The sequence below is a fragment of the Salarias fasciatus genome (genome assembly GCF_902148845.1).
Source record: "Salarias fasciatus chromosome 7 unlocalized genomic scaffold, fSalaFa1.1 super_scaffold_4, whole genome shotgun sequence".
Taxonomy (NCBI): Eukaryota; Metazoa; Chordata; class Actinopteri; order Blenniiformes; family Blenniidae; genus Salarias; species Salarias fasciatus.
This window is the reverse complement of record NW_021941229.1, coordinates 27,534,231-27,604,534: the sequence shown is the minus strand read 5'-3', so window position 1 is coordinate 27,604,534 and position 70,304 is coordinate 27,534,231. Positions and strand designations below refer to the sequence as shown.

Genomic DNA, 70,304 nt, shown 5'->3' with positions numbered 1-70,304 from the left:
TACTTGCTCTATGATCACAGCTCTACGGCTGTGTCTCTACCTGCTCTATGATCACAGCTCTACGGCTGTGTCTCTACCTGCTCTATGATCACAGCTCTACGGCTGTGTCTCTACCTGCTCTATGATCACAGCTCTACGGCTGTATCTCTACCTGCTCTATGATCACAGCTCTACGGCTGTATCTCTACCTGCTCTATGATCACAGCTCTACGGCTGTGTCTCTACCTGCTCTATGATCACAGCTCTACGGCTGTGTCTCTACCTGCTCTATGATCACAGCTCTACGGCTGTATCTCTACCTGCTCTATGATCACAGCTCTACGGCTGTATCTCTACCTGCTCTATGATCACAGCTCTACGGCTGTGTCTCTACCTGCTCTATGATCACAGCTCTACGGCTGTATCTCTACCTGCTCTATGATCACAGCTCTACGGCTGTATCTCTACCTGCTCTATGATCACAGCTCTACGGCTGTGTCTCTACCTGCTCTATGATCACAGCTCTACGGCTGTATCTCTACCTGCTCTAAGATCACAGCTCTATGGCTGTATCTCTACCTGCTCTATGATCACAGCTCTACGGCTGTATCTCTACCTGCTCTATGATCACAGCTCTACGGCTGTATCTCTACCTGCTCTATGATCACAGCTCTACGGCTGTATCTCTACCTGCTCTATGATCACAGCTCTATGCTCGTATCTCTACCTGCTCTATGATCACAGCTCTATGCTGGTCTCTGCACCAGTCCTCTGGATGATGACGTCATGTGGAACCTTCCTGACAGTTGTCAACAATGTATCGGTTTTAAAGCAACATTTTTTTTTTTTTTTTTACAAAACTAAGACGGTTTCATATTGAATTATTAAACGTTTAATGTAAATATCCTGATTTAAAATCAGGGACTTTTATTTAAATCCTCCTGACTGTTAAACAGCTGATCTCTGCTCTGCTCACTTTATTTATTTATTTATTTATTTATTTATTTATTTATTTATTTATTTATTTATTTATGAATGTATTTATTTATTTATGAATGTATTTATTTATTTATGAATGTATTTATTTGGCGAAACGAACAGCAGCAGGTCTTCTGAGGAGAGACGCATCAGCATCAGTGACTGTGTGTGTGTGTGTGTGTTTCACTGTGTGTTTGTGTGTGTGTATAGTGTTTCATTGTGTGTGTGTGTGCATGTGCGTGTATTGTGTGTTTCATTGTGTGTATCAATGTGTATGTGCATGTATTGTGTGTTTCATAGTGTGTGTGTGTGTGTGTATTGTATCAGTGAATGTGTGTGTCTGTGTGTGTGAAATGACAGACTCCGTGTGTTCAGGAGAGCGCTCTGACAGAGCCCTGGAGATCTGGAGCTGCTTGAACAGTCGGGCTGTTCGGTGATTGTATGGATCCTGGTACTCGGGTCTGTATGGAAACGAAACTGCGGATAAACTTGCTAAAGATTCTCTTTTCAGAGTGAGGTGGAATATGAAGTGGGCCTTGGGAAGCTGGACTGCATCTCTCTTTTCAAAAGTGAAATAGACAAACAATGGCAAACAAAGTGGGACGAGGAAACTGAAGGTGGAGAATGTTCCGGCTGTCGGCCCGGAGTTAAAGACTGCGGGCCTCTGATCGTCGGCAGAATTAACCAAGTGAAAGTAACTGGCATCGGACTGGGGCGTTGCGGGCTTGCTGCCTATTTGAATACATCAGGAAAGCATCAGAGTGGCTTGTGTCCGTGTGGGGAAGCTGAAACCGTTGACCACCCGGATCACGGGTTGCATTGTGGGGAGTGGCGGACATGTTGGCCGCTCACCAGTGTAAACAAACACAAGGAGCCCAGACAGGAGCAGGAGAAGACGGACGAGCAGAGCTGCAGAAACAAGAAAACATGCTGAAATGCCGAAAAGCGTCGGATCAATATCAACTTACGCTTAATAAGGAGGCCGGGAGCCGTTGTCTTGTAAAAAATCGCAGTTATTAACGGTTTGAACGGTTATCAACTTACTGTGTTTTCTTCTGTTGTGTTGTTTGCTGAGTTTATAGGATACATTTAGAAATGTTCTCCTTTTATATTTATGTTTCCTCCTTTTATTCTATTTGTCTGTTGGCACTACTGTTATTTGTGTTCATTTTGAGAGTATTTTTACAAATAACATTGTCTTAATATGCACATTTTTTCATGTCAAACAGTTTGCAAGTTTTACACACACCCTTTCATTTAGTTTTGAAAAACTAATATTTATTCTGTATTATTAACTTTATTTTCTCCTCTTAACATTGTTTGAATATTTCCTTTGCACTACGGTCATTTTGTTCATTTTGACAGAATATATTTACGACTGCAGGCTGCATTTTTATGAGACACTTCATTTCAATAAACACCACAACAAAAAAAGAAACAACTGAAACACATTTCAGAGTGTTTATTTAAAAAATAGTGGGTAAGGACACCTCAGACAGTTATAGCTCCACTTAACAGGCCTTCATTTCAGCAGCTTGGGCTCAAGTTCGTCAGCGAGCAACATGCAGGAAGTATCTTATCAAGGAAAGTCACGTCCTCGTCCCTGCAGGGCAGAACCTCGGGAATCGGAGCTTCCACAGATAACAGTGTGTTTGTTGCGGAAGGTTCTGATGACCCTTCCGACGTGAATGAGGGCAGTTTTTCTGGCGCTCTCCGCATCTCTTGCATCCAGCTGACAGCGGAGTTTTGTGAAGACAGGAATGTTTACCTCCACGCATTTAAGTCCCACATTAGAATGCAATGAAAGGTTATGTTTGGTCGTTACAGCCGCGATCCAAGCAAGACGGCGAGATTTAGGCTGAATCCCATTTCACCCCTCAGCCCTTCCCCTTGGCCCCCCCCCTTAGCCCTCCGCCTATGAAACGGAGTGCTGAGGGGTAGGGGAGGAAGTCAACCCCTCCGAATTGGGACACCCCTCCGACAATCGCGTACGTCATCAGTAGTCGCCGCTGCCGATGACGGAGGCAGATGCGACAATTATCTGCCGAAGAAGAATGTTTTTCTTACATTTTAAAACTTTATTAATTGACAGAATACTGACATTTATGAACGTCTTTCGTTGCGGACGCCGCCATCTTGCCGATCTTGGAAGGCTTTCTGAGAAATCTGTCATCCAGTGGCGCCGGTGGCGAGGGGCGCTTGTTTTGTTCACCTGGACTGTCAGTGGCGGGTGGGGTTAGTTCACTTCCGCATTGGCGGGGGCGCTCGTTTCCCACCCGCGCATTCCAGGCGGGCGGTGTTGAAGAAACCAGTTTATTAAAAATAATCGTCTATCTGTTGTGTTTGGAATGCGCCTGGAATGCGCGGGTGTGGAATCGATCGCTCCCGTCAATGAGGAAGTGAATTAACCCCGCCCGCCAGGCACGATCTAGGAAAGAACAAGCGCCCCTCGCCATCGGCCGATACCCCTCCGTTTGGAGCGTGCCTCTCGAGAATCTCCTTTTGGAGGGGTGACTGGCCCTCTTTCTTGGCCCCACCCCTCCGTCATAATGACAACTGGGACACTACTACCCTCCACCTGAACGCGCAAAACGAGGGGCAGGGCTAAGGGGGGGGGCCAAGGGGGGGGGCCAAGGGGGGGGGGCTGAGGGGGGAAATGGGATTCAGCCTTAGTCAGTGCAGAAACTCCTCCTTGATGGCGCTTCCAAGCAGGAAAATGATCAATTGGAGGCGCAGTGAAATTGGTTTCATATTCGACATTCGCTGTTTTTTTCTGTTTCAAATCTTAATAGCGTCATGAAAACCGTACCACTTCCAGCCAGGTTGGTCTTATATTGTACAGATAAGTACGACAGACATTTCACAGGTCTCATCAGCTCACCAACCTCTCCAGCTGTGGCGAAAACTCTAAAAAACAACACCGAATGTCTGTCGGAGCAGCGTGCGGCAGCGGGGCGCTTAGGGACCGTCGTCAAATTTCTATCTCTGATTTTTCAGTTTGGACAAAGACAGGAAACAACAAAAAAAAAAACAAGAACACACAAATACGGTCTGTTTTAATTCTTATTATTTATCTTATTATACATCAAAGGTCATGCTAATTTCTCAGTTTTATTTTGAAATGGCCCTCAGGAATTCCAACCTTCCAACTGCAAAAAACACTTTATATCTGTTTTTCAGGTCAGCACTTATCTTTCACAACCATTATTTTCCAGAAAGTCATGTAAAAACGTCCAAAAAACAATTAGCTAATATTGAGGAATCAATACTCATTGAACATTGCTGATTATTATTTTCTTTTTAAAAATTTTAAGAGCTCACAGGGTGTTCAACCTACCAACCCCATTCCACCTGCCACGTGTTTGTAAGGTGGATATTGATACAACCATTATCTCACAGAAAATCATGTAAATATATCTTAGAAACAATCAGCATTGATTGAGCATATTTGAGAAATATTACTGGGCTTTATTTTGAAATAGCTCACAGGAAGTTCAACCTACGAACCCCAGTCCACGTGTCGTCTGTTTGTAAGGTGGATGTTGATCTTTCACAACCATCATATCACAGAAAATCATGTAAAAATATCTTAGAAACAATCAGCATTGATTGAACTTTACTGATCAATATATATATTTTTTTAATTTTGAAGAAGCTCGGAATTTCATCTGACCAACATAGCTCTACTACCATCTCTTATGCTTGTCACTATGACCCTTCTACAAACACTTTTTACCCCAGAAAACATGAGTAACCTACAAAGTAGTCAGCCAACATTATTTGTTATTAAGTCTGACTTTTATGTCCTTATGATACATGATGTATTTCAACTTAACAATCTGTCCCTTTTTTCAGGCTGTTGTTTTCTGTTTTGTTTGTGTAGTGATTTGTTTCTGTGAACAACTTATTCAGTGATCGTATTTCTTTTTTGTTCCCATGGTCATTAAAGAAAGACACAATGCATCTGTAATTACGTCATTTTTTTTTTTCATTTTTTTAGAACGAACAAGACAAAATAAATCAACAGCATGCACAACCGCTTGTGACATTAGTTGTTGGGTTGCTGTCCTGACCCCTCGCCTGTCTTGCAGCCATGCAACATATCGCCGTTTCTTTAACCTCTCCTGGTTGACAGAAAACAAACGAATTGAAAGTTCTGGCCATACTTGAGAGTTCCAAGACGTCTCCCTTTTTGTTATTTGTGAATGTAGTAACTCCGTGATTACGCGCTGTTCACCACCAGCCCTTATCCACAGATCCTCCTTTGGTAGTCGACCACCTGTCCTTGTGCGCCCCATGATGGCCTTGCAGGTCCTTCAACTGTAAACATAAGTGAAATATCTTATTAGTTCGGTAAAACGTTTGTGCCCCAAGGACAACTGACATTGATCAGAAGGCACAATATGTGACTCGTACAGCAAAATGCAGTCAGAAACAGTTGGTTGTCTGTAACTTTACGGAATCAACAAAGGTGAGCAGGATTGCTGGTTGAGGCAGTAGATGATGGTTTGAGATTCTGATCAGCAAATGAAGACACTGAGAGAGAAATGCACTCTAAAAAAGACAACGACAATCTATTCACCAGAGCTTGTATTCTGAATTGTGTGAACATGAAAAGTAAAATAACTGTTATTTAACAAGAAAATCCATGTCAGACCAACAATGTGCACCTCAATTATAACCCAATATGTAATTACAAATTAGCAGAATTTCAAAATTGTTGTTGGCACAACAATGTGGGAAAAAATTCCCATAATGCAGTTTTGGCACGGGGTTTACCACATTTTGTGCAAGGGCAAGTTCTCCCTCGTGGCCTGTGAAGTTCAGCCATCAGCAGGAAAGGAGCAGACTTTTCTGAAGTGGACCAGGTGCAGTCCAGTTGTGAAAGTAAGTCTTTTGTGTGAAAAAGGACGTGTTGGCAATTTGGCATTGTATTTTTTTTCTGCTTTACAAAATGCATTTGAGTAAATTGGTAAACTACTTCTTAACAGTGCTCATCCCTGTACTTCGCCTGCCTCTTAGAAAGCTATCTTTGTGTTCCCTCGGAATTTATTTTCTAATTGCGTTTAATTGAGCGGAAACATTTTGTCCCCCCCACACCCCCTTTTTGGTCCGTTCGCGGGAGCCTTTAGCAATAGCCTTGAGTGATAGCTGTTAGCTAGCGGCTGTCGGGGTAATGCTGCCCTCCTTTGAGAAAGTTATCCCACTACAAAATCCCGTTTTACACGCAAAATCAAAGTTGTCGGACAGCATTTTTAGGTTTGGTGGCGGTATAACACAAGTCACGCTACGTATGAACACACTGTCTGATAATATTAACAATTGAAATATTCCACCCCCCTCCCCGCAGTGGTTTAGTCCGGCGCAGGCAGTCACACAGACGGCGGACGGAGCTGAGGATTTAAACACTCAACATTTAATAAGTTCTTTATCAATCCACTTGTTCAACAAGCACAATCTGAATATGCAAAGCAACACTTCAAGTCCTTTGTCCGAAGTCTGCCGTCATGTTTTATGTAAACACAGAATTTAAGCTAATTAACAAGGTTGTAATTGTTAAAACGATGTTTGCATTGTAAATAGCTCAGCAGTTCATCGTAGTTTGCTATGAATATATGAATTATCCAGAGTTTCTTTACTGTAGCTACGAAGAGCCTCTCCTGTGCCTGTAGGCAGAGTCAGACATCCTCTTCTCACTTCAAATATTACACTGTTTTAGATTTATTAGGGAGATATTCCTGTTCAGATTTATAAATTAATTTATGTAGGCTTCTATTACTATTGATAACTTTGACTTAGATGTTCTCTTTAACAGATCCAGTTTCTAATTACATCTGCTTATTATCCAAAAAAATCACCACTGTTTACATTAATTTTCAAGTCAGTATTTTTATATTTGATATTTTGTTCTCAGTGGTGTGGACTTGTCGTGAAAACATGTTTCAGTTGGCACAGGAAAATCCAATCTAGGCTTAGTATGCAGATTCAACTGCAGGTTTGTGTGTCTTCAGTTTTTTGACAGATTTAGATTTAGTTTTGTTGCAACTTGTTCACAGTTTGATAAGACAAAGATTTTTTTAAAAAAAATATAGTTTGATGTTATTTAGTTATTGCTTGAACTATTTCTTCGGATTTGAGAACTTGTAGTGAATTTTAATTTCTTGTAAAGCTCCTGTAGTGGTGTTTAGACCACTGATCTTGGTGTGCAAAACACCAGTTTGGGAATTGCAGGTAGAATATTTTTAAGAAACAGTGACATAACTACAGTTATTGTTTAATATCACTTTGTGTAACATTTCAGGGAGTGTCACACAACACAGCAAAAAAACAGAGCATTTGTTTTTGTTTTAGTCTGTTTTACCTCTTACCTGAGTCAATTACAGCTGCACCATTCAGTTGCTTCTGAGTGCTTTATAGTGTAGTTAAACCTACATAAAACATTCTGTGTTGAAAGTTTCCCTGCCATGTTTGCATCAAAATTTGGTTCACTTCACCAAGTCTCACTCCAAGGTTTTTTGAAAAGTTCGCAGCCCTGACTTGAAGATAATGTTAGGTATATCTGCATGCAGCAAATTTGCTCCTTTTCTCTCCCTGCCATTATGCCAGCATGAAGCCAAGCACACATGGAAACACTGTGTATGTATGTAGTTTGCATAATAAGGTGTTTTCTTCAAGTGTTGTCTATTGTTTTATTTCATTTTAGGGAGGAAAATAAGGACCACATGCAATGCAGATTCTGTAATTTCACTGCAAATGAGGAAAACCTCATCCGACACTACGAGTTGCACACAGAAGACCTCATCATTGGCCTTGTGTCCATTCCACCTGTGTATGTGTCTTCAAGACTCGAGGAGCTCTGAAATCCCATCTGTCCAGATTTCACGGCAAAGGTCAACCTATTCATCAGTCCAGCTTCATAACTTTCAAATGTAAGCTTTGTGATTTCAAAGAATTGTGTTCAGAAAGGGATATTACAAAACATCTTGGAAATCATCTTGAGGTCCAGGAAACAATCCAATGCCCTTATTTAGACTGTCCATTTAAAACAAATAGTTACTCAGGTTTCAGTTCCCACAGAAGCAGGAAGCACAAAAGGCAGACAGTCAGTGACCTTAGGAGTGAGGGGTGTAGTCAAGGTGAGCCAGATCGTATCCCTGAAGTGACTAGTGAAGCCTCAGCTTCTGTACAGTGTAATTCTGGGAGTTGTTCAGGGGAAGATGGGACAAATTCTTTGGAGTCATTATCTTTTGAAACAATAGAACATAAGATTGCAAAACATTTATTGTCCATGCAAACAGTCTTACATGTCTCCCGAAGTGCAGTTCAAACAGTAGTTGAGGAAAGCAGTGATATACTTCCAGCTTCAAAATGGCTGTTTTCAGTCTGTCAGTGAGGTCCTTCAAAAGCATAACATTTCTGTTGAAAAGGGTCTTGTTCAGGAGATAGTTGAATCTGTGCTTTCGTCGAATCCATCACTAGTCACAACATCAGCAAAGGGCTGTTGATCAACAGACTACAGAAGAAACTTGTATTTCAAGCAAAATTTCCCTTTCATTGAGCCAGTAGAATATCTTCACCAACAAAACTGCAAAAATACCTTTGTTTATGTTCCCCTCAAAGCAGTGCTTCAGAATCTTTTGAGACGTCCTGATTTTGTCAGTACCTTGTGTTTCAGACGAGAACACTGAGCTGGTGTTTTCAAATCATTTCAAGATAGCTATTATTTCAAACAAAATAATACTTGCACTGACATAGAAAGAGGCATCACTTTAGCTCTTTATATTGATGAATTTGAAGTTTGCAATCCCTTGGGTACATCAAGGAAGATTCATAAAATAGTTGGAGTTGATTGGATTGTCTTAAATTTACCTGTGAGGTTCAGGGCAAATCTTACTTCTATTCAGTTGGCAGCATTAGGAAAAACTGCAGATGTAAGGAAGTTTGGGTACGAAAAGCTTTTGGAGCCATTGATAAAGGACCTGAAATTCTTTGAAGAGTCGAGGGGAGAAGCCTCACAGACCTTTGGAGTAAAGCTGTTCTGTGTCTGTGCAGATAATCTTGGGGCACATAGTTTAGCAGGATTTCAGGAAAGTTTCATTGTGGATAAATTTTGCCGCTTTTGTTTGATCAGTCATAGTCAGATAGCAACTGTGAAACCAAGTGACTTCCATTTGAGAACTGTGGAGGAGCACAATAGATTTGTTGAAGAGCTTAGCCAAAACCAAGCTCTGAAAAGTGTGAATGGAGTAAAGGGAGAGTGTGTTTTAAGCAAGCACCTAGCTTTCTTCCATCCTGTGACAGGATTTCCTCCAGATATTTTACACGATTTATTTGAAGGAGTTATTCCAATAGAGTCAGCCTTGTGTCTCCAAGACTTAATTTCAAGGGGCTTTTTCACACTCGATAGGCTTAATTCCAGTATTAAGTCATTTCCCTACAAATACTCTGACAAAGTCAACAAACCAAAGATTATTTCTAAAACTGCTTTCTCAAAACATTCTATTGGGGGAAATGCACATGAAAATTGGGCGCTGTTACGACTGCTGCCTCTCATGATTGGTGACATCGTTGCAGTAAATGAACCAGCATGGGAAATTCTGATGGATCTGAAGGAGATAGTGGAAATTGTGGTATCTGATAAAGTCACAGAGGAGGCATTATGTTACTTAGCATGCAAGCTGTCAGATCACCGCTCACTATTAAAAGCAACATTTCCCAACTTTGTTTTGAAACCAAAACATCATATTATTGAGCATTACCCACACCTCATACGCTGTTTTGGGCCATTGATCGATCTCTGGACCATGAGGTTTGAATCTAAACATGGTCTCTTCAAAAAAGTTGCCCGTAATGTGCATAATACAAAGAATTTGCTTTTCTCCTTAGCCACAAAACATCAGCAGTTGATGGCCTATCATTTGGATGGGCAGAGTCTCTTTAAATCTGATGTCATCATTGAGAAAGTGAAAACTGTACCGGTGTCATCGTTGGATTCTCCCGGCAGAATTGCTGTTTTGACCAAATTCCCAAATGCTGACACAGTCAACATCTCTTGCAAAGTACAGCTGTTTGGAACAGAATATGCTCAAAACATGATTGTCATGGCAGGTCAGAGCTTTGGACAGCCAGACTTTTTCAAGATATTGAGCATTGTAATCTATTCTGATGGAGTGTCTTTCCTGTCCAAAAAACGTACAGCCTGGTACTTTGAGCATTATAGGTCATTTAAAGTTGAAGACAGTGACTGTGCTGAACTTGTTGTTCTTGATGCCGATGAACTGAGTCATCACTATCCTTTGACAGCTTATTCCGTTGGAGGAAAGCTGTTGGTGACGCTGAAGGCACGTTTGTATTAAAAGAAAATGGTGAGTATGCATTTCTAAATTCATCATAACTGATGATCCTCTTGCCAGAGTTCCTTTGGTTGATACCACTGTCTTTATTGTTTGTCAGGCGCTGCTACTGCGTGTTGTGATCTCAAAAGATGAAGCACGGCGTGTCCAGCTGTCTGAAGTTCCAGAAACAGTGGATGCCCTCATTGATGTTATCAAAGGAAAATTACAACTCCAAGGAGATTTTTCATTGCAGTTTGAGGACCCCGATTTCCAAAATGCAATCTGTGATTTGTCAGAGATTTCAGAGCTACCCAACAGCCGCGCCGTCCTGCACATCAAGTGGAAAGACTCTCGACCAGACGGATATGACAGGCACTCTCTTGGTTCCATTTCTTCCCTGGACACTGCAAGCATTAACTCTTCAGGAAGCCAGGCAAGCAGCCTTTCACAGTGGCCTGGTCCATTTCCCATCCCTGCTTTGTCTCTTGATGTAGAGTTGAAATTAAGAAAAGGCAATGAATCATATGAAAAGACCCAACAAGGCATTGATGTATCAAGAGACATGAAGATTGAAATTCTTGACAAAATTGCCCAATCAGCTTTTGACATCAAGGCCTATCCAGATCATGGTGAACTTGAATCCATTGCTTCAGCTCTGATACTAAAGTACCCCTGCCTCAAAGAGCCTGGTAAAGGCGAGGGCTACGAGGGATGGCTGGTCAGCATTCGAAACAAGCTAAATAATTACAGAGCAAAGCTACGAGAGGCAGGCTGCAGTGAAGTGTCTGTTAACAGAAAGCGAAAAGCAGATGGGGATACTAAATACACCCTCAAGAGAGCTAAACGTGGAGAAGTGAACTATGTTCCTCAACATCCAGAAGAACATGATGATGCTTCACTTGAGGAAGAAAGAGTACAATTGGTGGAAGCATCCAAGAAGACACGACTTGATCATTCATTCGTGAGAGAGAAGATGGACTGAACTTTCTCTCTGAGGAGAAGAGAGAGTGGTGATGGAAGTCCAACAGAGATGGCCGGCTTTGTTCTTCAAAGAGCAGGCAAGCGTTTTCTGTTCTGTCACTTTGCTTTTTATGTGTTCATTTTGAATTCTGAGTAAATGTTCTGATTGCACATATCCTGTGTGTGTTTTGGCAGATCTGCGCGGAGTTTTTCCGCATCACAAACAAGGAGTTACTGGGAACATTCAGAGCTGCAGTGGACAAATATGCACCTGAACTTCTGCGACTGTATCGCGCCCGAAAAGGAGCTTTTGGGAAGGAACTGGAAGATCTCATGGGTAATCTTGATGATGAGGTACAGTGTTAAAGGTTTATTCATCTTGTTATGTGAAATGTTTTTCTTGTCTGCAATATTTTTGAACTCTAAATACAATAGGGTTTTTTTTTTTTTTGTCTTTTGTAGACCTCCAACATTGTCAGACATCGCAAGGATGCTGCACTTCGAGGCCTTCCAGTGTTCCTCCGGGATGACTCCAAGAATTTTTTCAAACAGTGTGTGGTAAGTGTTGCATACCACAAAAAAGGCAGCATTTTGATTTTGACGTGCCTGTGGCCATTCTTTTTAACACATATGTGCTGCTGATATCTGTAACTTCATTATTCAGAGTCAAAACTAACTTTTCAGATATCTACATCTCTTTTGCTATCCGTAATTGTCATATCGGATATCGCCAAAGACATTCTTAACAGGACAAATTACCACGTCGGCCCGAATATAAGACGACTCTGATCATAAGGCGACCCCTATTTTTCAAATATCATTTTGTGAAAATAAAAATATGTTGAAGACAATAAGGTTACTCCTAAATCACTTTTTATTGTACAATTATTCTAGGAAAACTCACAACAGAGATAGCATTTCATGTGAGCTAAGTATTAAATAAATAAACTAAATTCTCTTTCTCAAAATCTGAGGCTATGACTGAGTGAATAAGCAACAAATAAGAACCTCAAAGGTTCAATAACTGTATTAACGATGTTAATAACTTTTTAACCATCAAATTCAAGTTGGATTCAACTTCATAAACATTAATAATTCTGTCTAATATATCTTGGCGGCTTGGCAGTAGTTTGACTCTGCTGCTTTGAACCATCAGTCTGAAGTTGGCATCAAAACTTCTCTGTTGTTCGCTCACTTGTCTAGAGTTCCAGCTCCGTCGTTCCAGATGGTCACCTTCCTCCATTTTTCATCAGATCATTGTGACCACAGACGTCATGAATGTGACGCTTCTTTTGCTTTCTGGTCACTGGTACTTTGGCTCCATCTAGCGGCGCGGATGTGTAACGACAATCTATTCCTCGATTATTTAATGACCCCATTTTGGAGAATTATGAGGGGGTACCCAAAAGAAACCGGAATGTGGTCAGAAAACAATAATAATGAGTTTCAACTTCTGGCCGTCAGATGTGCTGCAGGTAAGCCTCGTGCACATCTGTGAGAAATCTGAGCTCCCAGAGTGACACTGACGCCTGTCAGGAGCTATTTATAGTAACAGAGTGCAGCGGCGGTCTGCGATTTTTCCAATATGGCGACATTGACTGTGAAGCCAGAGCAGCGCAAACATTAAATTCTGCTTCTTGCTGGAAAAACAGCAGCAGAAACACTCAGCTTGTTGCAGCAAGCCTACAAGGATGCTGCTCTGGGGAAGACTCAGGTCCATGAGTGGTCCGGGGGTCTGAGAAGGGCCAGATGTCGGCGCGTCAGGTCCGCTCAGCGTGAAAACAACGCTGAGCTGCTTCTCGGCTGTCCAGGGTCTCGTCCACAGCGAGTCCGTCCCTCCAGGTCAGACTGTAAACCAGGACTACTACAGGAAGTCCTCAGACGCTCCGTGAGGATGTGAGGAGGAAGCAGAGCGTCGTGGCGGAGTGGAGCCGGTTGATCCACCACCACAGAGCGCCAGCGGACACGGCGCTGCGCCTCACGCCGTTTCTGGAGGAGAATGAGATGAATCTCCTCTCCCATCCGCCTGATTCACCAGATGAAGCCTCCAGGGACTTTTTCTTGTTCCCCAGGTTGAAGAAGCAGCTGAAGGGACAGCGGTTTGCAGATGTGGAGGAGGGGACAGAAAAATCACAGCCGGCCCAGAATGGCACAATTACGCACAGGTCTGACGACGCATTGGTGAAGTGGGAGACACGGCTGGAGCGCTGCATTAATGCGGATGGAGATTATTTTGAAGGCGACGGTGGTGTTTTATTTTGAAATGTCAGAAATAAAAAGTTACAGTCAAATTCCGGATTCTTTTGGGTCCACCCTCGTACAGTTTCTGGAAAAAAATATTATCTTATATTCAGGCCAATACGGTATGTCAGTTTGGTCATTCATGTTTATGGGGTTTTTCATTAGCACAAACAAAGGGTTAATAGGGTGGTTAAGGACTGATTATATTTATCCAAGTATTTAACTTCTCCTCCTGAACATAAAAAACAAAGTCATGCCTTTTACTAGATCACAGTGATCTGGTTTCTCCCAAACACCTTAGGCAGACGCACAACAGGCTGACCTTGTCACCTCGTCACTGTGGGACTTATATTTAGCCAACTTTTGAATTTTTTTGAATGTATGTACGCTCATAAATTGAAGCTGGTAGCCTGGACTTGGTGGAAACTGATCTCATTAAGAATGTAAACAATATGGAGGCACTTTATAGGAATCTTGCCACTGGGGGAGGAGGCTGACACTTGGGTAAAAGATCAGGTGAGGCTTATGCAAATGAAAATAGATTGTAACAGTAAATACATGCACAGACTCAACAGCTCTCCAGATACCGTCAGTCATTTTAAACTTTCTTAAAAATCCTGAGGGGTATGGAACAAAAATGTCAAGTGGTATCCAAAAGAAACTTCACTGACTCTGAGCCAGAGGATCTGAATGGCTGTCCTTTCAGAAAGTGGATGACCTTTGGCCCAAATGTAGGATTTTACTGGTGCTGATTTACTGGTATTGATTTTATATAATAACAAAATAATTACATTTGGTCAACATTTAATACACTGTGATTTTACAGGACTCTGATCCCGAAGATGGAGTGGCTGTGGGGATTCTGTTGGTCCGAGAGGACGGGGCTGCACCGTCTTCGTCACCAATGGTGCAGGACAGGACAGTGATTTTAGAGGAGGCTGTTGTCCTGCAGGATGTACCAGATCTACCAACCGCACTCGCATACCTTTTTGGACTCCTCTACGCCCTCAACATTTCTTATCCGAAGGCTCTCAAGTACACGTTTGAGACATTTCATCACTTGTTCATGGGAATGGGCTCTGACTGCTCGCAGCGTGTTCGGTCATCGCAGAAGAAACTCCTTCTTTAAACCAGCGCACTGCACTTCATTGCGGCAGCTTGTTTCTGTTTTCTTAAACAGAAATCTTTGAATGTTCCACTGATCATTTTTGTCATTTAGGGATGTTTTTATTTTGGCACATTTTCCCCTGAAGTGTTTTTTGGTTTTAGTATCTATTTTTTCTTACAGCAGTTGCCTATGTGGTATGTCACGTGAAGATGTCGTTCTTGACAGTGTTGTGACAGCATTGCACAGTAAGCTATAATGTTTTATGAAAGAACACACAAAAGACCTCTACTGATGCCAGCTTTTGCATTATGTAATTAAAAAAGTTTTCAAGTTCTATTATTTCAATGTATGCTTTGATTATAAGGGTCATTTTTGGCATCTTTTGGATCCTGTGCGACTTAATGGCAAAATGAATGGCAAAAAAAAAAAAAAAATTAACAAAGCAACCTTTTATTTGTTCAAAATTCATTTTTCACTGTTGTTTCTCAATTTTACTGACTGTTCTTGCCTTATAAAAATAGATTGCGTTTTAGAAAGATTCAACATTTGACATTCGTTTACTTTTCCTTCTGTAATTTGTTCCTTAAATTTCAATTTTCAGTAATCATTTTGAGACATTTCAACACTTGCTCATTGTATCTGTTACTGTAAACAGAAATGTTTAAATGTTCCACTGTTGGTTTTAGTTAGTTGAGCATGTTTACATCGTCACATCTTTCTTTTAAGTGTTTTTATGCAATGGATACCTGTCAGACATGGATCCCTTTTATTCTTGACGGTGTCAACACCCATGTGTTGCAGTACTGCAGAGTTAAGTGAAATAAAAGTATGGAACCACCATTGAAGATTGTGTGTTTATTGACATGCAGGTAATTAAATAATGACTGTGCAGTCAACAAGCTTTTTCTACACTGTAAAAAAAAAAAAGAATAACTGAGACAACTCAAAATTTTAAGGCAACCTTTTGCAGTAAAAGTTTTGAGTTGTGTCAACGATTTGCTATGTTGTTGTCCTAAGCAACATTCCGTTATTGTGCTTTTTCTAGCGATTTGAATGAGTTATTGAACAAATCAACATGTTCTAATTGGGAAAACGAAGATTTAATAGTAGTATCCATTAACAGAACAACGTAAATGTAATTGGCACAATAAAGGAATGTCGCTTAGGACAACAACATAGCAAATCGTTGACACAACTCAAAACTTTTACTGCAAAAGGCTGCCTTAAAATTTTAAGTTGTCTCAGTTATTCAGTGTGGACGACACTTGTATGTCGCTTTTTACCCTGCATCTCCACATTCTGTCCACACTGGGTGGAGCTGAGCTGCTGCTGTAGCCCCAGCCGCCCTGGGGGGGCAGACTGACGCCATCGGCCCCTCCCACCACCAACCATTCACTCTCTCAACTTTCATACTAGGCAAGGTGGGTGAAGTGTCTTGCCCAAGGACACAACGACAGTTTTACGCCTGCGGGAGCGGGGATCGAACCGCCAACCTTCCAGTTATAAGACAACCTGCTCTACCAGCTGAGCTGCTGTCGCCCGTAAGAGAGAAAGATCTGTATATAATGAAATGTATTACAAAATTCTTACTCGCTGCTGAACAGACAAATCAAACATCCACTGATGCCACTGAACTGTTTCAATATTAATCGTGGAACAAGCTGGACAACAGCTTCAACTGATACGTGTCCAGAAAAAACAACACAAATTGAAATATAACTGCATTGTCCACAAACTATGGGAGCCCCAAGCAGAATGCATTGTTGATTTATTTATTTATTTTAATAAACTCTCTGAACTTCACAGGAAAAAAATCACCCCCAAATTATATGTTTCTAGTCCACCACAGAATTAAATCATGATCTTGAGAAAATGGGGGTAAAAAAATAAATAAACCATCTCCGCTTCAGGCTTCCGTAATAAACAAGGTTAAAACACATTTCCTCAAGAATGCACACAATGTGAACGATGCAGGAGGCAGCGGCAGCCTCACCTGTCTGCTCCTGTGAGCGCAGCCTCCGTGTGGAGGCGTGTCCACTGACCGCCGCCTCCTGCTGGAGGTGACCTGTCGGGCTTCGGCACCATGTTCAATCAACACCAACAAATAATACTGGAGCGATACGACACTGAAGTAATACTGGGAACTACTGTTTCTGTTGAAATCACTACGCCCAGACGCCATGTTTAGTAAGTAGTTCCGTCTCAGCAATCTTCACAGAAACAACTCAATCTGGTCATTTTGCTTTAATATTCCACAGCGTAGTGAGTGTGTGGATTATAACGTGTCACCAAAGTGTTTTGGGGTTGTTGGATTGTGTATTTGATGAGTTTGACGAGGGGGAACAAAAATACCGTCCACTTCCATTGTGTCCGTCCTGAAAACCTTCCTGACTCACCTCTGGATGAACAACAGCTCGAATCACAGAAACAGTCAGTCTGCTGCTCTGAGGACTGAGGAACTGCCCTAAATGGGCCAATTTGCCAAAATGTTGAAGTATCCCTTTAACTCACCTTTCTGCTATTGTGTCCAGGAGTGGTGTCCGGCCTAAAGACTCCCCGGGGGACGGACACCACTAAAGAAGGTTCCGGGCTGGACCAAGAGTGGAAATGGGTGGGGGGGTGGTTTCACGGATTTTAGATATGGTTTAGGATTGCATGAATTTATTTGGGGTAATTAGTTTGGTTTATTCTGAAGTATGGGTTTTGTTTTCTTTAGTTTAGTATTATAAGTTTGCAGTGGATGATTTTAACATAGTTTTAGAGACTTAAGATTGTGTTTTACGCCTCTTGGAGTTTTATGGTTTTACCCTATTAGACTGAAGGCATTTAAAAGTGCTGTAGGCAGGATTCCGCATCTCCGCCATCTTGCTTAGGTTTACCTAAGCAAGATGGCGATTTGACCCATCTAAGATGGCGATTTGAAACCCAGCACAGCCAATCCTGTCCTGTTTTCTCTGACATCACGCCCTTATGCAAGTTAAGCCCCTCCCACAAGAACGTGTGACGAACGCCCCTCGACCAATCACGGTTAGAGCCTCAGGGGCTCTTCTGATTGGTCAAAGATACCTGGAGCTGTGGAGATTCTTTTTCAGCTCAGAACAGAGACAGATGGAAACGCTGCGCCCTCGCAGCAGAGCAGTGATGCTACACTCCTAAAGGATTATCAATGGATACTCTGACATTTAATCCAAAGAAAACACAGAGACATCAGCACTGACTAGCAGAATCCTGCCTCCAGCAGCTTTAAGGGCCGGAAGACCTTCAGTTAGCAGAGAGACTGTGGTTGTGCTGGTGGCAGCTGTGAGCTGCTGCTGGTGAAACCTGGCTCCAGAAATCCTCCAATGCTAGCAAGTAACAGATATTTTGCTTCAACTTTTTCGAGAAAATCGTTCATGATACCCAAGATCAGAATCATAACATCCATGAGTTGTTTTGAAATTAATTATATTTTTGTAATTGATTAAGATTGGTTTTTGCAGGCTGACATTTCTGAGAGCTATTTCAGTACAATGGGAAATATTAATATTGTGCAGGGACTGTCTTGGTTGACACGTCTCTGCAACATGGCGTGGCGGTCGGGGACGGTGCCTCTGGACTGGCAGACCGGGGTGGTGGTCCCCCTGTTTAAAAAGGGGGACCGGAGGGTGTGCTCCAACTATAGGGGGATCACACTCCTCAGCCTCCCCGGGAAAGTCTATTCCAGGGTACTGGAGAGGAGGATCCGACCGATAGTCGAACCTCAGATTCAGGAGGAACAATGCGGTTTACGTCCTGGTCGTGGAACAGTGGACCAGCTCTAGACCCTCCATAGGGGCTCGAGGGTTCGTGGGAGTTTGTCCAACCAGTCCACATGTGTTTTGTGGACTTGGAGAAGGCGTTCGACCACGTCCCTCGTGGTGTCTTGTGGGGGGTGCTCCAGGAATACGGAGTCCGGGGCCCCCTGTTAAGGGCCGTCCGGTCTTTGTATGACCGGAGTAGGAGTCTGGTCCGCATTGCCGGCAGTAAGTCAGACCTGTTCCCGGTGCATGTTGGACTCCGGCAGGGCTGCCCTTTGTCACCGCTTCTGTTCATCATTTTTATGGACAGAATTTCTAGGTGCAGCCAGGAGCCGGAGGGGGTCCGGTTCAGGGACCAGGGGCCGGAGGGGGTCCGGTTCAGGGACCAGGGGCCGGAGGGGGTCCGGTTCGGGAACCACAGGATTTCATCTCTGCTTTTTGCAGATGATGTTGTCCTGTTGGCTTCATCGAACCCGGACCTACAGCATGCACTGGGGCGGTTCGCAGCCGAGTGTGAAGCGGCAGGGATGAGGATCAGCACCTCCAAATCCGAGGCCATGGTCCTCGACCGGAGGAAGGTGGCTTGCCCCCTCCAGGTTGGTGGAGAGACCCTAGCCCAGGTGGAGGAGTTAAAGTATCTTGGGGTCTTGTTCACAGTGGGGGACGGATGGAGCGTGAGATTGACAGGCGGATCGGTGCAGCGTCTGCAGTGATGCAGTCGTTGTATCGGTCCGTCGTGGTGAAGAGGGAGCTGAGCCGAAAGGCGAAGCTCTCGATTTACCGGTCAATCTACGTTCCCACCCTCACCTATGGTCATGAGCTTTGGGTCATGACCGAAAGGACAAGATCCCGGATACAAGCGGCCGAAATGAGCTTCCTCCGTAGGGTGGCTGGGCGCTCCCTTAGAGACAGGGGGAGGAGCTCAGTCACCAGGGAGGAGCTCGGAGTAGAGCCGCTACTCCTCCACATCCAGAGGAACCAGCTGAGGTGGCTCGGGCATCTGTTCAGGACGCCTCCTGGACGCCTCCCTGGGGAGGTTTTCCGGGCATGTCCCACTGGGAGGAGACCCCGGGGAAGACCCAGGACACGCTGGAGAGACTATGTCTCTCGGCTGGCCTGGGAACGCCTTGGGATCCTCCCGGAAGAGCTGGAGGAAGAGTCTGGGGACAGGAAGTCTGGACATCCCTGCTGAGACTGCTGCCCCTGAGACCCGGCCCGGATAAGCGGCTGAAGATGGATGGATGGATGGGAAATATGAATAAATATGTTTCAATAAAAGTTGAATGGTCGCACAACGGCACAGTGGTTAGCGCTCTTGCCTGACAGCAAGAAGATCCTGGGTTCAATTACCGGCCGGGCCTTGGGGACCTTCTGTGTGGAGTTTGCATGTTCTCCCCGAAAAGGAGTTCAGAAAATGGATGGAAATACCGATTGTTCATGGGACATTTTTACATGATTTTCTGTGATATGATGGTTGTGAAAGATCAACATCCACCTTACAAACAGACGACACGTGGACTGGGGTTGGTAGGTTGAACTTCCTGTGAGCTATTTCAAAATAAAGCCCAGTAATATTTCTCAAATATGCTCAATCAATGCTGATTGTTTCTAAGATATATTTACATGATTTTCTGTGAGATAATGGTTGTATCAATATCCACCTTACAAACACGTGGCAGGTGGAATGGGGTTGGTAGGTTGAACACCCTGTGAGCTCTTAAAATTTTTAAAAAGAAAATAATAATCAGCAATGTTCAATGAGTATTGATTCCTCAATATTAGCTAATTGTTTTTTGGACGTTTTTACATGACTTTCTGGAAAATAATGGTTGTGAAAGATAAGTGCTGACCTGAAAAACAGATATAAAGTGTTTTTTGCAGTTGGAAGGTTGGAATTCCTGAGGGCCATTTCAAAATAAAACTGAGAAATTAGCATGACTTTTGATGTATAATAAGATAAATAATAAGAATTAAAACAGACCGTATTTGTGTGTTCTTGTTTTTTTTTTTTGTTGTTTCCTGTCTTTGTCCAAACTGAAAAATCAGAGATAGAAATTTGACGACGGTCCCTAAGCGCCCCGCTGCCGCACGCTGCTCCGACAGACATTCGGTGTTGTTTTTTAGAGTTTTCGCCACAGCTGGAGAGGTTGGTGAGCTGATGAGACCTGTGAAATGTCTGTCGTACTTATCTGTACAATATAAGACCAACCTGGCTGGAAGTGGTACGGTTTTCATGACGCTATTAAGATTTGAAACAGAAAAAAACAGCGAATGTCGAATATGAAACCAATTTCACTCCGGTAACAAGGAGTCCGTTTTGGATCTTTTCACCCTGGCGATCGTGTGTTCTGCTGTCACACCCGACAACACAACAACGTCTGGGCAGGGTTGGAACTGTAGATTGAAAAAATAACGAATGTGTCCGCACGAGCGATGACAGCACGTCTGGCCACGGTGCGTTCGCGGTCCATGTAAACACCGGGAGAGAGCGGCCAACATGGCCGCGACGCCAAGTGATGACGTCACGACCCCAGGCCCTATAGTTATTATTTCCTTGTGCGTTACAGTGTGGAGAGGAGGGCTCTGTACAAACAACGACCACGGGTCGGAGTAACCGTCGTTGTTCTCTGCCGGTCGCTGTGATGACGCGTTTCGAGCCAAACCTCTCCCCGGAATCTGAAGTATGAGCTGGGACTTCACCAAGATGGCGGAGTGAGCACACGCTTTTGTGGGAGCTGAGCACCAACTAACTGATAACTAAGTGATTCATATTTTATATTACAAACTACTCAGGGTCACTTAGAGCAGTGGTGAGTACAACGTGCTGAACTGGCAAACAACCTTATTCTGCGGAGAACTGTTGCCATAATACGTCGAGGGGAGACTCCTGCTAACTTTTTCAAGAAGCTACAAGCAACAACAACATATGGATGCGCCGTTAGCAAAAGAAAACCCGCTTATGCACAACCTACACGACTATTGCATGGCAGATGTACCTGTGTTTTCCATTGTGGACGACGAATTTCCTCCGCTTTCCATTACTCCATCATCTACACCCTCCAAACCCCCTGCATCGAAGAAATTGAAGACACACCGATCGCTGAATATGAATGAAGGGGACTTGGTGAAAAAGATATCTGACATCTTTAACGCTAGACTGGACAGCCTGGAAAAAAACACGGAGAAGCTCATTTCTGATAATACTCTGAAAATCGAGGGTCTGAAAAAAACAGTTGACTTCGCTTGTGCTGAGATTCAGGAGATAAAAGGAAAGGTGACACAAGTTGATGCTCGAGCTGCAGAGACGGAGAAGAAAATGTCTGTTATGGACCAACGAGTCTCCGAGCTGGAGAACGACTCACGACGCTGGAATTTGCGCCTGTTGGGAATGCCTGAAAATAAGGAGCAAGATGTCCGTACGGAGGTATTATGCATCTGCCAGGCGATCCTGCCGGATTACAAAACAAAACTCCCAGACGCGATTGATACAGCGCATCGGCTCGGTCAACCACGGAAAGATATCACCAAGCCACGAGGAACTATCATGCAGTTTGCCACCCGCTTCTACCGTGACGAAATCTGGAAGGCTGCAAAGAAGTCAGCATATCTGCAGTCCAAGAACCTGCGCTGGGCTGAGGATTTGTCTCCAGCCTGCAGGGAGAGGCGAAGGCAGCTGAGGCCTCTGGCGGCCGAAGCACGCCAACAAGGGGAACTGCAACGACATCGGAGGGCGAGCCTTTGCTGAAGGAACTGAACTGATTCCAACTACTTGAAGGTGATAACTACATCGTTGTTTGCAAGGCTTATGCCAAGGAATGTTAGGACATGATTTTCATGGTCCATTTTTTTTATTTTTTGCAGAGTGACTGTTAAAATTGAAAGTTACACCCTATCAGACTGTAGGACTGAACACAGACAACTTTACTCAGGAGTTCTTTTATTTTTATTGCCTTATAATTAATGTGATGTGAAGATAAGCCTGAAAATCTCGGTGCCTTTCTTTGTTTACAGCTTATATGTTTCACTGAATATAGAACCTAAGGTGGATCAGCTCCTGATAAGGAAGTGAATTCTCTTAAAGTTTATCCTATCTCTATACACATTTTGTTATCTCAATTCTTGTTATTATTATGTCTTTATCCGTTGTTACCTTTAATGCCAGGGGGTTGCGAAACAGTATGAAGCGCAAGGCGTTGTTTCTGTTTGCTAAGAAGCACAAAACTGATTTCTGTTTTATTCAAGAGTCACATTCAGTTCCTGATGATGCTAAATTCTGGAGGTCCCAATGGGGTAGTGGGCTGTGGCTGGCCATGGATCTGAACGCTCTGCCGGTGTTGCCACCCTAAAGCAGAACTTTTCAGGATCCTTGTTGTTAACTACTTGTGACCCCTCGGGCCATTTTATCCTCCAAGTGATAGATATTGAAAACACCATAATTGCACTTGTTAATATCTATGGTTATAACTCACATAATGACAATGATGACCTGTTGGAAACTTTAGAGAATCATATTCAAACGGCTTCTAATAACTTTCCTGTCTCAGGTATTGTCATAGGGGTGACTTTAACATGATACTTGACCATAATCGGGACTGTTGGCCTCCTCGTAACTCAGCTGCAGTCAATGAAAATCTGAAAGTCTTTATGCAGAAATTTAATTTAATTGATGTTTGGAGAAACCAACATTGTAAATCCAGTGTCTATACATGGAGTAACAGAACGGCTACTAGGAAGTCACGGCTTGATTTTTGGTTAGTTTCTAGTAACTTGAATCCTGATAAAATATTAGTTAATATTATTACAACGCCATTAACTGATCATAATGCAGTCGCCATATCTATTCCTTTACATTCTGCTTCCACAAAGGTAAATAGGAATGCTTATTGGAAGCTTAACGGTTCTCTTTTAAAACTTGAGGCAGTTAAATCTGACATGAAGAGGATAGTAGCTCAGTTCTGGAATAAGGCAAATGCTGATGATGTTAACGGGAGCGGTTGGGAACTTATGAAATTTAAAACTGCTCAATATTTGAGAAACTATGGCAGTACCTTGTCCAAAAACCAAAGAATAGAAGAAGGAAAAGTAATCTGTAATATAATTTTATTATCTCAGAAAAACCCCGCTGATATGTCACAAAAGCAGCGCTCTGATCTTATCTCTGAACAAACTAAACTTAATGAAATCTATTTGCAAAAGGTGAAGGGTGCCTTTGTAAGATCAAGAAAGAAGTGGATAGAAGCAGGAGAACAAAATTCTGCCTATTTTTTTAGCCTAGAAAAACATCACGGAAAGATTAATTTAATCCAGCAACTCCATATTGATGTGATCTAACAGACGAGCCTAAAAGAATTGCTGACCTTTGCTCCAGCTTTCCAGGGATCTGTACAAGACCAGCTCCTGTCAGCAGTCAGCGCCTTCATTCTTCAGGTCTGTGAGTAACGCCACTAAAATTACTGAGGATGACGAAGTTATGTGTGACGGAGCTCCAGCTGTACAGGAAGTCACTTATGCAATAGAACACCTCAAAACAAACAAGTCTCCTGGAGTCGATGGTCTTTCCTCTGAATGCTATCAAACATTTATTGAAGATTTATCTCCCTTCTTAAAGTAATAGTAGAAAGCGTGGAACAAGGAACCTTACCCCCTACATTAACACAAGGCCTGATTACACTCATTCCAAAGTCAAAAAAGACCACCTACTTCTTGATAATTGGCGACCCATCTCGTTATCAAACAGTGATTATAAGGTATTTGCATCTGTACTTGCTAAACGGCTTCAGAATGTCCTGGACCCAGTAATTGATGAGACCCAGTTGGGACTGATGAGAGGAAGACATGTCTCCATTGATATTCGCCGAGTTTTAGACTTAATAGACTACTCTCCTCTGTGCTCTGATGACAGTTTTATCTTTTCTTAGACTTTTACAAGTCGTTTGATACCGTAGAACATAACTTTATCTTTCAAACAATCAAACATTTTGGATTTGGTGATTTCTTTTGTAAAGCAGTTAAAACTATGTATTCAAGAGGCAACGGTTCCATTAGACTGAAAACTGGGACTTCCCCAAGGTTTGGTTTACAGCGGGGCATACGCCAGGTCTTCCTGCTTCCCCTGACTTATTCATCCGATGTACTCAATTACTTGCAACTCATATAAAAAATAGCTTGTTAAAAGGTATCCTTATTGCAGAAAGAGAACTTGTAATAAGTCAACTGGCTGATGACGCCACGCTCTGCCTAAAACATGCCTCCCAGGTTCCCATTGCTGTCCATACAATAGATTTATTTTCTGCTGCGTCTGGGCTTTGTTTAAATCTCAAGAAATGTGAGTTATTTCCTCTCAAAGACTGATGAGTCTACAATTTACAATATTCCTATTAGAAACAAAGTCACCTACCTTGGAATTACTGTTGTTAAAAATCAGAGAGATCGATGTTAGGAAAATTTTAATGTGATCGAGACAAGGAAAAAGCTGAAGCAGTGGCTTCAGAGATCTGTCTTGAAAGGTAGAATTCTACTAACGAAGGCAGAAGGGCTGTCTCGACTTACTTACGCAGCTACCCCTCTTGCTGTTGAAAAACAGGTATGCAATGCCATCGACAAATTATTTAAGTTTATGTGGAAGAATAAGACGCATTATGTTAAAAAATCTGTCATTATGAACACTTACGACTCTGGCGGCCTAAATTTTCTTGATTTCACTACTCTTAACAATACCTTTACAGTTAACTGGATTAAGCAGTTTTTTCATAACCCTACATCCACTTGGAACTTTATACCCAAATATGTTTTTTCTGCCATTGGAGGCCTTGAATTTGTTTTATTGTGTGATTATAAAATAGATAAACTTCCCCTGGCTCTCTCCAACTTCCACCGGCAGATGTTGTTGGCATGGGCCTTAATCTATAAGCACAACTTCTCTCCTCACAGATGCTTCATTTGGAATCATCAGTTTATTAAATACAAAAACAAATCTTTATTTCTCAACTCCTGGTTCAAGAATAATATAGTTTTGGTTACCCAGCTTCTCAGTGATAAGGGAAGTTTGCTTAATTACACAGAATTTCTTCAAACATTCGGTATTCCTGTTACCCCAAAGGATTTTGCAATTGTAATGGATGCCATTCCTTCCAGTATCCTAACTCTGTTAAGAGGTGCGGGAAAACCAGTCTGTCCTTCACTGGACCCCACATTAACACCAGTTGGACATTTGTGTTTTTCTACCACAACGAAGAAAAAAATGGTCTCATTAGATCTTTATTTCAGACTGATATTACGACTACCGCATGTGTTGTTCAGTACTGGTCCAGTCATTTCAGTGGGTTAAACTGGGTCCATATTTGGAATCTCCCATACAAATATTTAATTACAAATAAAGTTAGAGAAATATCTTACAAAATAATTCATAAATACTATCCTACCAAACACTACTTGTTGAGGTTTGGGAGAGATGTGTGTGTGGACTGTTCTTTTTGTGGTTGTGAGCCTGAAACTTTAATGCACCTGTTTTGGGACTGTGGTTATACTGCCACCTTCTGGAGAGAGGTGCTGCGCTGTATTACTCTGAAAATTGACAAAGACTTTCTTTTGAAATGGGACAATGTGCTTTTTGGTGTTCATGATGTTAGAAGTAAAAAACAAAAAGAACTGTATGTCATAAATCTAATAATTATATTGAGTAAATATCATTTACACAAAGCGAAGTTTAGCCATTCGAATCCCAGTTTTTTTGGATTTCAAAAGGAAACAGAAAAGTACCTGGAAAGTATGTGTGACTCTAACAATAAGAAAGCCATGAAGACCTGTCATCTGTGCTCTTTACTTTCTGTTTATTTAGCAGCCTTCCCCCCGGCTGTTTTGTTGTCTGTATTTTTATACATTGTAATAATTACTGTTATTTGCTGTAATAACTAATGTTATTTGTTGTAATAAAGGCAAAAAAAAAAAAAAAAAAAATCTGAAGTATGAGCTGATGTTCACGGCTTCACCGGAAGGGGCGGCATTGCGGCAAACAAGCGTACGGCCTGCCGGAAATCATTAGAAGAAGAAGACAAATTAATTTTAGTCACGTGACTCAGGCCCCGCCATGCGACGTCCCTTGAATCACGAGTCACGTGACGTACTTCCGGGAGGGCGAGCCGCGTCCAGCTGTAATCTGGAACCTAATCTCTGCTCCTCGCTCGCGGCTTTGTTTGTGAAAGGTGTGTTTCCGGTCGGAGCGGGAGTCCTTCCGCCGGGGCCGGGCCGCCTGTCGGTGTGTTCTCGCCGGTAAAATGTCACCTCAGCAGAGTTAACGGAGCGGACCGGAGCGGACTGGACCGGACCGGACCGGACCGGACCGGAGCGGAGCGGCGGGGCTCGCAGGTAAACTGAACCGCAGACTGTCCGGTCGGTCCCGGTTCTGCCGGACTCTGAGCCGCAGTTTGTGGCTAGCTGCCGTTAGCTTCTGCCCGGAGACTCGGTTCATCCTGTAGGCTTCACAGAACCTGTAGAGAACCACACAGAACCTGTAGAGAACCACACAGAACCTGTAGAGAACCGTAGAGAACCACACAGAACCTTCACAGAACCACACAGAACCTGTAGAGAACCACACAGAACCTGTAGAGAACCACACAGAGCCTTTAGAGAACCACACAGAACCTGTAGAGAACCACACAGAACCTGTAGAGAACCACACAGAACCTGTAGAGAACCACACAGAACCTTCACAGAACCACACAGAACCTGTAGAGAACCACACAGAACCTTCACAGAACCTGTAGAGAACCACACAGAACCTGTAGAGAACCACACAGAACCTGTAGAGAACCACACAGAACCTTTAGAGAACCACACAGAACCTGTAGAGAACCACACAGAACCTGTAGAGAACCACACAGAACCTGTAGAGAACCACACAGAACCTGTAGAGAACCACACAGAACCTTCACAGAACCTGTAGAGAACCACACAGAACCTGTAGAGAACCACACAGAACCTGTAGAGAACCACACAGAACCTTTAGAGAACCACACAGAACCTGTAGAGAACCACACAGAACCTGTAGAGAACCACACAGAACCTGTAGAGAACCACACAGAACCTGTAGAGAACCACACAGAACCTGTAGAGAACCACACAGAACCTTTAGAGAACCACACAGAACCTGTAGAGAACCACACAGAACCTTCACAGAACCACACAGAACCTGTAGAGAACCGTAGAGAACCACACAGAACCTGTAGAGAACCACACAGAACCTTCACAGAACCACACAGAACCTTCACAGAACCACACAGAACCTTCACAGAACCACACAGAACCTGTAGAGAACCGTAGAGAACCACACAGAACCTTTAGAGAACCACACAGAATCTGTAGAGAACCACACAGAACCTGTAGAGAACCACACAGAACCTTTAGAGAACCACACAGAACCTTCACAGAACCACACAGAACCTTCACAGAACCACACAGAACCTGTAGAGAACCACACAGAACCTGTAGAGAACCAGCAGAACCTTCACAGAACCACACAGAACCTTCACAGAACCACACAGAACCTTCACAGAACCACACAGAACCTGTAGAGAACCACACAGAACCTGTAGAGAACCACACAGAACCTTCACAGAACCACACAGAACCTTTAGAGACCCGCAGAACCTTTAGAGAACCACACAGAACCTTCACAGAACCACACAGAACCTTTAGAGAACCACACAGAATCTGTAGAGAACCAGCAGAACCTTTAGAGACCAGCAGAACCTTTAGAGACCAGCAGAACCTTTAGAGACCAGCAGAACCTCTGGACATGCTGGTTCTGGTCGTGGTTCTGACCGCTCCTTCCTCCTGATATCACTGACGTCCTGTCCAGGTCTGGAAAGGTGGCGTCCCCTCTGAGGACACCGTCCCCAGTGTCTCCAGAGGACAGTGTCCCCAGAGGGCAGTGTCTCCAGAGGACAGTGTCTCCAGTGTCTCCAGAGGACAGTGTCTCCAGTGTCTCCAGAGGACAGTGTCTCCAGAGGACAGTGTCTCCAGTGTCTCCAGAGGACAGTGTCTCCAGTGTCTCCAGTGTCTCCAGAGGACAGTGTCTCCAGTGTCTCGATGAAGAGGAACCAGGAGTTGAACTGTTCAGTCTGAGTTAAAAGAAAGAACCCAGAAGACACAGTAACTAGTAACTAAAGTAACTAGTAACCAGGCGTCTAAAGTAACTAATAACCGAGTGTGGGCATCATGTCGGGCTGGCGAGAGGAGAGTATCTGCAGTCACGTGACCCCTGGAGGACCGCCGCCATGTTGGAGTGAAAACAAGCCGCGTTCTGTGGTCTCAGTCTCGGAGAGCAGAACTCGCTCCGTGTTCTGAGCGCTGGTCATGTGACTGACCCAGAGAGCAGAACTCGCTCCGTGTTCTGAGCGCTGGTCATGTGACTGACCCAGAGAGCAGAACTCGCTCCGTGTTCTGAGCGCTGGTCATGTGACTGACCCAGAGAGCAGAACTCGCTCCGTGTTCTGAGCGCTGGTCATGTGACTGACCCAGAGAGCAGAACTCGCTCCGTGTTCTGAGCGCTGGTCATGTGACTGACCCGGAGAGCAGAACTCGCTCCGTGTTCTGAGCGCTGGTCATGTGACTGACGAGGAGAGCAGAACTCGCTCCGTGTTCTGAGCGCTGGTCATGTGACTGACCCAGAGAGCAGAACTCGCTCCGTGTTCTGAGCGCTGGTCATGTGACTGACCCAGAGAGCAGAACTCGCTCCGTGTTCCTGAGCGCTGGTCATGTGACTGACGCAGAGAGCAGAACTCGCTCCGTGTTCTGAGCGCTGGTCATGTGACTGACGCGGAGAGCCGGGACGCGGTTGTGTTGTCAGGTCAGGCGGACAACGGTGACGTAACACACAAAGACCGGTACCGGGAGGAACTACGGAGTTCGGGCTGCAGCAGGACCCGGACTTGAAGCCGGCCGCCTCTCACAGCTGAGACTCGAGCCCTGACCTGGAGAACGCCGACATTCAGTACGTAGATCTGCTAAACTCAAGATGGACCTGTTCATCACGCTAGTCCTTTACCCCGTTTGGCCCGACGGACCCGGTACCGGATCCAGCAGCGTCTGCTGTGAAGAGACTGAAACGCTGCCAGGAGGATTTTCACCTGCGTCTCAGACCAGAAGCCTTCCTCACTGACTGAACGCTGCAGCTGCTCTCTGACCTCCGAGTCTTTGTTTACAACTTTAAATCCAGATGCAGCGATTGGACACGCCCCCCTCCCCTCCCCCGCTCCTCCAGACACACAACGCCACACAACGTAGGACCGTCTGCTCCTCCAACACGCTGGGTCTCATATAGGCATGTGCCGATATGAAAATTTGATATCACGATATTGGTGGCCCAAAATATCACGATTCACGATATTATCACGATATTTGGCGCGTTGCTTTTAATACTATTGAAAATGCTCAAAAACACTGTGAAATCCATCAACATCTGTCAACAACACTGTGCATGTTAACACGCCTGAGCACATTTTGATAAAGTAGAGGGAAAAAATGAAACTTTTACCCTCGCCTGTTTTTTTTTCCAGATTCCATACTGAAAAACACCATGATAACAATGAAGCAGCCATAAAGCTGCCGCTGACTGCATTCAGCAGCTCCTGGACTACAACTGGACCAGGTTTTTATGAGATCAGCATAAAGCACACAGATTTTATAGTGTTTAGTTTGGACAGAACCAGGAGAACCCTTCATTTGGCCATTTGGAGACCAGCCTATGCCAAACTATAATAAGTAGGTTTATAACTTATTTGAAAGGAATCTGACTTTAAAATACTTTTAATTTCCACTACAGGAGTCTGTATGCAATGCAGCCTTTGGCTCTGATATTTAGCCACTATATCATACATTTCTGCACAGTTTTTGTGCAGAAACTTGTAATTTTGCACAGTATTGTGCACAGTACAAAATACTTTTTTTAATAAATGACTGAGCCATAGCATTTAGTTTCCAACTGAAATATATTTATAATAATAAAATCAATACAAAAATAGCCAATTATATGACAGGGAAAACAAAAAAATCCCCTTTGCAACATGTAAACACATGAAGAAAAAACCAAAAACAATGAGCAATAAGCTGTAGAAACGCACAATGAAGATAAATGTGCACGTTTCAGAATAAAAAAATTGCCAAATATCACAGAAACAATCACTGATTGTGTGTGTCGCGTGTGTCTCGCTCTGCTGAGCGCACTGCTGCGTCTTTTAGAACCAAGATGGCGGCGGCGCTCGTGCGGTTACGCTAAAAGATGTCTCCCAGCTGGATGATGCCTCAGTCACGTGTATCGTATCGTATGAACGCTCACCAGACACGAACTTTATTTAAACTCCCAAGATTAACGACAAGCCCACAAGATGGCGACAATAACATTCAGGCGCGTGACGCGCTGTCACTACTGCAGAGGATTATGAAGTTAGTTTTGGTCAGAGGAGAGCGTGGATAGCTGGAAAATGACCACAGAACGATAAGGAAATAAAACATGTTGTGTTTGGTGTGAACAGCTTTGAGATTTGGTGAAGAAGTGTGAGAGAAACGTGCAATCTGAGGCGCTGGCTGTGAAATGTAAAGATGGGTTTTGGGTTTGTTTTGCCGCTGACGGGAGGCGGTCGGCTCAGAGGAGATTCTGCCTGGTGTCTCTTAAAGAGCAGCTTTTCTAGTTTCACGCGAGGCCCAGTACGTTGGGATGGAGCACACGGATCTCTGGTTCTGTTGCGTTTTGTGTCGGGAGGTGCGCTGAGGGGGCGGTACAGTGTCTGTCGGGCCGAACGCGTTAATGCCTCGTTTTAATCATCCTGGCATAAAATTACTTACTTTCGGGGTTTTCTATGGATGTGGGACTTTTGTGGTGGTTTGCAGTACATTTTGCTGCAGAGGCTTTGAGACCTTGGGTAAGATCAGTAGCTGTTTCGGTAACGGGCTTGTCTCCAGATGAAACAGACGATATCTTGTAAATGACGTGATATGATAATCTCGGCTGTCCAATATCGTAAATCGCGATTATATCGTAAATTGGCACATCCCTAGTCTCATATGAAACTACAAAATCTACACTTTGAGAGACAGCAGGCAGAATCTGCTCTGACCGACCGCCTCCCGTCAGCAAAACAAACCCAAACCGACCTTCACCTCTCACAGCGGCTCCTCAGATCGTGTTTCTCACACATTCGCCAAATCTCAGAGCTGTTCAGCCAAACACATGTTCTGTCCTCGCCGTTCTGTGGTCATTTTCCATCTCCTCACTCTCCTCTGGCCAAAACTGGCTGCATGATCCTCTGGAGGAGTGACAGAGCGTCACAGCCTGAATGTTTGTTTTCACTCCAACATGGTGGCGACTACCCAGAGTGCATTGCGAGGCCGGGTGTGTGACGTCAGCTGGTGGAGGCTGGAGGCACGGAGGGCGTGCCATCTGGTGGCCAAACTATGTCATTGCAACTCAATGCGTGCAGCAAAACACACATTTTTTCTTTTTCAAAAATGAATTGGGGGGGCCGTACGGAGGGAGGGTGCGGGCCGTATGCGGCCCGCGGGCCGCCAGTTGCCCATTGCTGGGCTAAAGTAACTACTGATGAAGCGTCTAAAGTAACTCGTAACTAGGCGACTAGGTGGAGAACCGTGATGGAGGGGAGAGTCTACCAAACCAGACCAGACCGGGTCTACAGCTCCAGAACCTCAGCTCCAGACCAGACCGGGTCTACAGCTCCAGAACCTCAGCTCCAGACCAGACCGGGTCTACAGCTCCAGAACCTCAGCTCCAGACCAGACCGGGTCTACAGCTCCAGAACCTCAGCTCCAGACCAGACCAGGTCTACAGCTCCAGAACCTCAGCTCCAGACCAGACTGGGTCTACAGCTCCAGAACCTCAGCTCCAGACCAGACCAGGTCTACAGCTCCAGACCGGGTCTACAGCTCCAGAACCTCAGCTCCAGACCAGACCGGGTCTACAGCTCCAGAACCTCAGCTCCAGACCAGACCGGGTCTACAGCTCCAGAACCTCAGCTCCAGACCAGACCGGGTCTACAGCTCCAGAACCTCAGCTCCAGACCAGACCGGGTCTACAGCTCCAGAACCTCAGCTCCAGACCAGACTGGGTCTACAGCTCCAGAACCTCAGCTCCAGACCAGACCAGGTCTACAGCTCCAGAACCTCAGCTCCAGACCAGACCGGGTCTACAGCTCCAGAACCTCAGCTCCAGACCAGACCAGGTCTACAGCTCCAGACCGGGTCTACAGCTCCAGAACCTCAGCTCCAGACCAGACCGGGTCTACAGCTCCAGAACCTCAGCTCCAGACCAGACTGGGTCTACAGCTCCAGAACCTCAGCTCCAGACCAGACCGGGTCTACAGCTCCAGAACCTCAGCTCCAGACCAGACCGGGTCTACAGCTCCAGAACCTCAGCTCCAGACCAGACTGGGTCTACAGCTCCAGAACCTCAGCTCCAGACCAGACCGGGTCTACAGCTCCAGACCGGGTCTACAGCTCCAGAACCTCAGCTCCAGACCAGACCGGGTCTACAGCTCCAGAACCTCAGCTCCAGACCAGACTGGGTCTACAGCTCCAGAACCTCAGCTCCAGACCAGACCGGGTCTACAGCTCCAGAACCTCAGCTCCAGACCAGACTGGGTCTACAGCTCCAGAACCTCAGCTCCAGACCAGACCAGGTCTACAGCTCCAGAACCTCAGCTCCAGACCAGACCGGGTCTACAGCTCCAGACCGGGTCTACAGCTCCAGAACCTCAGCTCCAGACCAGACCGGGTCTACAGCTCCAGACCGGGTCTACAGCTCCAGAACCTCAGCTCCAGACCAGACCGGGTCTACAGCTCCAGAACCTCAGCTCCAGACCAGACCGGGTCTACAGCTCCAGAACCTCAGCTCCAGACCAGACCGGGTCTACATCGGTTTAAACCCGCTAACCGGCTCCTCATGGCGGTGTGAAAGGGTTCGGTCGGCATTTCAACCCTGCAACCGATCCGGGTTTTAAACGGGTCGGCGTCTATCAGCCTCTGTGGGAGGAGACATCCGGGACTTTTCCTGATGACGTCAACGCAGCATGGCTACGTTAGCGTGGCTACGTTAGCGTGACTGTTAGCATGGCGACGTTAGCATGACTATGTTAGCATGGCTCAGTTAGCATGACCGCATTAGCATGACTACGTTAGCGTGACTATGTTAGCATGGCAACATTAGCGTGACTGTGTTAGCATGGCTACGTTAGCGCGCTAGTTGTTGTGCTTAGACAGTGTCAGCCTCAGGAGGACCCGGCACTGGCAGGACCAGAGAGCTTCTCCTGGTCCAGGAAGAGGAGACTCGTCCTCAGGGAACGGGGACAGTGTTCCGCTTCAGTGTTTACTTTCGCTGTGCTCAGTCGCGCTGATGACGTCATCAACGTGGGACACCATCAGCGCGGGAAAACGCAGCGACGGAGCTCGCCAGCAGGCGGTCAGACCCGGGTCTGCAGGGGGTCAGACCCTGGGGTCAGTTTTGTGCTCTGTTGGGGGCTCTGGGGGGGGGGGGGGTTGTGCTCTGTTGGGGGTTCTGGGGGGGTTGTGCTCTGTTGGGGGTTTTGGGGGGGTTTGTCCTCTGTTGGGGGTTCTGGGGGGGGTTGTGCTCTGTTGGGGGTTCTGGGGGGTTGTGCTCTGTTGGGGGTTCTGGGGGGGGGTTGTGCTCTGTTGGGGGTTCTGGGGGGGTTTGTCCTCTGTTGGGGGTTCTGGGGGGGTTGTGCTCTGTTGGGGGTTCTGGGGGGGGGTTGTGCTCTGTTGGGGGTTCTGGGGGGGTTTGTCCTCTGTTGGGGGTTCTGGGGGGGTTGTGCTCTGTTGGGGGTTCTGGGGGGTTTGTGCTCTGTTGGGGGTTCTGGGGGGGTTTGTCCTCTGTAGGGGGTTCTGGGGGGTTTGTGCTCTGTTGGGGGTTCTGGGGGGGTTTGTCCTCTGTTGGGGGTTCTGGGGGGTTTGTGCTCTGTTGGGGGTTCTGGGGGGGTTTGTCCTCTGTTGGGGGTTCTGGGGGGGGTTGTGCTCTGTTGGGGGTTCTGGGGGGGGTTGTGCTCTGTTGGGGGTTCTGGGGGGGGTTGTGCTCTGTTGGGGGTTCTGGGGGGGTTTGTGCTCTGTTGGGGGTTCTGGGGGGGTTTGTGCTCTGTTGGGGGTTCTGGGGGGGGTTGTGCTCTGTTGGGGGTTCTGGGGGGGGTTGTGCTCTGTTGGGGGTTCTGGGGGGTTTGTCCTCTGTTGGGGGTTCTGGGGGGGGTTGTGCTCTGTTGGGGGTTCTGGGGGGGTTGTGCTCTGTTGGGGGTTCTGGGGGGGGTTGTGCTCTGTTGGGGGTTCTGGGGGGGTTGTGCTCTGTTGGGGGTTCTGGGGGGGTTTGTGCTCTGTTGGGGGTTCTGGGGGGGTTCTGGGGGGGTTCTGTGTTCTGTTGGGGGTTCTGGGGGGGTTGTGCTCTGTTGGGGGTTCTGGGGGGGTTGTGCTCTGTTGGGGGTTCTGGGGGGGTTGTGCTCTGTTGGGGGTTCTGGGGGGGTTTGTGCTCTGTTGGGGGTTCTGGGGGGGTTCTGTGTTCTGTTGGGGGTTCTGGGGGGGTTGTGCTCTGTTGGGGGTTCTGGGGGGGTTGTGCTCTGTTGGGGGTTCTGGGGGGTTTGTGCTCTGTTGGGGGTTCTGGGGGGGTTGTGCTCTGTTGGGGGTTCTGGGGGGGTTCTGTGTTCTGTTAGAGGTTCTTTAGCAGAACTTGAAGAACAGATCACTGAAAAATTTCTTCTATTTCAACTTTGTGAAGGTTAAAAGTGATTGAAGTGAACTCTGACCTCTCCTCTGTCTGTGCCCCTCCCCCCCCCCCCCCCCCCCCCCACCTCCACCCCCCCATAGACTTTGCGATGCTGTCTCACACTTTGGCGTTGAAGGAGGGTGATGTCAGGGGGCGGGGCCTTCCAGCGGTTGCCCCGCCCCCTCTCCTCTCATTGGCTGAAGACGTCAGGAGTCCAGCAGGTGAGTCCAGGTGTTTCTCCTCCTCTTTCAGGTTCACTGCTTCACCCTGACAGCTGGCCTGTCCCGTTCTCCTGCAGCTCCTGCTCCTCCTCCGTGGACCCCCTCCTCCTCTTCCTCAGCTGCTCTTCATCCTCACTCCTCCTCTTCCTCAGCTGCTCTTCATCCTCACTCCTCCTCTTCCTCAGCTGCTCTTCATCCTCACTCCTCCTCTTCCTCAGCTGCTCTTCATCCTCACTCCTCCTCTTCCTCAGCTGCTCTTCATCCTCACTCCTCCTCTTCCTCAGCTGCTCTTCATCCTCACTCCTCTTCCTCAGCTGCTCTTCATCCTCACTCCTCTTCCTCAGCTGCTCTTCATCCTCACTCCTCCTCTTCCTCAGCTGCTCTTCATCCTCACTCCTCCTCTTCCTCAACTGCTCTTCATCCTCACTCCTCCTCTTCCTCAGCTGCTCTTCATCCTCACTCCTCCTCTTCCTCAGCTGCTCTTCATCCTCACTCCTCCTCTTCCTCAGCTGCTCTTCATCCTCACTCCTCATCTTCCTCCTCAGCTGCTCTTCATCCTCACTCCTCATCTTCCTCCTCAGCTGCTCTTCATCCTCACTCCTCCTCTTCCTCAGCTGCTCTTCATCCTCACTCCTCTTCCTCAGCTGCTCTTCATCCTCACTCCTCTTCCTCAGCTGCTCTTCATCCTCACTCCTCTTCCTCAGCTGTTCTTCATCCTCACTCCTCCTCTTCCTCAGCGGCTCTTCATCCTCACTCCTCTTCATCAGCGGCTCTTCATCCTCACTCCTCTTCCTCAGCTGTTCTTCATCCTCACTCCTCCTCTTCCTCAGCGGCTCTTCATCCTCACTCCTCCTCTTCCTCAGTTGTTCTTCATCCTCACTCCTCTTCCTCGGCTGCTCTTCATCCTCACTCCTCTTCCTCGGCTGTTCTTCATCCTCACTCCTCTTCCTCGGCTGCTCTTCATCCTCACTCCTCTTCCTCAGCTGTTCTTCATCCTCACTCCTCCTCTTCCTCAGCGGCTCTTCATCCTCACTCCTCCTCTTCCTCAGCTGCTCTTCATCCTCACTCCTCCTCTTCCTCAGCTGCTCTTCATCCTCACTCCTCCTCTTCCTCAGCTGCTCTTCATCCTCACTATTCTTCTTCCTCAGCTGCTCTTCATCCTCACTCCTCCTCTTCCTCAGCTGCTCTTCATCCTCACTCCTCCTCTTCCTCAGCTGCTCTTCATCCTCACTCCTCCTCTTCCTCAGCTGCTCTTCATCCTCACTCCTCTTCCTCAGCTGCTCTTCATCCTCACTCCTCTTCCTCGGCTGCTCTTCATCCTCACTCCTCTTCCTCGGCTGCTCTTCATCCTCACTCCTCTTCCTCGGCTGCTCTTCATCCTCACTCCTCCTCTTCCTCAGTTGTTCTTCATCCTCACTCCTCTTCCTCGGCTGTTCTTCATCCTCACTCCTCTTCCTCGGCTGCTCTTCATCCTCACTCCTCTTCCTCGGCTGCTCTTCATCCTCACTCCTCTTCCTCGGCTGCTCTTCATCCTCACTCCTCTTCCTCGGCTGTTCTTCATCCTCACTCCTCTTCCTCGGCTGCTCTTCATCCTCACTCCTCTTCCTCGGCTGTTCTTCATCCTCACTCCTCTTCCTCGGCTGCTCTTCATCCTCACTCCTCGTCCTCCTCCTCCTCAGTCTTTTCTGGTCCTCCTCCTCCTCCTCCTCCTCTTCCTCCTCCTCCTCCTCCTCCCAGCTGCCCCTGCTCCTCCCTCTTGCCCCGCCTCCTGGCAGCTCATCGGTTGGAGGTGCGACGCCTCCTGCGAGGAGCTCTGGCGTCTCTGAGCCGTCGTCTGGACTCCCTGGAGAGGAGCAGCAGCAGCAGGAGGAAGAGGAGGAGACAGAGAAGAAGAATAGCTCCAGATCTACTTCCTGTGGTACCTGTCACCTCCTCTTCCTCCTCCTCCTCCTCCTCCTCCTCCTCCGGCAGGCTGGCCTGCTGCCGAGCGAGGCCAGGGGAGGTGAGCGTCAGGAACATCCTCGGAGGAGGACGAGGAGGAGAGCAGGGGGAGGGAGGGTTTGTTGGAGGAATGGCGGTTTCCTTCAGAGGAGTAGCAGAGGAGGAAGAGGAGCACCTCCTCACTCTGCTCACCCAGCCCACCCACAAGAGGGAGGAGGATGGAGCTGGCCAATCAGATGAAAGCACTGTTACCACGATGACCAATGGCTACACAGCACCTCTGCTGCTCTTCAGGTGAGACCCTCACCCTCAGACCAGCTGCAGCAGACCGCCGTGGTCCGCCTGTGGAGACCGGTCTAGACTGTCCTGCCCCCCCGTAGACCTCCTGGATTTCAGGGGTTGGAGGTTCAGGTCCAGGTTCGGGCAGCAGCCGAGCCGCCGTCTTCTCGCCACCAGAAGTCCTTCGTCTTCGTCTTGAGCTTCAGTTGAATGTTTTTCATTCCTCTCCAGATCCTACTCCCAGCATGCCTTGCAGCTTCATGATTTGGGACAGAGTCGTTGGGCCAGTAGCCAATCAGAAGCCTGGGCTCTCTCCGCCAGCCAGTGGCGTTTCCCGGAGCGGCCCCTCCCCCTCTCCTGCTGGGATCGCCGTGCGGCTCTGCGGCTCTGCGGCGGATGGAGCTGTAGCCCCGCCCCCCTGCTGCACCTGTCAGCGGCTGCTGTCGACACGCTGGTGGAGGTGGTGAGGGGCGGGGCTTATGGGAACCCTCTCCGCCCCCTGAGGGACTGGACAGCCCCGCCCAGTCTCAGCGCCGACCACTGGTGAGTCTCCGTCACATCAGGACTGTCTGTCAGGAGGGTCTGTGTCCTGGAGGGTCTGTGTCCTGGAGGGTCTGTGTCCTGGAGGGTCTGTGTCCTGGAGGGTCTGTGTCCTGGAGGGTCTGTCAGGAGGGTCTGTCCTGGAGGGTCTGTCCTGGAGGGTCTGTGTCCTGGAGGGTCTGTGTCCTGGAGGGTCTGTGTCCTGGAGGGTCTGTCCTGGAGGGTCTGTCCTGGAGGGTCTGTGTCCTGGAGGGTCTGTGTCCTGGAGGGTCTGTCCTGGAGGGTCTGTCCTGGAGGGTCTGTGTCCTGGAGGGTCTGTGTCCTGGAGGGTCTGTGTCCTGGAGGGTCTGTGTCCTGGAGGGTCTGTCCTGGAGGGTCTGTCCTGGAGGGTCTGTGTCCTGGAGGGTCTGTGTCCTGGAGGGTCTGTGTCCTGGAGGGTCTGTGTCCTGGAGGGTCTGTCAGGAGGGTCTGTGTCCTGGAGGGTCTGTGTCCTGGAGGGTCTGTGTCCTGGAGGGTCTGTCCTGGAGGGTCTGTGTCCTGGAGGGTCTGTGTCCTGGAGGGTCTGTGTCCTGGAGGGTCTGTGTCCTGGAGGGTCTGTTCTGGAGGGTCTGTGTCCTGGAGGGTCTGTGTCCTGGAGGGTCTGTCCTGGAGGGTCTGTGTCCTGGAGGGTCTGTGTCCTGGAGGGTCTGTGTCCTGGAGGGTCTGGTCTGGAGGGTCTGTCCTGGAGGGTTTGTCCTGGAGGGTTTGTCCTGGAGGGTCTGTCCTGGAGGGTCTGTCCTGGAGGGTCTGCCTCCAGGAGGATTTCCATCCGGAGCTCTTCAGGTTCTGGTACAGGTTCTGGTACAGGTTCTTTGGGGTTCTCTTCAGTGAACCATAACGTTCTAGTAGTGGAAGACGGGAGCATCTGGAGAGGACGTTTCCAGGTTCTGGGTCACTGTGTCTGAGTCGTCCTCCTGGCTGGGTCAATGTCTCCGAGTCGTCCTCCTGGCTGGGTCAATGTCTCCGAGTCGTCCCCCTTGCTGGGCCATGAGGAGGACGCGGTCCTGGTCTCTGCTGTGCTGGGTTCTACCCCCTGACTGAAAACCCAGCAGGGACAGACGCGATGCTTCAGGACTGTAGAGGTGTGAACGGCCACAGTAGTTTAATGTCTCCGTCCTCTGTGTCCACAGCTACGTCCGGACGGTGCAGCTCAGGTATGGACGGACCGATCTTCATTTTTCCGTCTCTTTAAATGAAAACTCGCTCTGACGTTGTGGAAACGACTCGTCCCGTCCAGCTCGCCGTTTCCTGCCCGGCGGCAGCAGAGGCCACGAGCCAATCGCGGTGCTCGTACCGTCCGCCCGCTTCGTGGAAGAGCCCCGCCTCCGTGTTTAGCCAATGGCCTGTGCGCCCCGGCCCCCGGCGTCCAGTCGGCCGCCGGCCGCCCGTTTCCCCGCGGCGGAGGAGAGGCGAGGCGGCGTCTCGCTCCTCAGGTTTGTCCTGAGCTCGTCCGTGACGACGAGACGGCTTCGTCCCCGCAGAGCAAACGAGTGTCGCAGATCCGGATCCGGAGGGCGTCGCCTCGAGATACGCCGCTCACCCCGATGGGCCTGCCGAAGGTCAAAAGGTCAAGACTAAGGAGCAGTACAGAAAGCCACCAGCAGATCACACGTCTGGTCAAGTTAAAGATTGTCTCCATTTTTATGTTTCTTTCAAAAATACATTTTAGATTAAAGAAGAAAGAGTTCAGCTTGGAAGAGATTTACACCAACAAGAACTACAAGTCCCCGTCAGCCAACAGGTAACTAACCTGGTTACAAACTACTAGTCAACCTGGTTAGAAACTCCTAGTCAACCTCTGACTGGTTAGAAACTACTAGTCAAACTCAAGTGACTGGTTAGAAAATACTAGTCAACCCGGTTAGAAACTACTAGTCAACCTCTGTGACTGGTTAGAAACTACTAGTCAACCTCTGTGACTGGTTAGAAAATACTAGTCAACCCGGTTAGAAACTGCTAGTCAACCTGGTTATAAACTATTAGTCAACCTGTAGAGGGTGCTTAGAAACTACTAGTCAACCTCTAGTGACTGGTTAGAAAATACCAGTCAACCTCTGTGACTGGTTAGAAACTACTAGTCAATCTCTAGTGACTGATTACAAACTAATAGTCAACCTAGTTAGAAACTATTAGTCAACCTGTAGAGTCTGCTTAGAAATTACTAGTCAACCCAGTTAGAAACTACCAGTCAACCTCTGTGACTGGTTAGAAAATACTAGTCAACCCGGTTAGAAACTACTAGTCAACCTCTAGCGACTGGTTAGAAACTATTAGTCAACCTGTAGAGGCTGCTTAGAAACTACTAGTCAACCTTTGTGACTTGGTAGAAACTACTAGTCAACCTCTGTGACTGGTTAGAAAATACTAGTCAACCTCTAGTGACTGGGTAGAAACTACTAGTCAACCTCTAGTGACTGGGTAGAAACTACTAGTCAACCTCTAGTGACTGGTTAGAAAATACTAGTCAACCCGATTAGAAACTACTAGTCAACCTCTGTGACTAGTAAGAAACTACTAGTCAACCTCTGACTGGTTAGAAACTACTAGTCAATCTCTAGTGACCGGTTGCAAACTACTAGTCAACCTAGTTAGAAACTATTAGTCAACCTGTAGAGTCTGCTTAGAAACTACTAGTCAACCTCTGTGACTGGTTAGAAACTACTAATCAACCTGTAGAGACTGCTTAGGAAACTCATTTCCCAGCATGCTTTGCGTCCCTCTGCAGGAGTTTGGAGACGATCTTTGAGGAGCCGAGGGAGAAGGATGGATCTCTTCTCCTGATTGGCCAGCAGAAGCGACGCCGGCTCCTCCTCTTCCCTGACTTCACTCAGCCCAGAAAGAGGAAGCGGCTGCAGGGTGAGAACCCCCCCGGCCCTGCCCCGCCGACCCCCCCCCCCCCCGGCCCTGCCCCGCCGACCCCGCCCCCCCCGGCCCCGCCCCGCCCCGCCCCCCCGGACGGTCGGTGCTGCTGATGACACTGATGACCTGCTTCCTGTGTAGGGCCGGGCCCTGCTGTTGCCATGGCGCCCAGGAAGCGTGCGGCGGCGCGGCGACACGTCCACGGCTCCGACGACGACGGCGACCTGGACGTGATGCTGGTGGAGCGGCTGAGCGCGCTGGAGGACTTCCTGAGCAGACAGGGCCTGGACACCTGACTTCCTGTCAGCTGAACCCGAACCAGACCCTTTCAACCCACAGCCTGCCACGCCCCTCCAGGAGCCACGCCCCTCCAGGAGCCACGCCCCTCCAGGAGCCACGCCCCTCCAGGAGCCACGCCCCTGCTGTCACACCACACCCCCTGCAGGACTTTCTTAAAACTCTGGAATTTCATTTCCCACAGGGGCTTTTGTCCTCTAGGTCCTCCTGTCCTCCTGGTCCTCCTGTCCTCCTGGTCCTCCAGGTCCTCCTGTCCTCCTGGTCCTCCAGGTCCTCCTGTCCTCCAGGTCCTCCTGTCCTCCTGGTCCTCCAGGTCCTCCTGTCCTCCTGGTCCTCCTGTCCTCCTGTCCTCCAGGTCTCTCTGTACTGCAGGACTTGTTTGTGGACTTTTTGTCAAGCTGGAAGAGACGTCAGCGGCTGGAGGACATCAGAGCCCAAAGACCCCGATTTACACTTTTATCAGTGTGGGAAGAAACACACTCTCTCTCTCTCTCTCTCTCCGTCTCTCTCCCTCTCTCGCCCTCTCTCTCCTGGTGTGTATTACTGTGATATTTTTCTCATGAAAATGTTTCTATTTTTAAAATAAATATTTTGTTTCTTCTCAAAGTTTGAAGCTTCCTGTCTGTCAGAGCTCACTGTGATCCCCCAAACAGGTCCCCCAAACAGGTCCTCCAGGTCCCCCAAACAGGTCCCCCAAACAGGTCCCCCAAACAGGTCCCCCAAACAGGTCCTCCAGGTCCCCCAAACAGGTCCCCCAAACAGGTCCTCCAGGTCCCCCAAACAGGTCCTCCAGGTCCCCCAAACAGGTCCCCCAAACAGGTCCTCCAGGTCCCCCAAACAGGTCCTGCAGAACTTTTCCACTCCCGTTCAAATGAAGGGAAACACACAGAATCAGAGTGTGTGTGTGTGTGTGTGTGTGTGTGTGTGTGTGTGTGTGTGTGTGTGTGTGTGTGTGTGTGTGTGTGTGTGTGTGTGTGTGTGTGTGTGTGTGTGTGTGTGTGTGTGTGTGTGTGTGTGTGTGTGTGTCGTTCTGTCCTGTCGCTTTAAGGACCGATTTTTTTTTTTTCAGCCAATCATGAAGCAGGACGTCAGCACGCACTCTAGCAAGCACGTGACCCGTGACGTTCCGGCAGTCCAACATGGCGGCGGCCTTACTGAGGGTGTTCGTCTGCAGGACCAGCGGCAGGTGAGCTTCATCCTCCACGGTTCTCACGTCCCCGGTCCGGCCCGGCGAGCTCCGGCGGTCCGGGGTGACCGAGGACTTGATCCTCCACGGTTCTCACCTGGTCCAGACTGTCGGACTTTGGACCGGTGGAGGACTTGATCCTCCACGGTTCTCACCAGGTCCAGACTGTCGGACTTTGGACCGGTGGAGGACTTGATCGTCCACGGTTCTCACCTGGTCCAGACTGTCGGACTTTGGACCGGTGGAGGACTTGATCCTCCACGGTTCTCACCAGGTCCAGACTGTCGGACTTTGGACCGGTGGAGGACTTGATCCTCCACGGTTCTCACCTGGTCCAGACTGTCGGACTTTGGACCGGTGGAGGACTTGATCCTCCACGGTTCTCACCTGGTCCAGACTGTCGGACTTTGGACCGGTGGAGGACTTTGTCCACTCAGTTCGTTGTTCTGATCTCCGCCGAATGTGTCCAAAGATCCAGGTTGGAGATCCAGAACGTCTTTATCTCGGCTCGTTCTCATGCGGTCGATATTCAGGTTTGTGAGACATTTGGAAAAACCTTTTCACCTGCTGAAACAGACCAAGTTTCTCCTGTTTACATGATCCGCTGATCACTGGGATCTCATCAGCGGATCACTGGGATCTCATCAGCTGATCACTGGGATCTCATCAGCTGATCACTGGGATCTCATCAGCTGATCACTGGGATCTCATCCGCTGATTACTGGGATCTCATCAGCGGATCACTGGGATCTCGTCAGCTGATCACTGGGATCTCATCCGCTGATTACTGGGATCTCATCAACTGATCACTAGTGCTGCACAATTATCGCGATCGCAATGTCAGCACGTGCAATTACGTAATCGCAAAAGGGGTGCAATTATTAAAAAAAAGTGTTAAAAAAACAGCCCTAAGCCTGCGGTGGAGCCCGCCCTCATGTCAGAAAGCAGGTCAACCAGCACTCAGCTGATTCTGCCTCATACTCTGTGCATTATGGGAGCAGCGTTTTCACAGTGACTTCACAATAAAAGTTGGGTTAAGTTGAATGAGATCTTCGTTTTGATTTGGTTAACCAAGTTAGTCTTCTGAAGTTTTCACGACCTGGAGTGACAGGCGCAGTGAGACAGATATTCTCCTGCTACAATGTCAGAACTAACTCCATCAAATTAAACACAAACACACACCAAACACGAACAGACGCCAAAAACAAATACCCTGCTGCCAACAACCCAGTCCACTTCAGACTGATAGTCGCCCCCCCCCCCCCAGGGTCCCCTTCACCAAGTGTCATCCAGATCTGATGTGTAGTTTCAAAATAAGAGCCCTCTGAAATAGCACATTTTTGACTCATCCAACCAAATTCAAAGTTGCATTGCTCCAAAACGCCCTGTTGCCGAGCAACCATTCTGACTGATCGTAGGCCCCGGGGGCTGCTGCCTGTGACTTTGCCTGCTGCCGCAAGGCATGATGGGAAGCGGGACTGGGTTTTGGGCCATTTCTTGACGGTTTGCGTGTTCCTTGTGGTTTATTCGTGTTTCATTTATATTGCCTGTGTTTTGTTGGCTGTTGTTCTGTGCTGTTGCCGTGTTTTCCTTCATTTTGTGTTCCTTTCGGTGTGCGCCGTGGCTCAGGGGGACCTCTGGGGGAGGGAGGCGGCCTACGCGCCGCCGGGGAGGGCCTGTTGCTTGTGAACCTAAAGATCAGACTTCCCGGAGGGCCTCCTCCGGGGTCGGTGGGGCGGCGGTGGGGCGGCGAGCTGCCCGTGCTGCTGCAGCCGCTCGGGCGTGAGTCCTTGCAGGAATGGTGGAGGACCAGTTCCTCCAGCACGCTTACGGGGAAGGTGGGGAAGCCCTGCCATGCGTAACCCTAACCCCGCCGGGTCGGGGGAACCGACCGCCGGGCGCCGGGCGCCGTGCCGGGCGGGGGAGGGGGGGCCCGTGGCGGGTCGGGGTTCGTCTGTGCTCTGCTTCTCTGACTCCTCCTGCTGGATCCTGGCTCACACTCCGAATCCGTCCGAACAAAATCCTAAACGGCTGATATTCGGACAGATAAACGACGCAGTCGGCTCTGAACCACCGCTCTGTCGCCTCATTTAAAAAAAACCTGGATGAAGTTGTACATTTGAAGAGTTTAGAGCTAAAGTGAAATCAGCTTTAGCAGGTTGGTTTCGGCTCGGTGAGGAGTGCAATGCATTGTGGGTTATAATGTAGTATGCTGTAGTGTAAACGCTTTGCGGACTGTCTGATGGACTGAGTATGCAGGATGCAGTATGGCAGTATGAGTATGGAAGGATGTAGTAGGCAGTATGCGGTTTCAAACACAGCTTCAGACATCATATCAGAACTAGATGCCTGAAGGCGGAGTCAACAGCGTCTCACTGGCGGCCATCTCAGGACCGTGGACACTCTGGGCACTCTGGGTAATCTGAGGGAAGATGAGTGAGTTACACTAAAATACTCAACTCATTGAATTCTTGACGGATTTACAGACAGTTTGATTTATTACCAACGTTACGTTGCTATGATTCAGACTAAATGTTAAAATCACAACTTTTCGTTTTGCATGCAGTTAAATCTCTACGTGTCTGACGTTCATAACAAACCAAGTCGTTTGAGAATCAATTGAAAATTGATCAATCAGTAGCTGTTTCAAAGCTGACGCTCCACTGACATCGATGTGACGAGCGAGCGAGCGGCCCTGGACCAAGATGGCCGCCATGCGACGACGTCAGTCCCCACTGGGTCACAGCAGCATGAGCCGTCTGGTGTCTGCGTTTATCTGTGGTTCGAAGCAGAGTGTTAGCGGTGAGAGGAGTTCCTGGACTCACAAGACCAGATTCCCTCAGACAGAACCTGGCAGAGAAAGAGGATGGATGTTCTGGGAGGAGCAGCTGGCTCTGGGTCTGCTGGTTTTGATGGTCCTGGGGGAGAAGCTGGCTCTGGGTCTGCTGGTTTTGATGGTCCTGGGGGAGAAGCTGGCTCTGGGTCTGCTGGTTTTGATGGTCCAGGGGGAGAAGCTGGCTCTGGGTCTGCTGGTTTTGATGGTCCTGGGGGAGAAGCTGGCTCTGGGTCTGCTGGTTTTGATGGTCCGGGGGGAGAAGCTGGCTCTGGGTCTGCTGGTTTTGATGGTCCTGGGGGAGAAGCTGGCTCTGGGTCTGCTGGTTTTGATGGTCCTGGGGGAGAAGCTGGCTCTGGGTCTGCTGGTTTTGATGGCCCGGGGGGAGAAGCTGGCTCTGGGTCTGCTGGTTTTGATGGTCCTGGGGGAGAAGCTGGCTCTGGGTCTGCTGGTTTTGATGGTCCTGGGGGAGAAGCTGGCTCTGGGTCTGCTGGGTTTGATGGTCCTGGGGGAGAAGCTGGCTCTGGGTCTGCTGGTTTTGATGGTCCGGGGGGAGAAGCTGGCTCTGGGTCTGCTGGTTTTGATGGTCCTGGGGGAGAAGCTGGCTCTGGGTCTGCTGGTTTTGATGGTCCTGGGGGAGAAGCTGGCTCTGGGTCTGCTGGGTTTGATGGTCCTGGGGGAGAAGCTGGCTCTGGGTCTGCTGGTTTTGATGGTCCTGGGGGAGAAGCTGGCTCTGGGTCTGCTGGTTTTGATGGTCCTGGGGGAGAAGCTGGCTCTGGGTCTGCTGGGTTTGATGGTCCTGGGGGAGAAGCTGGCTCTGGGTCTGCTGGTTTTGATGGTCCTGGGGGAGAAGCTGGCTCTGGGTCTGCTGGGTTTGATGGTCCGGGGGGAGAAGCTGGCTCTGGGTCTGCTGGTTTTGATGGTCCTGGGGGAGAAGCTGGCTCTGGGTCTGCTGGTTTTGATGGTCCAGGGGGAGAAGCTGGCTCTGGGTCTGCTGGTTTTGATGGTCCTGGGGGAGAAGCTGGCTCTGGGTCTGCTGGTTTTGATGGTCCTGGGGGAGAAGCTGGCTCTGGGTCTGCTGTAGAGGTCGACTGATTTATCGGCCGGCCGATATATCGGGCTGATACTTGGACATTTTTCTCCATCGGCCGCATCGTCTTTTAAAAATCCGATTGTTGTATAAAATGATGCAATTTTTGATCAGGCACATGTGCGGGCAACTAAAGCTGCCGCTCAAGAAAGGACCCCTGTGCCGCTGCTGCATCATTTCCGTCAGAGCGGAGCGTGCTCGGTGGAATCCAGGCCGTGGAAAAAGCTGCTCCTGCTGCATCTGCAGTGAATCATGGATTTGTTGAACATTTCAACGTTTTTGTGGCTCCAGTCTGCAGCAGATCAGTGTTTACTGCAGAAAAAAGTTTGGCCGGGGAGAGCGTGGTGCCGCGGTGCTAATGCTGCTAATGCTGCTAATGCTGCTAATGCTGCTAACGCTGCTAACGCTGCTAACGTTGCTAACGCTGCTAACGTTGCCGTGTTCGACCGTCGGAGAGTTTTTTTTTCCTTCTGTTTCTCCGTTGTCCGGGCGCTGCGCGGCGTGGGCAGGGCGCCCGGACCGAAAAGCTCTGGCAGAAACCCTGCATGTTGTCAACTTCAAATGCTACTGTGTGATAAGTTTTAGCATTAAGAGGTTAGCTGGTCTGAGCTGACTTTACTTGTGCGTGTTCAACCGTGTTGGTGAAAACACACCACTACTGTAGTTAACAACAGAACAAGGTAAATAGGAGGAAATGGCGAGAGTAAAAGAGTAAATAATCAGTCATGGGGCTTTTTGTGAAGCATGTATCAGCCACCCGCAAATTCCTCCACATAACGCATGACCGGAGTTCTGTTTTTATTTGTATGTATGGCTTTTTTTACAGCCTTGTTTCTGACTACTTTTGTTCAAATTATATTAAAGTTTAAATTTCTTTTTTGACACTTTAAGAGGAGTGTGAATGTTTACTACTGCTTGTTGCATTGTGTGTTTACTCAGACAAAATATTTCATTGTTTTGAAAGCTGAATAAATGTTCAGAGGACTGGACACCACTTGTTGTAATAGATTTCTTTTAGTTGCTCAGAAATTGCTGCATTTTACAAAAATGTGATATATATATATATATATATATATATATATATATATATATATATATATATATATATATATATATATATGTATGTGTGTCTATATTAAAAAATTGGCCTAAATATCACATTGGAAAAATTGACTATGCCTATCGGCACAAATTTGAAAACCCATATCGGTCGACCTCCAGTCTGCTGGCTTTGATGGTCCGAGGGGAGAAGCTGGCTCTGAGTCTGCTGGTTTTGATGGTTTTGGTCTGGGATGGGGGGCCATGGGGGGCCGGGCCGCTCCTGTCCTGTTTGGTTTGAAAACTTCTTTTAATTTGAAATTTAAAGATGAATATTTTATTGTGGTAAACAGCTTTGACTTGAAGAAGTAAACTTAAATGGAGCAAGTTTCCATGTTGACCCGTCAGTTTACCCGTTGACCCGTCAGTTTCCATGTTGACCCGTCAGTTTACCCGTTGACCCGTCAGTTTACCTGTTGACCCGTCAGTTTACCCGTTGACCCGTCAGTTTACCCGTTGACCCGTCAGTTTACCTGTTGACCCGTCAGTTTACCCGTTGACCCGTCAGTTTCCATGTTGACCCGTCAGTTTACTCGTTGACCCGTCAGTTTCCATGTTGACCCGTCAGTTTACCTGTTGACCCGTCAGTTTACCTGTTGACCCGTCAGTTTACCTGTTGACCCGTCAGTTTCCATGTTGACCCGTCAGTTTACCCGTTGACCCATCAGTTTCCATGTTGACCCGTCAGTTTACCCGTTGACCCGTCAGTTTACCTGTTGACCCGTCAGTTTACCCGTTGACCCGTCAGTTTCCATGTTGACCCGTCAGTTTACTCGTTGACCCGTCAGTTTCCATGTTGACCCGTCAGTTTACCTGTTGACCCGTCAGTTTACCTGTTGACCCGTCAGTTTACCCGTTGACCCGTCAGTTTACCCGTTGACCCGTCAGTTTACCTGTTGACCCGTCAGTTTACCTGTTGACCCGTCAGTTTACCCGTTGACCCGTCAGTTTACCCGTTGACCCGTCAGTTTACTCGTTGACCCGTCAGTTTACCCGCTGACCCGTCAGTTTACCCGCTGACCCGTCAGTTTACCCGTTGACCCGTCAGTTTACCCGTTGACCCGTCAGTTTACCTGTTGACCCGTCAGTTTACCCGTTGACCCGTCAGTTTACCCGTTGACCCGTCAGTTTACCTGTTGACCCGTCAGTTTACCCGTTGACCCGTCAGTTTACCTGTTGACCCGTCAGTTTACCTATTGACCCGTCAGTTTACCCGTTGACCCGTCAGTTTACCTGCTGACTTGTCAGTTTACCCGTTGACCCGTCAGTTTACCTGCTGACTTGTCAGTTTACCTGTTGACCCGTCAGTTTACCCGTTGACCCGTCAGTTTACCTGTTGACCCGTCAGTTTACCTATTGACCCGTCAGTTTATCCGTTGACCCGTCAGTTTACCCGTTGACCCGTCAGTTTACCCGTTGACCCGTCAGTTTACCTGCTGACTTGTCAGTTTATCTGTTTACCCGTCAGTTTACCCGTTGACCCGTCAGTTTACCCGTTGACCCGTCAGTTTACCTGTTTACCTGTCAGTTTACCTGCTGACCCGTCAGTTTATCCGTTGACCCGTCAGTTTACCCGTTGACCCGTCAGTTTACCTGTTTACCTGTCAGTTTACCTGCTGACTTGTCAGTTTACCCGTTGACCCGTCAGTTTACCTGTTGACCCGTCAGTTTACCCGTTGACCCGTCAGTTTACCCGCTGACCCGTCAGTTTACCCGTTGACCCGTCAGTTTACCCGTTGACCCGTCAGTTTACCTGTTGACCCGTCAGTTTACCTGCTGACCTGTCAGTTTACCCGTTGACCCGTCAGTTTACCCGTTGACCCGTCAGTTTACCTGCTGACTTGTCAGTTTACCTGCTGACTTGTCAGTTTACCCGTTGACCCGTCAGTTTACCCGTTGACCCGTCAGTTTACCTGCTGACCCGTCAGTTTACCTGCTGACCTGTCAGTTTACCCGTTGACCCGTCAGTTTACCCGTTGACCCGTCAGTTTACCTGTTGACCCGTCAGTTTACCTGCTGACCTGTCAGTTTACCCGTTGACCCGTCAGTTTACCCGTTGACCCGTCAGTTTACCTGTTGACCCGTCAGTTTACCCGTTGACCCGTCAGTTTACCTGTTGACCCGTCAGTTTACCTATTGACCCGTCAGTTTACCCGTTGACCCGTCAGTTTACCCGTTGACCCGTCAGTTTACCCGCTGACCCGTCAGTTTACCCGTTGACCCGTCAGTTTACCCGTTGACCCGTCAGTTTACCTGTTGACCCGTCAGTTTACCTGCTGACCTGTCAGTTTACCCGTTGACCCGTCAGTTTACCCGTTGACCCGTCAGTTTACCTGCTGACTTGTCAGTTTACCTGCTGACTTGTCAGTTTACCCGTTGACCCGTCAGTTTACCCGTTGACCCGTCAGTTTACCTGCTGACCCGTCAGTTTACCTGCTGACCTGTCAGTTTACCCGTTGACCCGTCAGTTTACCCGTTGACCCGTCAGTTTACCTGTTGACCCGTCAGTTTACCTGCTGACCTGTCAGTTTACCCGTTGACCCGTCAGTTTACCCGTTGACCCGTCAGTTTACCTGTTGACCCGTCAGTTTACCCGTTGACCCGTCAGTTTACCTGTTGACCCGTCAGTTTACCTATTGACCCGTCAGTTTATCCGTTGACCCGTCAGTTTACCCGTTGACCCGTCAGTTTACCCGTTGACCCGTCAGTTTACCTGCTGACTTGTCAGTTTATCTGTTGACCCGTCAGTTTACCCGTTGACCCGTCAGTTTACCCGTTGACCAGTCAGTTTACCCGTTGACCCGTCAGTTTACCTGCTGACTTGTCAGTTTACCTGTTGACCCGTCAGTTTACCCGTTGACCCGTCAGTTTACCTGTTGACCCGTCAGTTTACCTATTGACCCGTCAGTTTACCCGTTGACCCGTCAGTTTACCCGTTGACCCGTCAGTTTACCCGTTGACCCGTCAGTTTACCCGTTGACCCGTCAGTTTACCCGTTGACCCGTCAGTTTACCTGTTTACCTGTCAGTTTACCTGCTGACCCGTCAGTTTATCCGTTGACCCGTCAGTTTACCCGTTGACCCGTCAGTTTACCCGTTATACCTGTCAGTTTACCTGCTGACTTGTCAGTTTATCCGTTGACCCGTCAGTTTACCCGTTGACCCGTCAGTTTACCCGTTGACCCGTCAGTTTACCTGTTGACCCGTCAGTTTACCTATTGACCCGTCAGTTTACCCGTTGACCCGTCAGTTTACCTGCTGACTTGTCAGTTTACCCGTTGACCCGTCAGTTTACCTGCTGACTTGTCAGTTTACCTGTTGACCCGTCAGTTTACCCGTTGACCCGTCAGTTTACCTGTTGACCCGTCAGTTTACCTGTTGACCCGTCAGTTTATCCGTTGACCCGTCAGTTTACCCGTTGACCCGTCAGTTTACCCGTTGACCCGTCAGTTTACCTGCTGACTTGTCAGTTTATCTGTTTACCCGTCAGTTTACCCGTTGACCTGTCAGTTTACCCGTGACCCGTCAGTTTACCTGTTTACCTGTCAGTTTACCTGCTGACCCGTCAGTTTATCCGTTGACCCGTCAGTTTACCCGTTGACCCGTCAGTTTACCTGTTTACCTGTCAGTTTACCTGCTGACTTGTCAGTTTACCCGTTGACCCGTCAGTTTACCTGTTGACCCGTCAGTTTACCCGTTGACCCGTCAGTTTACCCGCTGACCCGTCAGTTTACCCGTTGACCCGTCAGTTTACCCGTTGACCCGTCAGTTTACCTGTTGACCCGTCAGTTTACCTGCTGACCTGTCAGTTTACCCGTTGACCCGTCAGTTTACCCGTTGACCCGTCAGTTTACCTGCTGACCCGTCAGTTTACCTGCTGACCTGTCAGTTTACCCGTTGACCCGTCAGTTTACCCGTTGACCCGTCAGTTTACCTGTTGACCCGTCAGTTTACCTGCTGACCTGTCAGTTTACCCGTTGACCCGTCAGTTTACCCGTTGACCCGTCAGTTTACCTGTTGACCCGTCAGTTTACCCGTTGACCCGTCAGTTTACCTGTTGACCCGTCAGTTTACCTATTGACCCGTCAGTTTATCCGTTGACCCGTCAGTTTACCCGTTGACCCGTCAGTTTACCCGTTGACCCGTCAGTTTACCCGTTGACCCGTCAGTTTACCCGTTGACCCGTCAGTTTACCTGTTGACCCGTCAGTTTACCTGCTGACCTGTCAGTTTACCCGTTGACCCGTCAGTTTACCCGTTGACCCGTCAGTTTACCTGCTGACTTGTCAGTTTACCTGCTGACTTGTCAGTTTACCCGTTGACCCGTCAGTTTACCCGTTGACCCGTCAGTTTACCTGCTGACCCGTCAGTTTACCTGCTGACCTGTCAGTTTACCCGTTGACCCGTCAGTTTACCCGTTGACCCGTCAGTTTACCTGTTGACCCGTCAGTTTACCTGCTGACCTGTCAGTTTACCCGTTGACCCGTCAGTTTACCCGTTGACCCGTCAGTTTACCTGTTGACCCGTCAGTTTACCCGTTGACCCGTCAGTTTACCTGTTGACCCGTCAGTTTACCTATTGACCCGTCAGTTTATCCGTTGACCCGTCAGTTTACCCGTTGACCCGTCAGTTTACCCGTTGACCCGTCAGTTTACCTGCTGACTTGTCAGTTTATCTGTTGACCCGTCAGTTTACCCGTTGACCCGTCAGTTTACCCGTTGACCCGTCAGTTTACCCGTTGACCCGTCAGTTTACCTGCTGACTTGTCAGTTTACCTGTTGACCCGTCAGTTTACCCGTTGACCCGTCAGTTTACCTGTTGACCCGTCAGTTTACCTATTGACCCGTCAGTTTACCCGTTGACCCGTCAGTTTACCCGTTGACCCGTCAGTTTACCCGTTGACCCGTCAGTTTACCCGTTGACCCGTCAGTTTACCTGTTTACCTGTCAGTTTACCTGCTGACCCGTCAGTTTATCCGTTGACCCGTCAGTTTACCCGTTAACCCGCAGTTTACCCGTTATACCTGTCAGTTTACCTGCTGACTTGTCAGTTTATCCGTTGACCCGTCAGTTTACCCGTTGACCCGTCAGTTTACCCGTTGACCCGTCAGTTTACCTGTTTACCTGTCAGTTTACCTGCTGACTTGTCAGTTTACCCGTTGACCCGTCAGTTTACCCGTTGACCCGTCAGTTTACCTGCTGACTTGTCAGTTTACCTGTTGACCCGTCAGTTTACCCGTTGACCCGTCAGTTTACCTGTTGACCCGTCAGTTTATCCGTTGACCCGTCAGTTTACCCGTTGACCCGTCAGTTTACCTGCTGACTTGTCAGTTTATCTGTTGACCCGTCAGTTTACCCGTTGACCAGTCAGTTTACCCGTTGACCCGTCAGTTTACCCGTTGACCCGTCAGTTTACCTGTTTACCTGTCAGTTTACCTGCTGACCCGTCAGTTTATCCGTTGACCCGTCAGTTTACCCGTTGACCCGTCAGTTTACCTGTTTACCTGTCAGTTTACCTGCTGACTTGTCAGTTTACCCGTTGACCCGTCAGTTTATCCGTTGACCCGTCAGTTTACCCGTTGACCCGTCAGTTTACCCGTTGACCCGTCAGTTTATCCGTTGACCCGTCAGTTTACCCGTTGACCCGTCAGTTTACCTGTTTACCTGTCAGTTTACCTGCTGACTTGTCAGTTTACCCGTTGACCCGTCAGTTTATCCGTTGACCCGTCAGTTTACCCGTTGACCCGTCAGTTTACCCGTTGACCCGTCAGTTTACCTGTTTACCTGTCAGTTTACCTGCTGACTTGTCAGTTTACCCGTTGACCCGTCAGTTTACCCGTTGACCCGTCAGTTTACCCGTTGACCCGTCAGTTTACCTGTTTACCCGTCAGTTTACCTGTTTACCTGTCAGTTTACCTGCTGACTTGTCAGTTTACCCGTTGACCCGTCAGTTTACCCGTTGACCCGTCAGTTTACCCGTTGACCCGTCAGTTTACCCGTTGACCCGTCAGTTTACCTGTTTACCTGTCAGTTTACCTGCTGACTTGTCAGTTTACCCGTTGACCCGTCAGTTTACCCGTTGACCCGTCAGTTTACCCGTTGACCCGTCAGTTTACCTGTTTACCTGTCAGTTTACCTGCTGACTTGTCAGTTTATCCGTTGACCCGTCAGTTTATCCGTTGACCTGTCAGTTTATCCGTTGACCTGTCAGTTTACCCGTTGACCCGTCAGTTTACCCGTTGACCCGTCAGTTTACCTGTTTACCTGTCAGTTTACCTGCTGACTTGTCAGTTTATCCGTTGACCTGTCAGTTTATCCGTTGACCCGTCAGTTTACCTGTCAGTTTACCTGCTGACTTGTCAGTTTATCCGTTGACCCGTCAGTTTATCCGTTGACCCGTCAGTTTACCTGCTGACTTGTCAGTTTACCCGTTGACCCGTCAGTTTACCCGTTGACCCGTCAGTTTACCTGTTTACCTGTCAGTTTACCTGCTGACTTGTCAGTTTATCCGTTGACCCGTCAGTTTATCCGTTGACCCGTCAGTTTATCCGTTGACCTGTCAGTTTACCTGTTGATTGGTCTGATTGGTCTGTTTTTCAGAATTTGCAGTGGGAGCTGGGGCCAGCAGCGCTCTCTGAACACTGGTGAGTTTCCACAAACGACAACAGACACAGATCACTGTTAACAAACAGCTAGTTAGGAAACATCAGCACTGACAGGAGAACTCTGGCTGCACAGCATCAACCTCTGACTGTCAAACAGCAGTCTGACTGTAGTACAGGAAGCCGTGAGCCGTTTAGTCTGATAACTGCTGGAGCGGATTTGGTTTAATGGGACTATGAGGGACTGTGTCAGTGGAGACGGAGCCCTCTAGTGGTCATAGAGCGCTACTGCCAACAACAATGAAATGGTTGAGAATGGCAGGTCCACCTATATCCGTCAACTGGTGGCAGCGAATAAGAAAAACCCTCAAGTGCTGTTTGATACAAGTAAGTCTTTCGTTTGCCCTGCTGCTCCTGTCACCCCTGTTTTCACCGAAGCCGACAGCCAGGCTTTCCTGAATTTTTTCGCTGATGAAATCAAGAAGCTCAAGGATAACATGCCGCCCGCTCAGTGTGGTGCCTCGGCTGCTACTGAGCCGATTTCCAGCTTGTGGTTCACCTTTGAGTCTTTAACTCGACACGGCGTTACACGGCGGTTAGAAGTTCCGGTTACACGTGTAGAAAAAACTGTAAATGTTGACAGCCTCAGCCGTGACTGTAGAGCAACAATCCGACTGTAAAAACAGACTGACTGGAGAACAACAATCTGTGAGTGTAGAACATTCTGCTGGATAAAAGAAAGCCAGGTTAATCCTGAAGTTAGTTGGATAAAAGAAAACCAGGACAATTATCGAGTCAGCTGTAAAATGGAAAAGCAGGGTAATTATGAAGTTATCTGGATAAGAGAAACAGAACAGGGGAACCCTGAAGCTGGCGGGGTCGGCTGGGTTTCCAGAGAAGTCCTGGTTCAATATAAAGTTAGCTAGATAAGAGGAAGTCAGGTTAACTCTGAAGATCAGTCCTGAAGAGAAAATCCAGTTTGGTGGTGCGGGACTCTGGAGGCGTCTGACTGCTGCCATCACATCTTTGGACCAATCAGCTCCATCTGTGTCTGCAGGCCATGGTTCTCGTCTCCGCCCCCGGCCAATCACAGTCCTGCTTGTGACAGGAAGTGGTTACCTTGGTTACCACTTCTATCGCAAGGGGGGTCAGGAAGAGGATGGAACTGTGCCTTCTTTGGCCACGCCCACGCAGGTATGTTCTAACAGGTGTAGCTTTGGCCACACCCACACAAGTACAGCCACACCCATCTGTGACCGAGTGTCTCGTCTCATGTCTTCCTCAGCTCTGTGGAACCTTCCTCAGCTCTGTGGAACCTTCCTCAGCTCTGTGGAACCTGCATTTCATGTTCTGTGGTTCTGTTGTTCTGTCCTTTGAGTACCTTTGGTGTTGTGTTCCGTGTTGTTTGGCGAGTTGAATATTCCATTCCATCCCGATCTTGTCTGAAAGGATCCTTTCAGAACATGATCTAGAACCGGTTGGAACCCTGTGAGATTCTTCTCTTCATTTCCTGTCGTCAGTGTGATAAACGGCGCTCCGCCGGTCCACGGCGTTCTCTCCTCCACCTGCCCACACATGTGTGGCCCCGCCCACCCCGTGCCCCCCCTCCCCCCGGGGGTGGGGGGGGGCACGGGTTCCACGGGTTCTATAGCAGAATTACTACTGCAGCAACACATCAGCAGGGTCAAACCAACCCTCTCAGCACGGTCTGAACCGGCTCACGTTCCGTTGGTGGAGAACCGTCCTCCGCCTGGTGAGTTCTGCTTCACAGGAGGAGGAGCCACATCCAAGGATCAGAGCCGCGCCGCTATGAACTCTGGGCCGCCAGCCGGTTCTCCCTGTGGGAGGTGTTCTGACTCCTCCTGCTGAAAACCTCAACAGTCAGAAGGATGGCGATTTCCCCCCCATGGCCCGCCCACCCTGTGCCCCCCACCCCCCACCCCGTGGCCCCGCCCACCCCCAGTCCATTGGATCTGTGCTCCCCTCCTGTGACGAAGGTCATGTGACCTGGCTTCCCCAGCAACCTGGAGACGGCGGTCTCCGCAGCCCCGGTACAGGAGAAGCCTTCTCCTGTTTCCTCCACCTGCAGGTGGCGCTGTACAGCTCCCTCCTGAGCCGTGTCTCTGTCCTCCACCTGCAGGTGGCGCTGTACAGCTCCCTCCTGAGCCGTGTCTCTGTCCTCCACCTGCAGGTGGCGCTGTACAGCTCCCTCCTGAGCCGTGTCTCTGTCCTCCACCTGCAGGTGGCGCTGTACAGCTCCCTCCTGAGCCGTGTCTCTGTCCTCCACCTGCAGGTGGCGCTGTACAGCTCCCTCCTGAGCCGTGTCTCTGTCCTCCACCTGCAGGTGGCGCTGTACAGCTCCCTCCTGAGCCGTGTCTCTGTCCTCCACCTGCAGGTGGCGCTGTACAGCTCCCTCCCCACCCGGCTGCTGTCTCGGGGGTGGGGCCGTCTGAATGGGGTGGAGCTGCCCTCCTGGCTCCGGACGCCCGTCCTCTCTCTCTACATCTGGACCTTTGGAGTCAACATGGAGGTGGGCAGGACCGGGCGGTTCTCTCACTGGCTCTTACTGTTCTGTCAGGTTCTCTTCAGGGTTCTCCGTCTGTCTCCAGGAAGCCGCCGAACAAGATTTGCATCAATACAAAAATTTAGGGGAATTTTTTCGTCGCCGTCTGAAACCAGCAGTCCGGCCGCTCTGCGCCTCCTCCTGCCTGGTGAGAACCTCCTCCGTTCTGCGGCGGAACACTCTGGAGAACCAGACTGATGGGAGGAGAACCTGTAGAACTACAATCATGGGAGGAGATCCTATGGGAGTGGCTAGTGTGACGTCACAAGTCACTTCCGGGTCCAGGGCTTCCAGCGCGCAATGTAAACAGAACGGCTGTTGCCAAAGAACCGGTCACTTTTGTCACGGTGACAGGGTATTTTGCTGACTTTCCAAAGTCAGTGAAGAGGCTCTAAACTCTTACAACTCAAACCGAGCTGTAAATGTTTCTGTGCTGACAGGAGGAAGTCTGAAAGGGAAAGTCCAGGCTTCAATGAAAAACAACATTTACGAGGTTGAGGTGAGTGAGTAGGTGGCTAGCTAGCGTTAACACGAGGGTGTCAGTTGTCGCATCAAGCTGTGTAACTTAACTATTAATTAATTATCTATGTTAGAACTGGGTTCTGTCTGTCTGCTGTTTGGACAACTTACAGTTTATTCTAGAAGTGTCATCCAGGGAAATAATTTTAAACCAAACCTCAACATGCCATAAAGCAGAAGCAGCACACATTCAGTACAGGTTAAAAAGGAAAAGAATAATAATAATAAAGCCCTTACAGAATATCTAATAATATCCCCCCTTGTGGGATTAATAAAGGATTATTAACTTTGGATAACTCCGCTGGTCCATCCTGCCACGGAGAGGAGGCAGTTTTAACAGTGTGCAAAGACGCACAGCTGCTGCAGAGCAGCTTCAGATCCAGCGGGGGGCGCTGCTGTTCAGCCCTGAAAAGATGTGACTTTATTTTGTTCTGTGCAGTTTTACACAATATTGTACTGGCCGATAGTTACTGTTGATGCGCCGGCGCCACGAGAGGAGCTGATGTGGGAACCAGCAGGACCTGAAGAACCGCGACTGAAATGTAAATAAACTCTAAAGTTTAGCAAATGATTCATTTAATCAGTGATGTGAAGCAGCCTGGAAATAATATCAGCTAAAGGGAGATTAAATACAGACAGAGGACGTTTAGCCAAAAATTTTATTTAGACTTCTATAAATTGTCTTTAATTTAAGCAGCAGCGGGGGGCACGCGCCGCCCTCGTGGACTGAGTCCCGGTCCGCTCCGTCCAGGGTCATTATTTGTAATATCAGTAAAAACAATATAATGATGTAACATCAGAGGGAAGCAGTAGTGGGATATGGTTTTGTTGACATCGTTCCTGTTGTTACAACACGGGACACAGCACCGCACCACACGCTTTGGACACGGAAGTGACGTATTCAGCTTCGATGACGGAGCTACTAGCCATTCCCATAGAACCATGCTCACAGGAACAAAACCCGCAGAACCACGCTTAGAGGAGAAGCTGTATAACCGGACTCAGGGGAGACTTTCTGTAGAACCTGACTCTCAGTGGTTCTGTTTCCACAGATCAGTAGATTTGTATATTATTATTTGTGCAGAACAGTGGCAGTTAATGGAGCATTTCCTGATAATGAGGACAGAACCCTGAGGAACCCTGTTTAACTTTAGTCTAGGTTCGAGGACAGAACCCTGAGGAACTCTTGAGAGTGGTGAGCAGGATGTGGAAGGAAACTCGTGGCTCGTGATTTCTCTGGTTCCGTGTTGACACTCTGTGTTCCTGCAGTTGTCTCCAGCTGATGGGAAGATCCTGCACTTTGGTAAAGTGAAGAACTCGGAGGTGGAGCAGGTGAAGGGGGTCACATACAGCCTGGAGAACTTCCTGGGTCCTCAGAGGACGGAGAACACGGGTAAAACTGGACCCAGTCCATCTGAACTCCACAAAAATCCAATCAGAACAGAGTCATTGCAGTGTAGCTGGACATGATGAAGTAATGGAGTGCATCTCATTATAATCTGAAGTTCTCACTGATGGCTGTTCTGTTTCTGAGTGATCTTGGCTGGTTGGTTCTTTTGGGAACTGTTTAGTTTTCACTGGTAAATGTTGATTGGTTGGTTTTGTTTTGTGTCAGATCGTTGAGATCTGCTCTGTGTTGATTGGTGGGGTCTGCTCTGTGTTGATTGGTGGGGTCTGCTCTGTGTTGATTGGTGGGGTCTGCTCTGTGTTGATTGGTGGGGTCTGCTCTGTGTTGATTGGTTTGGTCTGCTCTGTGTTGATTGGTTTGGTCTGCTCTGTGTTGATTGATGGGCTCTGCTCTGTGTTGATTGGTTTGGTCTGCTCTGTGTTGATTGGTTTGGTCTGCTCTGTGTTGATTGGTGGGGTCTGCTCTGTGTTGATTGGTTTGGTCTGCTCTGTGTTGATTGGTGGGGTCTGCTCTGTGTTGATTGGTTTGGTCTGCTCTGTGTTGATTGGCGGGGCCTGCTCTGTGTTGATTGGTGGGGTCTGGTCTGTGTTGATTGGTGGGGTCTGCTCTGTGTTGATTGGTGGGGTCTGCTCTGTGTTGATTGGTTTGGTCTGCTCTGTGTTGATTGGTTTGGTCTGCTCTGTGTTGATTGGTTCGGTCTGCTCTGTGTTGATTGATGGGCTCTGCTCTGTGTTGATTGGTTTGGTCTGCTCTGTGTTGATTGGTTCGGTCTGCTCTGTGTTGATTGGTTTGGTCTGCTCTGTGTTGATTGGTGGGGCCTGCTCTGTGTTGATTGGTGGGGTCTGCTCTGTGTTGATTGGTTTGGTCTGCTCTGTGTTGATTGGTGGGGTCTGCTCTGTGTTGATTGGTGGGGCCTGCTCTGTGTTGATTGGTGGGGTCTGCTCTGTGTTGATTGGTTTGGTCTGCTCTGTGTTGATTGGCGGGCCCTGCTCTGTGTTGATTGGTGGGGTCTGCTCTGTGTTGATTGGTTCGGTCTGCTCTGTGTTGATTGGTGGGGTCTGCTCTGTGTTGATTGGTTTGGTCTGCTCTGTGTTGATTGGCGGGCCCTGCTCTGTGTTGATTGGTTCGGTCTGCTCTGTGTTGATTGGTTCGGTCTGGTCTGTGTTGATTGGTGGGGTCTGCTCTGTGTTGATTGGTTTGGCCTGCTCTGTTGTGTCCTGATAGACTGCCTCCTTGTGTCTCCAGTTCCAGACTCGTCCCCGCTGTCCTTCAGGGACCGTCTGATGTCCTCTCCGGATCATGACTTGTTCCACGTGGTGGTCTACCTGGCTCCAGGGGACTACCACTGCTTCCACTCTCCCACTGACTGGAGGGTGGAGCACCGACGCCACTTCCCAGGTGAGGGTTGGTTCCTCCAGTGCTGTCGGCCCTGGTCCCCTCACAGAAACCCCTCTGGTCCCCTCTCTGGTCCCCTCACAGAAACCCCTCTGGTCCCCCCTCTGGTCCCCCCTCTGGTTCCCCCTCTGGTTCCCCCTGTGGTTCCCCCTCTGGTCCCCCCTCTGGTTCCCCCTCTGGTTCCCCCTCTGGTCCCCTCTCTGGTTCCCCCTCTGGTCCCCCCTCTGGGTCCCTCTCTGGTCTCCCCTCTGGTCCCCCTCTGGTCTCCCCTCTGGTTCCCTCTCTGGTTCCCCCTCTGGTCCCCCCTCTGGTCCCCCCTTATGGTTCCCCCTCTGGTCCCCCCTCTGGTTCCCCCTCTGGTTCCCCCTCTGGTCCCCCCTCTGGGTCCCTCTCTGGTCTCCCCTCTGGTCCCCCTCTGGTCTCCCCTCTGGTTCCCTCTCTGGTTCCCCCTCTGGTCCCCCCTTATGGTTCCCCCTCTGGTCCCCCCTCTGGTCCCCCCTTATGGTTCCCCCTCTGGTCCCCCCTCTGGTCCCCTCTCTGGTCCCCCCTCTGGTCCCCTCTCCGGTTCCCCCTCTGGTCCCCCTCTGGTCCCCCCTCTGGTCCCCCTCTGGTCCCCCCTCTGGTCTCCTCTCTGGTCCCCCCTCTGGTCCCCTCTCTGGTTCCCCCTCTGGTTCCCCCTCTGGTCCCCCCTCTGGTCCCCTCTCTGGTCCCCCCTCTGGTCCCCTCTCTGGTTCCCCCTCTGGTCCCCCCTCTGGTCCCCCTCTGGTCCCCCCTCTGGTCCCCCTCTGGTCCCCCTCTGGTCCCCTCTCTGGTCCCCCCTCTGGTCCCCTCTCTGGTTCCCCCTCTGGTCCCCCCTCTGGTCCCCCCTCTGGTTCCCTCTCTGGTCCCCCCCTCTGGTCCCCTCTCTGGTTCCCCCTCTGGTCCCCCCTTATGGTTCCCCCTCTGGTCCCCCCTCTGGTCCCCCCTCTGGTTCCCTCTCTGGTCCCCCTCTGGTCCCCCCTCTGGTCCCCTCTCTGGTCCCCCCTCTGGTCCCCTCTCTGGTTCCCCCTCTGGTCCCCCCTTATGGTTCCCCCTCTGGTCCCCCCTCTGGTCCCCCTCTGGTCCCCCCTCTGGTCCCCCTCTGGTCTGTGATGGTCCTCCCGGTTCTGTCCAGGGTCCCTGCTGTCGGTCAGTCCGGGCGTGGCCCGCTGGGTCAGAGAGCTGTTCTGCCTTAACGAGCGGGTGGTTCTGAGCGGCCAATGGCAGCACGGCTTCTTCTCCTACACGGCGGTTGGAGCCACCAACGTGGGATCCATCAGGATCTACTTTGATCAGGTGACTCGGCGGACGCCGCCTGACGCCCGGCGCCAGAACGCCACGTCTGATTGGAGCCTTTGTTTCCTCTTCAGGAGCTGCAGACCAACGCGCCTCGCTACAGGGAGGGCTCCTTCAACGACCGCAGCTACGTCTCCAGGGGTGGCGAGGCGGATGGGGGCGTGGCCTTAAGGACGGGTGGCGAGGCAGATGGGGGCGTGGCCTTAAGGACGGGTGGCGAGGCGGATGGGGGCGTGGCCTTAAGGAGGGGCGACGCGGTGGGAGAGTTCAACCTGGGATCCACCATCGTTCTGCTCTTCGAGGCTCCCAAAGACTTCAGCTTCAGCCTGCAGCCCGGGCAGCCAATCAGAGTAGGGGAGGGCCTCGGCAGCCTTCGCTTGGCTGAGGACACCCAGGGGGCGGAGCTTAATCCAGCGCCGGTCTGAAGAGCAGTACAAAGGGATTATGGGAAAGGTGTGTCTCCACAGGAGGCGTGGCGTCTGTTTTCTTGTCAAATAATGAAGTGTCTGATCTGTTCTTTAATTTTGTAACAAAACAAATAAAAGGCAAATTAAAAATCAAACCTTTTCCCTCACCTTCTCCCTGGTCAGGAGCTGCGTACCGAAGCTGTTCACAAAACACACAACTCAAGAAACTGTTTTTATTAGTTCCTGTCTGAGAAACAGGTCAGTTTGAAGATGATTAGTTCCCATCCTGAAGTGTCATTAGCTCCGCCCAGGGCTCCCAGCCAATAGGAGAGAGACGGTTAGCTCCGCCCAGGGCTCAGGGCCAATAGGAGAGAGACGGTTAGCTCCGCCCAGGGCTCAGGGCCAATAGGAGAGAGACGGTTAGCTCCGCCCAGGGCTCAGGGCCAATAGGAGGGAGACAGTTAGCTCCGCCCAGGGCTCAGGGCCAATAGGAGGGAGACAGTTAGCTCCGCCCAGGGCTCAGGGCCAATAGGAGGGAGACGGTTAGCCCCGCCCAGGGCAGCACAACAGGCAGCAGAGCCAATAGGAGGGAGGCGGGCAGCAGTTGCCATAGCGATGGAATCGGGGCTCGGCGAGACCTCCATGTGACCAAGCATCATCTGCAGCCTCCTTTCCCAGCCAGGGCGTCCCGTCCCGGGACACGTCTCCGCCCCGGGACACGTCTCCGCCCGGGACGCCGGAGCTCCAGGAGGATGAGGAGCAGGACGAGGGGCAGGTCTGCTGGGCCTTCAGCCCCAGAAAGGAGGCCAGGTCCAGGTCCAGACCTGCGGCGCCTCCTCGAGGCCGAGGCGTGTTCTGTCGACACTGAGGACACGGGATCCACACCTGCAGGACGGGGGCGGGGCCTACGGGTTAGGGTTATGACAACATGATGGTGAAAGGATGCAGGACAGATGTTGTGTGGATGTATGAATGATTAATGAACGTGTGATGAGGTACAAGATCTTGTGTGGATGAGTGGATGATGGGTGGATGACGACTCTTCAGTGGTAGATTATGACTGGGTGAGTAATCATCCATTTGTAATCTGACACTGGAGTGATGAGTGAGTGATGTCATTCACCTGTTCATTGATCACGGTGTCCAGCCTCTTCAGGCACCCCTGGCAGAACACGTGGCCACAGTGTAGTCGCCGTGGTAACCGTGTCAGGAGGTCATAGCTGCCAAAACACACAATGCACACCAGATCCTGCTTCTGTCGGGACATCACGGTCTCCATGGAAACGGGAACAGGGGGAGGAGGAAGGGCCCGACCGGTGACCTCCTCCTCCTCTCCTTCTTCTTCTTTGGTCCTGTGGTGTAACATTCTGAAAAAGAACACCTCTTTGAAGAAGTTTTATTCCTGATGTCCTTTCGCTCTGTTTCATACTCCGAGGCGAGGCCACGCCCCTCAATCAGAGGCCACGCCCCCTCATTCCAAACACACTTCTGATGGCGTTTTGAAGATATAGTGACAGAATGAGAAGGAGTGAGAGAAACTGACGGAGGAGGAGGAGGAGGTACTGAGAAGAAGATATGCTGACGGAGGAGGAGGAGGAGGAGGAGCTGAGATGAAGATATGCTGACGGAGGAGGAGGAGGAGGAGCTGAGATGAAGATATGCTGACGGAGGAGGAGGAGGAGGAGCTGAGATGAAGATATGCTGACGGAGGAGGAGGAGGAGGAGCTGAGATGAAGATATGCTGACGGAGGAGGAGGAGGAGGAGCTGAGATGAAGATATGCTGATGGAGGAGGAGGAGGAGGAGGAGCTGAGATGAAGATATGCTGATGGAGGAGGAGGAGGAGGAGGAGCTGAGATGAAGATATGCTGACGGAGGAGGAGGAGGAGGAGCTGAGATGAAGATATGCTGATGGAGGAGGAGGAGGAGGAGGAGCTGAGATGAAGATATGCTGATGGAGGAGGAGGAGGAGCTGAGATGAAGATATGCTGACGGAGGAGGAGGAGGAGCTGAGATGAAGATATGCTGATGGAGGAGGAGGAGGAGGAGGAGCTGAGATGAAGATATGCTGATGGAGGAGGAGGAGGAGGAGCTGAGATGAAGATATGCTGACGGAGGAGGAGGAGGAGGAGCTGAGATGAAGATATGCTGACGGAGGAGGAGGAGGAGCTGAGATGAAGATATGCTGATGGAGGAGGAGGAGGAGGAGGAGCTGAGATGAAGATATGCTGACGGAGGAGGAGGAGGAGGAGGAGGAGGTGCTGAGATGAAGATATGCTGACGGAGGAGGAGGAGGAGGAGCTGAGATGAAGATATGCTGACGGAGGAGGAGGAGGAGAACACAACCAGTAATCCCAGAATCTTTAAACTGCCATGACTTTCTTAAATTCTTTAATGATAAAATCATAACCATCAGGGGTAAAATCAGTGAAGCGCTTTCCTCAGATCAAGCTCAGGGAATCCAGCCACTGCCTCCACCTGAAATACCTGAAATACTAGATAGTTTCTCATCAGTAAATGGGGCTGAGATTACTTCGATTGTAATGTCTTCTAAAACCTCAACCTGTCTCCTAGATCCAATTCCAACTAAGCTTTTCAAAGATATTCTTCCAGTTATCTTAAATACGATCATAACTATAATAAACACGTCTCTAGAAATTGGCTATGTGCCACAGTCATTTAAATTTGCAGTAATCAAACCACTGCTGAAAAAACCTCATCTTGATCCTGATATTCTAGCCAACTACAGACCGATATCAAATCTGCCTTTTATTTCAAAAGTCCTGGAAAAAGTCGTGGTTAAACAGCTTTGCCGCCACCTACAGGACAATAGTTTATTTGAGAAATTTCAGTCAGGATATAGAGCTTATCACAGCACTGAGACTGCGTTAGTTAAAGTCACTAATGACTTGCTATTGGCGGCTGACGCAGGTCTAGTCTCAATCCTGGTTCTCTTAGACCTCAGTGCAGCTTTTGATACAATCGACCACAATATTCTCCTGCAGAGGTTAGAATGTGAGGTCGGCATCAGAGGAAAAGCCCTCTGCTGGTTCAAATCCTATTTATCTAATAGGTACCAATTTGTTCACGTTAACCAACAGTCCTCACCGTGCTCCCAGGTCAGTTATGGGGTTCCTCAAGGGTCCGTGCTCGGGCCAATTTTATTTCTGTTTATATATGCTTCCTTTAGGGAACATAATTAGAAGTCACGATATCAGTTTTCATTGCTATGCAGATGACACACAACTGTATTTATCTATGAAACCTGATCAAACTAATCAAATAGACAGACTCAGTGACTGTATCAGAGAAATTAAAACCTGGATGACTACGAACTATCTCCGTCTGAATCCTGGCAAAACAGAGGTCATTATACTAGGCCCCCATAAACTGAGAGAGTGTCTATCTGAACAAATTATCACCTTAGATAACGTCAGTGTATCCTCCTCCTCTACTGTCAGGAACCTCGGGGTCTTATTTGATCAGGATATCTCCTTTAAAGCACACATCAACCTGGCTTGTGAAACAGCATATTTCCACTTGCGCAACATAGCTAAAATAAGAAACATTCTACCTAGAAGCGATGCAGAAAAACTCATCCATGCATTTGTTTCTACTGGACTGGACTACTGCAACTCCCTTCTTGCAGCCTGCCCAAAAAGTGCATTAAAAAACTTTCAGTTGGTTCAAAATGCGGCCGCCAGATTATTAACCGGAACTAGAAGACGTGAACACATTACTCCCGTTCTAAAATCTCTTCACTGGCTTCCAGTCGAGTTTAGAGTCAGATTTAAAATCCTTCTCCTCACTTACAAAATCCTAAATGGGATGGCTCCGACCTATCTCCAAGATGCTTTAACGCCTTATCAACCAATCAGAGCACTCTGCTCTCAAAATGCAGGGTTACTGGTAGGGATGGGTACCGAATTTCGGTAATTTTTTGGTACCAACCGAATTCCCGCTGAAGTACCGAGCATCGATTCACGGGAAATCCGTCGGTACCACATTTCGGTACCTGAACGCACCTTTTTTTTTTTTTTTGACCCTGAACGCACCTTGACATTAAGCATCGGCAGAGCGGAGGACACGGTGACGCGGTTACGTGGGTCCAAAATCTTCGGAGTATTTTGACTCGCAGACCGGGAGCGAATATATAATGTACCGGGAGAGCGGACACGCACACGGGCCGTGAGAGCGGGCGGGCGGGGTGGGGGGGGGCTGCCGGCCGGAATACACCCCACTGGCCTGGAACACACCGGCCGTTCGGGAAACCTCCCGATGGCCACCCCGCCCCTGTTCGGAGGTGTTCGCGGGAGGAACAAGCCGCTTCTGCGGCTTCTGCTTCTGCGATGGTCGCTCCCGCTGCATGTCACTTCCTAAACAATGCTCTGCGCATGCGCGGCTCGAAACAAGAGCGCGCGTCGAGGCAGCGACTCCACATGATATGTCATCACGCGAAAGCGGTCCCACGTGGCTTTGATTAGCATTACGACTGCCCAATCACGAGTTGGAACCATACAATTCTGATCCTCCAGTAAACCTTTGAGTGTTTACTGTAGAGGGGCCTGGTGCTGCTAATGTGAAACATTTTATACAGTCATTTATTCTGAAAGTTGTTTGTTACTGTATGGGCAGCAGGTGCAAATGTGAAACATTTCATACAGCTCTTTATTTTGAGTCTATTTTTATGATGTTATTTATTATTGTTATTTATTTAAATTTTTTACTTTATCCCCACACACGTTTTTCTCAAGTTTTCTCAAAGTTATTTCAGTTGATGTTATTGAAGCATAAATGTTGAAAATTCTGAAGTTTTGACTATTTTTTTAAATATACAAAATAACTTTAATTACCAAATGCATATTCCCCCCCCCAAAAAAAAAAAGTATCGAAAACAGGTACCGAAAAATACCGGTATCGATTCGCAGGTACCGAGTATCGGTATCGTATCGATTCAGATGTGAAAGGTACCCATCCCTAGTTACTGGTGACTGGTGGAAGAGCCTTTAGCTATCAGGCACCGTTTTTATGGAACCACCTTCCAAGTGGTGTCAAAGAGGCAGACACAGTCTCCACATTTAAGGTTAGGCTCAAGACGATTCTCTTCGATGCAGCCTATGATCAGGTCAGCTAGGGATTCTAAACCATCATTATTAAAAGCTGCCCTAGGAGCTAGAATGCTGTGGGAAGTACGGTGCACTGAGCCCTGTCCTCTAATGTCTGAATGTTCTTCCCTTTAGTCCGTTCATTGCTTTTCCCCTGCTGTCCCCCCCTTCGAGGGGGAGTCTTCTCCAGTTTCAGTTGCTGACTCCACTATTACGAGGGCCTACGAACAAGCTCCGTCCGGACCGGGAGGACACTCCTGTCGGTCCTGCCCGCGGACTGGCTTCGGTTCTACTTCTGGGATCCGTGGTTCTTGTGCTGGACCGTCCAACGGACTGTCCTCAACATAGTCCTAGGCTTTACTTCTTATTGTCTCATGCTAGCTGTTGCCAAAGCTGTCCGTCCCTGGGAGAGGGATCCCTCCATACTGTGGTTCTCCCCAAGATCTCTTCTTCTCCCACTGGGTTTCTGGAGTTTGTTCTTGCCGGATGTGAGGGTCTAAGGCGGTGGTTGCTTCGTTTTGTCTCGTTACTGTGAATCTGACATATTAACATGATGCTTATTCACTGTTTTTACTTTTACCAACCAATGTAACATCTTGAAGCCTCTGAGGCAGCTGCTGTTGTGATACTGGGCTGTACAAAAAAAAGAAATTGATAAATTGAATTGATTGATTGATTCTCCTCGGAGCAACAGCCTTGCTCTCAATCAGCTGATTCGTGTGTGCTTCCTCTGCAGTCCTCAATAAATCCTCCTTGTGCAGCGTCAACACCTTGACTCATCATCTTTGGCTCTGATTCACCAAAAATTCCACAACAACACCCAACCTGATCAGCCCGCCTCCCAAAGCCCTACGTGTGTGTGCATGAGAGCGGGGGGAGAGGGGGGTCCGGGGATGCCGCAGCACCCCCGTCACCCAGGAGCCCCCCGATGAAGGACCGGGCCAGGAGCGCCACCCCCCCCAGGACCAGGGCGGACAGCGACCATGGCCAGAGAGCCACCGACCCAAGAAGCACACACCCATCATGCATCAGGAGGAGTGGAGGTGAGGACAGACAGGGGGCAGCAGAAGGACCCAGACCCAGGGCCCACCGCCCCCAGACCCACCAGGACCCCCCCACAGGACACCACACTCTCTCCTCACATACACACCTCCAATCGCCCACACATATACACCCACACACACACACACACACACACATACATACATGCTCACAGAAACATACCCACACACACATACACACTTACACATACACAGTCACACACATATACGTACATATCCAGATACACACCCACACACTCACATACACATACATACATACCACTCATACAAAAACATACATACATACTCACACATACACACCCACACACATAAACACATGCACGTACACACACACCCACCTTCCCCAACCCACTAACCCCCACAGCCCACCACCACCCCCCTATCTACCCCCCCCCCATCTACCCCCCCCCCCCCCCCCCCCCCCCCCCCCCCCCCCCCCACCTCGATGTCCTGGATTCCGGGGCAGCAACCAGACCCCAGGGAATGCACCGACCCAGGGAGCGGCAGCACGCCCGAGCCGACCGGCCCCCCCAGCCAGGCCGACCCCCCCCACCCCAATGGAAGGGGACAGCCCCCAGGCACCAGGGCCCAGGGCCCCCAGCCACACCCGCCCCAGGACACCCCGGCTACCCGGACATGAACCGGCACCCACTGACCCCGGCCCCCCGGGGCCCCCGCCCCACCGCCGCCAGACAGCCCCAACAACCGGCGGCCCCCCCACCCCCAATCCAAACCAAACACGAAGACAGCCCCCAGCGAAGCAGCCCAGATCCCGACCCCAAGACAGTGCCAACCACCCGCAGCCATCAGGCCCCCCCCCAACCAACAACCGACCCCCAAAGAGGAGAGGCCCCCCCCACCAACAACCGACCCCCAGAGAGGAGAGGCCTCCCCCCACCAACAACCAACCCTCAAAGAGGAGAGGCCCCCCCCACCAACAACCGACCCTCAAAGAGGAGAGGCCCCCCCACCAACCACCGACCCCCAGAGAGGAGAGGCCCCCCCACCAACAACCGACCCTCAAAGAGGAGAGGCCCCCCCCACCAACAACCGACCCCCAGAGAGGAGAGGCCCCCCCCACCAACAACCAACCCTCAAAGAGGAGAGGCCCCCCCCCACCAACAACCGACCCTCAAAGAGGAGAGGCCCCCCCCACCAACCACCGCCCCCCAGAGAGGAGAGGCCCCCCCCACCAACCACCGCCCCCCAGAGAGGAGAGGCCCCCCCCACCAACCACCGCCCCCCAGAGAGGAGAGGCCCCCCCACCAACCACCGCCCCCCAGAGAGGAGAGGCCCTCATCTTCCCCTGACAGGAAGTGATGGAGCTGATCACAGGGGACCAGAGGGAACCAGATTCAGCTGATTGATCCTCTGAACAGACAGACATCGTCTCCAAGCTGATATGATCTAATAGAAGATTCTTAAACTGTCTGATACTCAGATTACTTCTGGATTTCCAATTTACAAGGAGAGTTTTCTTTGCGATGCACAAGATGGTGAGAACCATGTAGACTGAGTTTACTGACATGTTAATTTCACCCAGATCCCCTCAGAGGCTCAGTGTGGGAGTAGCAGGGATGCTGCAGTGAACCATGTTGACAGGTCTTCACACACCTGAAGCCAGAACCTCTGCACTGGTGAGCAGGACCACAAGGCATGGAGGGAGCTGTCATCATGTTATCATTGCAATGTGAACAGATATCAGATTGTGATAGACCCATCTGGAACATCCTTCGTCCTGTGGAATGAATTCTATGCAGAATTTTGAATTGTATTAGTTGTATATTTGAATTCTTTGTCATTTTGAAAGTATTTAAACATATTTGTGACCACGCATTTTGGTCCAAGTTGTTAGATAAATCAGCCTCCCATTTTAAGGTCGGAAGGAAGATTTCATCTTCTACCTTTGATTATATTTTATATATCTTTGATAGCAACTTTGGGGAACTGAGGTTTAAGAATTCTTCGACCCCGAGAGGTAGCTGCCAGTGCAATTGATTAAAGGTATACTTTTTGCCTATGATAGATTTAAGTTGATGATATTCTAAAAATGCTGTGCTGCTGATTCCATATTGTGAGATGAGAGTATTGAATGATAGAAAGTTGCCATTTTCAATGATATGTTCAAGCTGGCTGATTCCTGATAAGTGACTCAGTCGGTCCATCAGTGACTCAGTCGGTCCATCAGTGATTCAGTTGGTCCATCAGTGACTCAGTCGGTCCATCAGTGATTCAATCAGTCCATCAGTGACTCAGTCAGTCCATCAGTGACTCAGTCGGTCCATCAGTGACTCAGTCGGTCCATCAGTGATTCAATCAGTCCATCAGTGATTCAATCAGTCCATCAGTGACTCAGTCAGTCCATCAGTGACTCAGTCGGTCCATCAGTGATTCAGTTGGTCA

General features: G+C 49.1%; 3 protein-coding genes across 3 annotated transcripts; 2 read left to right on the top strand and 1 right to left on the bottom strand.

Annotated features, from left to right (window-relative positions):
* Positions 1 to 37,012: 37,012 nt before the first annotated feature.
* On the top strand, positions 37,013 to 41,924 carry LOC115383482 (proline-rich protein 14). The gene is made up of 7 exons (XM_030085672.1): positions 37,013 to 37,604; positions 37,821 to 38,132; positions 39,299 to 39,322; positions 39,406 to 39,735; positions 39,838 to 39,909; positions 40,894 to 41,024; positions 41,169 to 41,924. The coding sequence occupies exons 1-7, from the start codon at positions 37,441 to 37,443 to the stop codon at positions 41,321 to 41,323; spliced, it is 1,188 nt and encodes a 395-aa protein (XP_029941532.1). The 5' UTR covers positions 37,013 to 37,440; the 3' UTR covers positions 41,324 to 41,924.
* A 506-nt stretch (positions 41,925 to 42,430) lies between these two features.
* Positions 42,431 to 61,879, top strand: LOC115383259 (phosphatidylserine decarboxylase proenzyme, mitochondrial-like). Its single transcript, XM_030085386.1, has 9 exons — positions 42,431 to 42,510; positions 54,129 to 54,172; positions 55,188 to 55,324; positions 56,526 to 56,660; positions 56,740 to 56,841; positions 58,482 to 58,605; positions 59,866 to 60,018; positions 61,169 to 61,329; positions 61,404 to 61,879. The coding sequence occupies exons 1-9, from the start codon at positions 42,464 to 42,466 to the stop codon at positions 61,752 to 61,754; spliced, it is 1,254 nt and encodes a 417-aa protein (XP_029941246.1). The 5' UTR covers positions 42,431 to 42,463; the 3' UTR covers positions 61,755 to 61,879.
* A 400-nt stretch (positions 61,880 to 62,279) lies between these two features.
* LOC115382619 (RING finger protein 224-like) lies at positions 62,280 to 63,102 on the bottom strand. The gene is made up of 2 exons (XM_030084435.1): positions 62,860 to 63,102; positions 62,280 to 62,621 (listed from the first exon to the last, which is right to left on the bottom strand). The coding sequence occupies exons 1-2, from the start codon at positions 63,100 to 63,102 to the stop codon at positions 62,280 to 62,282; spliced, it is 585 nt and encodes a 194-aa protein (XP_029940295.1).
* Between the last annotated feature and the right edge of the window lie 7,202 nt (positions 63,103 to 70,304).

Coding starts and splice junctions, on each gene's coding strand:
- LOC115383482 (XM_030085672.1), top strand. CDS start 37,441: ATGGCGGTTTCCTTCAGAGGAGTAGCAGAGGAGGAAGAGGAGCACCTC. Junction 39,323..39,405: donor GTCCGGACGGTGCAGCTCAG/GTATGGACGGAC, acceptor CGTCCCGTCCAG/CTCGCCGTTTCCTGCCCGGC. Junction 39,736..39,837: donor GGCCTGCCGAAGGTCAAAAG/GTCAAGACTAAG, acceptor AATACATTTTAG/ATTAAAGAAGAAAGAGTTCA.
- LOC115383259 (XM_030085386.1), top strand. CDS start 42,464: ATGGCGGCGGCCTTACTGAGGGTGTTCGTCTGCAGGACCAGCGGCAG. Junction 54,173..55,187: donor GCAGCGCTCTCTGAACACTG/GTGAGTTTCCAC, acceptor CTGTGTCTGCAG/GCCATGGTTCTCGTCTCCGC. Junction 61,330..61,403: donor TCAGGATCTACTTTGATCAG/GTGACTCGGCGG, acceptor TTTCCTCTTCAG/GAGCTGCAGACCAACGCGCC.
- LOC115382619 (XM_030084435.1), bottom strand. CDS start 63,102: ATGTTACACCACAGGACCAAAGAAGAAGAAGGAGAGGAGGAGGAGGTC. Junction 62,622..62,859: donor ACACCGTGATCAATGAACAG/GTGAATGACATC, acceptor CCCGTCCTGCAG/GTGTGGATCCCGTGTCCTCA.